Below are 72,089 nucleotides of genomic sequence, written 5' to 3'. Positions count from 1 at the left end.
CTCAGAGGTGTTTTCCAAAGGATATGATTCTATGATTTGGTATAGGAATGTAGCATACAGACCTATCAATTTAAGTAATGCCTCCTATTTATCTCCATGGAAACTACAACTTTTACAAAGAGCATAACAACACTATTTGCTAATGCAAATTCTCAGGTACAAAGCACTATTTTTCAACAGTCAGCACCATGAAATGTCCATTTTTGCCAACAATGAAAGAGCCTGCATGCCCACTCTTAAAAATCTGTGCCAACAGAGGTGACTTGCTGTCAGTTTTGCCACTGCTCAAATGCACCACCCACTGCCTCACTGTGCTCATCTCCACTGTTTCACCAAGTGTTAATGAATGTCTGTGGGAGTCATCATTTCATCATGGAGGAATTCAGTGACACACGTTTGCTTCATAGGCACTTTCACATTAAATGCCATTCTATCAGACTGCTCCTCTGCTGCCATCCATCACATGGCAACAAAATTGAATGAAATATAGGTGGGAGGGTTCAGCCCTTACTGGCATGCCACCAACATCTGACTGATGTTGTGAAGAAATACCACAAAAATAGGGGGCATTGATTTTGGAGCAACCTCTGAAAGGCCACAGCCTGTGGCCACAGGTTGGGCCAGGCCAGGCAGTGGGTTGGACATGACTTCTGTAACACCTTGTCTGGCTGTTGATAACTTCCATTATTAATTTGTTCAGGAGAACTTGTTTGCACAAAGATTTGTCTTTAATGCTACTCCTTCTGACTTCTGGAACTCTGAACAATAGTTTCATCTGAACAATAGCAAAGGAAAATGAGAAAAAAAGAATGAAATCTTGGGTTTTGTGTTCCACATGCACTTCTGCTCATAGGACCTTTACTGAGATATGTTAAGCTCATGGTTCAGGACTCTGCTTTTATTTCTTTGAATTATGTGTAGAAGATTTTTGTGAAGCCAACTTATTAGGGCAGAACTGTGCTATAGCCACAGATTGCTTCCTTAGTGCAACACAATTTATTAACTTAGATTTTTGTTGAACCACCACCCTCCAAAATTAAAAAGAAATTGAAAATATTGTTAATTCCTTCTAAGACAAGAACAAAACTTCCTGGAGAAAAAGACTGAAGTGGAAATAACCCCTCTGTTTTTGTAGATAGTAGCCTGAGAGGATTCCTTGAATTATTGTTCTTCTAAACCTCTAGGTAATGTTGTTTTCCTTCAGCGTGGTTAGTATGAAATCTCATTTTTAAAGCAAAATGTCAGAATTACACGTTCCTGCCATTCCCCTTTCTTTACTGAAATTATGATATGGCAGTGTGAATGGAAATGAAGTAACACTTTGAATGAAGAGATGTACAGGAGTCTTAATGACTTTATGCACTCATGCTACTATTTAAAAAAGAAAAACAGGTGGCGAAACCCTCGATGTAACCATCTTCTGAGAGACTGCTTAAAAAGGCATATGGTAGTGTTATTTAAAAAGGAATTTTCCTGATCATAACATGCTTGAAAACAGGTAACACACACAGTAAGGCTGTATACAAACACGCATCTTGTGTTTTCTTGGAATATATAAACAGAAACCCAGCCAAGGGATATCCTTTTGCGTCAGTAGAAAAAAAAAAAAAAAAAAAAAAAAAGCCATATGATTTTCAAATCAGTGTAGCGTGGCTGAGCTTCAGCTTATCTTAGAAGGGGCATAACAAATAGGATATCTGAAAGGAAATGTCGAAGACATGAGCAATTTGACTACAAGAAACCCTGCAGGACAAAATTGCTCTTTAACTATCTCTAAAGAAAACTAAAAGCAGCAATAAGAAATGTAAAGCCCAAATTAGTGCAATGCTCCTTCTGGAATGGACGCTACGTAGAGAGAAGAGAAGCTGGTTTAAGCTTTACATCATCTTGAGCACTATGCACTAAACCTCACTGTTAACATCAGAATAGTTACACTTTCTTAAAAGAAGACGTAGAAATTCCTGAAGAAGCACCAGACCATAAGGAAGTACACATATTAAGTGCTGTTGATCACAGAAGACAGGGAATGCCTGAATGGGAATTGTGTATTTGCTAAAATGCTGGATAGACTGTCAGTCTTAAGCTTGACAGAAAGTCTCTGAGCTGCTTTGCTTGAGAATGCAATTTAGCAATTAGCTACATTTCTTTCCAGCTGGAGCTACTTTATCCACAATGATTTCTTCACACACCTTGAGGCCTCTGTGACAACAGACTTCAGGACAGATGGTGACAATAATCCTTGGGGACCTGCACTCTTACAGTTTGCCCTGGATATGTGCAGGAGGACAAAGCCAGAGAGGAGGGCAGTTGGGAATATTAAGACAGAAAAATAAAGGACTGGGGAGTAAAGCCATTACTGGCATATGGAAGAGGCAGAGGGCAACCTTAGGAAGATCCAGGGTACAGTTACAGGCAGATGGGAGAAGGGGAAGAAGAGAAGGGTTTGGAAACTTAGTGGTATAAGACGTGGGAACAGGGAATGTGATATCTAACAGATACAAAAAACAGATTAGAAAGGAGGAAAGAAAATCAGCATCAGAGCCTAGAAGTGAGAAGAGTCGTTTGCAACAGCTGAAGGGTTCTATTGCAAAGCTTGGCTTTGTGCCAGCTATTTGTGTGCTAGTATTAACTTGGTTGAAAAGTGGAGATCTGACTTAGCAGCTGGGTCAACATGCTCATAGTGGTAGTAGGGAATAACATAATTGCTGCTTGATTAGAAGAGGTATTTTAGAAATAGCTTTCTGCATTGGAAAAATCCCTACAATGTTTCAATTTTTCTAGCAATAACAAAATCATGAGTAATTAACCAAACACAGTTCATTGTGATGAGGTGTACTGGGGAGAAAGCAGGGGGAAGAGGTAAACCTGAACAATATTCAATATTGCAGTGTCCTGAACTTTGCTACTACACAGTGTGAGCTTATGCATGTCGATCCAAAATGTCTAGGGCAATGCAGCAGTGATCCTTTAACCATTTTAATCAATACTATGCAGTCAGGCAGGTTAAGTAGTAACCCGCCACAGCTGACTGGACTAAACTTAAAAGAACCTCTATGAGGCTGTGTTCTCACAGGTGCACTCAAATGGATGCTTTCACCTAAAGGACGTGAAGATGCCCAACAGCAAGCTACTGGGAAATGTTTTGAGCCAAGCAAGTTTTAAGAGCTAATGAGTTGTTTCTCACAGCGCTGAGACGAAAAGAAATGAAGAACATGGCATTGGTAGATGCATCCTCTTCCACTTCATGTGTTGTATTTTACCTCTGATGTTTGATTAAGTGGCCTCCCATTATAAGAAATAGCTAATGTAACTATTTATAAATGAAAAAAAGGAATATTGTGCTTCTCATTTTTGCACAAGTTCTCTTCAAGAGCATTGAATTTCTGAATCAGTCATATCCCAAAGCATTTGCAGCTCAGAGCATGCTTGAGCACAAAACTGAGTTTTGTCATCTTGAATATCTTGCTGACAGAGAAAGTGTCTTAAGAAATTCCAGATGTAGCTAAAACAGAATGTGGTATAGAAATGAAGCAGCTCTTAGATGAGAGATGCTGATTTGCACTGTCAAGTGCTGGTGTGGATGAGTTCTGACCGGTGTGCAGAGACAAGCTCAGCAGAGGTGGATTCAGCCAACAGAAAATTCAAGGAGCCCAAAAACTTCCTATCAGAAGAAAAGATTTATGCTTGCTACATTCATTTTAGTTAAGGCTTCTGCAAGTAGAGATTTGCCTCTGAATTACTAGAAACCTCTGTTTTTAGAGAGAGGATGTAAAATAAAAATGTGGCAGCTTAGAATGGGAAGTAGAGTCAAGATGCATAAGTACATCAGGGAGTGCAGTGTTCTTAGTCCAGACCATTTTAATTATACAACAGGACAAAAACTCATCTGTTTGCACAATCTCAAAATTTTACAATAGAAATGCCAGTGTAAGATCAACTGGAAATAACAGGGTATCAGCAAAGGAATTGAAACAAATGCAGTTCAGCTGTGCCAGTGTGCTGTTTTGTGCCAAATGTATAATAAATTCATGATGATACAGTGATCACACTGGAAGGAGACCGTGGTCATCTGAGAATAGTTATTAAACAGTAAATATTTGAGATCCACTGTTTATTGTTTCCTGTTTGCTTTAGGCTTAGAAGTTCATTAAAATGGCACGGTCTGACCTTTAGATTTTGGGGAGATATAATTTGATCTATAACTTCTACATTATAACAACTTTTCTCAAATTAGGTCTAAGCTTAAAAGGAAGAGTAACAGTGGTGTGTCTGTTATCATGACACATGCGGGGAAAAAAAAAAAGGATTTCCAGATGTGGGTTTAAAAATGTGCTCTTTAATGGACTCAGTAAATGCACATCGGTCCTGTAAACAAAGAGGTGACAGATATTTCTTAGAATGTTGGATAATATATGAAGGTGCATTAAAATTTCCTTACTTTATGTTTTAAAGACCTATTAGAAGGGATCTGTGCCTGAAGAATGAGAAGTACAATGTTGATCACTTGATTTGCCCTAAACTCTATGTATACAACATGCTTCAATCTCTTTATACCAGGAAGTGAAATGTATGGGGAAAGATTACATATTGAGGTAGATTGTTACAGTTATGCACATTATAAGATTAAACAATTAATCGATGGTATTCCCTCCTAACTCTCTTTGATCCTTTTGTGGTGTTTGAGAAATACAGCAGTTGATTCCCTGGACACATCTGGTTTTTGGGAAGCTGTTTTGTGAAAAAGTCTTTTGAAAAGAGACATAAATGCTTTCTCACGATGCATATAGGTTTCAGAAGGTGTTTTTTACATTTGGCATCCTTTAGGACAGTTAATGTTTCCTTTCCATAACGTGTGATATAGTATTGTTTAACAAGTGCTAGAGATAACATTCTGAAATTTCAACTTAGAATATGAATGAAAACATCTGTTTCCCAACTGCTTTGCAGTTAAGGGAGATCTCCCTTCCTGACACTGCTTTCCTTCACTATGCATCTGGAAGACAGATAAAAATGGCTTGGCTGTCAAGCTGTGTCATGATAGTTGCATTGATATCCAGAGGGGTTGCAGTTTTATAGGATTAATATTCCATCCCGATGCCTTTAGAATACTACCACAGAGTATTTCTTTCTTACAGAGTCAGGGTAAGATTTTTTGTTTTCTTTCACTAGTGATTGTAGAGCCATTTGAAATCTCCTGGTAACAAATTCGATCTGTTCTTGTCTGGTGTCCTATTGTCCTGCAGCATAGTAATGCAAACTGAAATATTAGGAAGCTTTCTTTTGCAACAATGAAGACACGGAATTTTTAAAAATTGATTTTTTGTGGGACTTTACTTGGTTTTTACATCAGGAAAAAGGAATTTCCTCCAACTACCCTGGTACATTATTGGTATGTTGCTCCAGAGCTTTAACAGGGCCCCAGTCAGATGAGAGACGTAATGGTCAGATTATTTCTCTATTGACTGTGAAACTAGGTTTTAAGGACAACATAAAGAATGAAGTAGGGAGATGAAGGAGGAAAGATAAGGTCAACTCCTATTCCATTTGAATACATTTCATTTAACAAAAACAAGAGAACCAGTGCTTTTTACTGAGGAAGCAGAGTTTAAATTTATGTAAACTTTCTAACCAGTTTGAAAGTAATAGACTTTTCTATTTTTTTTTTTTTCATTTTCATTTTTACTGATAATGTAGTGTAAGTATTGTCCATTAGGATTTTCAGAAATACCTTGAGACATGAGTTACAGGATTGTTTTCTACCAGGCTTTGTTTTGTTTTGCTTGATTCTAAGAGAAACAGAATCTGCCCCAGAGCAGATGGATGCAGATGAACTCAGATATCTGAGGTAAATTTTCATTGTTTTTCAGATATATTTTGCCATATATTTTACTTTATGTATTCAGAAGCTTTGACTTGAAGTTTGAGCTCCAGGTCTTTCTGAGGAAATGCACTGGGATTTACTTTTATAGTGAACTGTAATATTACATCTCTGTAAATACCGAACTGTTTTAGAAGATATGCTTAATGTAATGTCTGTTTGCTTGATCTGAAATGGTGCAACTGAAGGACAATCAGTACCATTTTTGACTTTCTGTTGATCAGTATCTATCATAGTTGCATCGTTTGACAGATCATCTGTATAGATTAATTGTGAGAATATTACAGTAAAATCACATTTGCTATTCTAAATTTGTGCATATTTTCTATTCTACAGAAGCTCTGTAAAAATTAGAATTTGGAATTTGTATAGTAGATGCTATCTACAGAAATCACTGCCTGAAGAATACTGAGTATGTTGCTTTATGGTTGGACTAATGTGTCCAACTAGTACTTATTACTGAGTGATATATTTCTCAGACATTTAATGTTAGCAGGTGAATGGAAAGAACATTGATAAATGTACATATATTCACTTTCTGGGTGCCAGACTGACAGAAACTTATATGTGAATGTTGCTTAGTCAGGGAAGTGCTCATGATGGTGCTGTCCAGGTTGATGTGATCTGCCAACGTGCCACAATGCTGAGCCAGAATTGTTTGTTGTGGAGGGGAAAGGGATTGTGAATAAGGTCCCACTATCTGACAAATTTCTGCTCCTCTATGAGTGCTGATGCTGATGATAAAAATTACTTAAAAATTACTATAAAGTGAACTGGTGTCATAAATTCAGATCAATTTGGGATGTGCTGGTTATTCCTCAGACTAAAAAGCTTTGCCTTTTGACCTGTAGCCTAGGCTTACAGTAGAGTGAAGATGAAAAATCTATTGCCAAATCAGTATGTACCTGATATATTTAAATGTCTACAACATCTTTATTTGCAGTTCTTTAATTTGTGCAAAAAAATTTAGTAACTGAAAAAACAGACCCAGTGTGATTTTTAAAATGACTGTTTCAGTGTACTATGTTTTTAACTTCCTAAAGGAGTTCCTTGTTAACCACACCTTATAATGTTGAAACAATGTCTAAAGAGCTTGCTGGGAAAAGTGTGCTGTGTGGGTAAAGAGAAATTATCTTGGGCAACATATGTAGGCTACCATGAAAGTAATGTCTCCTTTTTATTTCCATGGAAACTGCAACAAATAGAACAAGTACAATAACACTATTTGGTAGAGCAATTTCTCAGCTACAAAGCACAATTTTTCAGCAGAGTCACCACCATTAGCTATGCATTTTTGCCAGCCACAAACAAGATCCTGCATGCCATACTTGTCAAAATCTGCACCAGAGGTGATGATGCAATGTGGCTGTCACCACTGCTGAAACTCACCACCCATTGCCCCTTGTGCTCACATCCACTGTTTGGTCTCTGTAAACATTCATCAAGCATTGATGAATTTCAGTAGGTGAAAATTTTTCTGCGTGGAAGAATTAAATTCCAGACGTTTGTTTCATGACCTTCCATGTCAGATGCCATTATGTATGTAAAAGAGAGACAAAAACATAAAACTTGACTCTGTTTTTGTGAGACTAATGCAACAGGCTGGCTCAGTTGTTGCCATTCTAAGTGGCCTCTCAAGATGTTTATCAGAGACTTCTGATAAAATTTTACTCTTCCTGTACTTTATCCTTGACAATATTTGTTCACAAATATGAACACTGCCAAAAAGCAATGACTTGAACAACGGCAATTGTGGAGTGAGATGTATCTTTCTCTGTTAAGAGAGATCTCTGGTAAAAAGACATGATCAAATTTTTAGTTGAATATCTGATTGCAGCTCCATACAATCCATTTGAAAATTTACTGCTGATGTATTTATTTGCACAGAAAACAGAGTCACAAATATGAATTGATTTTTTTTTTCAGCTGTTTTGAAACATTTCTCAAATTCCTTAATCTAAACAGCACAGCTGCATATTTTGCAGTGTTCATAGGACTGCATTTAGGCGATATATCCAAATGCATGCAATTATTTGACATAACTTGAGTCAGCACTCCATGGCACACACCTCCTGCTTTGATTTCAGGTGAAACAGTGGTAGTAGCACATCAGTGTTTGATTGTTGCCAAGCAATGAGTGCATGCCTGAGGCTTGGCTGGGTCACTTGGCAGGGCAGACTGGTCACTGTGATGGGATGGGCCACCCTGCAAGCTATGCTGGGCTTCATGCAGCCCACGGGCTTCAAGTTGGACATATCTGTGTTATCCTATTTGCTTAGTTTCCAATGAGCGTGTTCTGGGCTTCCATACACTAATCCTCTGCTGAAGGGCATACGCTGTGCCAAAAGAATATAAAATGATACAATGAAATTGCAGCCAAATGTGTGAGGCCAAGAGCCTGGAAATAGCCCTCCTTCAGCCTTCTTAGATATCGCAATTCTTCTATCCTTTAAGTTTCTCATGCTCATTTTCCAATGAGCATGAACAGTTTAATATTATAAATGTGTTTACTCTTGGTTTAGTAATAGGGAAAAAGGCTAACATTTTAGGAACTAGATATTCCTTCTCTGAATCTGTGGTAGACTCTATAAAAGGTATGTTATGTATTAAAAGCTTTTTCTTTCGACAACACAAGTGCCTTGTTGGTAATTGTCTTTATCTTTCAAAACTAATATGAAGTAATAAATGTGAAATACAGCAAAAGAAAACACCAGAAAATAAACAACAAACCAAACAGCGAGGCATGCTAAAGATAAATTACCTTTGTCTTTGCAGTAAAAGCATGATTAAGCTGATATGTGAGCCTAGATCTTCCGAGTTATTGTCCAATATATCTAGACTCTTGAGGAAATTAATGGCTACAATTTTGCAAGGTATAGTATTATACTACTGCTTATTTTTAAAAATCTATAATTGCTAGTGCATCTAAAATCAAAATGATGCCTGTGCTTGTCTGTCCTTTCACCTTTACTATCCTGAAGTCTCAAAACCTTAAAAACTCCTGGGAATATATGAAGGAAAATAAAATTAGAAACAGGTAAAATACTCATTATTTGCATGTTAATTGTTTGTGCTTAATCTTCACTACAGGATTGCTAATTCAGAAGCCTACAGTCAAGTTGAACTGATATTTGAAAGTGAAGCATAACATCATGTTGCTCTTTTATTGTCTGACACATTATTGGTCAGAAGATTTTACAACAAATGTATTTGTTCTGAGTGATATTAGGTGACATGTTAAGCCAAATATTTCTGCAGTCCGAGTCAAATTAATGAGAAAACTCCTCTTTCTAATGATAGGCAGAAGAGAGTTCAGCAACGTGTGAAATGGACTGCAGCATGAATTTAATAAAGCTTGGCTATTTAGCGAGCATATAATTGATTTACTGTACAGACAAGTAACTAAGAAAACAAACCTTTTACAATTGTGTCAGCTCTATCAGAAATACGACGAAAAGTAGGGGAGAGGCACCCTATAATTTAATATGCATTGACACTTTAATAATAACAACAACCATAAGTAGTGATGGTGCAGGTTCAACGTAAGAACTGAACGTTGATCACTGCACATTGTGAAACAAGTTGGGAAATGGAAAAAATCAAATCCAAATGCTAACCAAAAAGATCCTTGGTAAGCAGTGAAGATGAAATGTGGGCAGCTTGACAGTTTTATGATCCGATGTATTTGAGGCTGTTGAAGGGCAAGTGGTGGGAAAAGACAGGGTTTCAATTATTGGGATTTGAATAACAGCTAAATGATGATATGTTCATTCAAATAGCCAATCAAAAGTATTTTATATTACCAAAGATAGCTGTTTGTGGAAGAGATGGGAAAGATTAAAGCAAGTCTGGATGCTGTGCAGGCTAAAGATCCTGCACAGGCTGAGTGAGTCCAGCTGCAGCGAGGGACTGATGAGAGGACAGAGGAATGGAGCAGTGTAAAAAGAGCCTTTAGGAAATGTCATATTTACTTTAAGGAACTTTGACTGCTTTTTAATTACATTTGAAGGTGAAGAAGTAATAATTTGGAGAACATCATCCTCTGTGGCAATAAAACAGAATGTCAAGCCTAAAGCTGCGAAAGTTTGTGCTCTAGAGACTTAATATGAGTTACTTCATTTATTGAAAGAAAATGTTTAATCATCTGAGGATAAAAAAGACCAGTGATTTATTAAGCACTGATAGGAAACTTCATCCATCAATTTGTGGTAATATTTTCTAAAGAAGGAAATATTTTTTCCTCTTTATTTAAAAATATTTCCACATTCAAACAATGGCTAAATCTAATTGTACTAGAAAAAGATGTATTACAGCAATGGCAGGAAAGATTTAAAATATTTTATGAATATGAAAACAATTTGACTAATACTTCCCTGGAGTGATAAATTCCAGACAAATGCTGATTATATTTTACTTCATTTCTATTTGTCCTTCTGAAACATGAAGTTGCTGTATTAACTTAACACTTAACACTCCAGATTGGTTAGATAATAATAAGTTTGGATCCGAGAGGTGCATTATTTAGAGCTTCTGTAAATATGTAATTTCTCCCTCTTGAGGACTTCTTAGGGTTTATAAACTGAATGCTGACACAATAGAGATCTATTTTTTTTTTATTTTATTTTATTTTATTTATTTTTTTTTTTTTGGCTTATTTCAAAGCACGAGATTTTAATCAGCACTTCAATGATGATAGTATCTAGAAATGGTTTAGTCTTAGTGTGCTGTAAGGATTTAGTTTTGGTTGCATGTCATACAATGAAAGTGGCTCCTCATAGTCATAACAGCAGGTTGATTTATTTCATTTGGCTAAAGGAAGTTCAAAACTTTGCCGGTACTTGGTTTCACAGCTGTAAGCTTGGGGAATAAAAATAGTAAACTGGAGATAGGGATTATTGCTCTGATGAGGCTGGATTTAAAAGCTTCTCTTACACAGGCACTCATTACTGTCTCCAGACCATTCTACTACTAGCCACATGCACAATATAAACTATTTATGGTGCTCACCATCTTGACTGTAGTCTTTTGACCTATTTTTTTTGGAGACTTACTCCAAAACTGAAATATAAATTTAATGGTTTTTATAACATTATTTTGCCTGTGTAGCCTTGGCATGGATACAGAAAGTGAACTATGCTCTAGAAATTGGGTTTGATCAGAGATATCAGATGATCGTATTGCATGGAAAGATTTCTTTGTTCATAAGTATTTTAATTCCATAGTTCACTATTGCAGTGATGCATTTGATAGCAACAGGACACAGGCTCATTACTGAATATGCTAGGTCTCAGAAATGAGGCTTTCTCTCCCTGAAGATGCCAGGCTTGGTCAGTTTGAACTTGTCTTGATGTCCCTGGAGTTCAGTTTTTTTATTGAATTAGCTGGTAATTAATTTCTCTTCATAGCTCATGGCTGCGTCCAGTTATTTCAGTTACTTTACTGTCCTTATGTTCGTGTGGAACAACCATAATTTTATGGAGACTGTAGTAGTAAGTTGTAACAACAGTCTTAAAAGAAACAAACAAAAAACACTGAAATGAGTTTAAGTGGATTCTAATCAGTTCTAATCATCTTGTGCATATAAGTCAACAGCACGATATTACTACCAGCAAAGTGTGCTGGCAGCTGAAATCTTGTAACCCACTAGCACACATCCAAGTAAAGCGTTCAACTTCAGGAGGCAGGGAAGAGAGGTTATAAAGTGTGTGTATAGCAATCTCAATCAAATGATTTCTGAAGTTATGACAATGTAGTATTGTATTGCACTGTCACTTTATGACAGCACTGGTAAAACACAAGCCAGATTCTGTACATCAGACATTTGGAGAAAAAAGATCTTGAAGGAAAGGATGTAAAATAGCTTTATTTTGAGTAGGATTATACATATGGGATTAAAACTGCTTTTGCTATTAATTTCGATAATATTGAATTTGTGATTTTTTATGGGAACAAAGTAAACATTGGTCCTAACTTCAGGGTTGCTGCATTTGATATGAGTATAATATGATATGTAACTTTTTAATATAAGATTTCATTGCCACTGTACTCTTTCCTTTCCTTGCTCTTAGCTTGCCCTAAAAATGGGCAGCCATTCCTATGTGAAGTTTCAGTTATTTGCAGAAGTGCTTTCAAGTACAACTGACATATCAGTTCCATTTATTTTTTTTTCATTCTATGGAAACACCGTTAATCCTTACCTGTATAGTAAAAACTTTCTTATGTTAGTGATGAATGATTTGTGATAGTTCATGGTTTTTTATTTTTAGATTAATCATTCTTCAGAATGATGTCCAGGGAGTTTTCACTGGAGAAAAGTCTAGTTTATTGATGAAGCATATACACATTTACAACTGTACATACAAGAAAGGATGAAAGACAGAGTAAGTCAAATGATGCGAATGTGTTCCAGAAGGGACTGGAAACTTTTTATTTAAGTGAGCAGTGAGTGGGAAAACAAAGACCGTCTCCTTAGAGAATGCAGATAACATTTCAATTAAAACAGTAAACTTTATAGAATAGATTGGAGATAGCTCCTTAATGTATTACTAATAAAGTGTTAAGTCTGTACAATAATTTAGAGGTAGCAGTTTCGATTTAGCTTAACTCATTGTATGAAAAAGATAGTGAATAGAATAAGTGATTAGCTGGTGCTGAGTGTTACGAAATAAAGCCTAACTAATAACAAATGGCAATGAGTGTAGGGTGGGAAAGGCAAGTTTGCAAATTTGATGGCTTAGATGCAACTGCAACAAACTAAATGATTAATGGTGCGTGCAATAATGAAAGTCAGGTGCTGCTGATATATGCATCTTGCTGTTTTTGTCCCTGAACGTTGATGCATATGCTGAGTATTTATTTGCCATGGTGGCCTCAACTGACACAAGAATCAAAGGAAGGTTTGTGATAATTATATTACTAGCTCTTTACAATATGTTCATTAAGCTATTAAAGCAGTTGGTAAATTCACATCTCCTAGAAAAGATGTAGCTGAATTGTAGAGATTCTAAAGGAGAGAATAAGCAAGAGTATAGAAAGGTTTAGTGCATTAAGAAGGTGTTTAATGAGGGGAAATGTGTCTGAATTCCACCAGTAGCTGCTATTGCTACCTCAGAATATGAGTTGACTGAATTTCTGATGGTTTTGGCTACGCAGATTTAGAGTTAAAATGGAGACATGTATCTCTAACAGATGCACTATCACTTCAGATGGATAGAGGCATAATCTGTTGCATTAGAAAAGAGCAACCAGTAGAGAAGAAATTGCTGGCTTTCATTCAGGAGTAATAAAACATATTAAAATAGAAAAGCTAGTTATATACTGAAGAAATTGCTTACGCAGTTTGTTTTAACAAGTACAGTATTGTCTACTGAGTCATGTGGAGTTTTGTTTCAAGATTTATTAACCTCTGGGCTTATATATGTCTAGTTCAACAAACTAACCAAAATGAGTGAAATCTCTCTATAAGCATATGGCTCCCAGTCTAACATATCTGCTCATAACCAGGTGCACGTTCACCTCTGGAGCACCCAGACTGGCTACTCTGAATGTTGTATCTTTCAGTCAGTAGTTAAGAATTGTTTGGTTGCACTGTTGAAGCTAAAGAAGAACACTTCTGTTAGTAATAAGAGTTCTGCTTTTTGGCTCTGATGGAGATTATCCTCTTGTATCAATGCTACATACTAGTGTAGAATAGTAGCTTTGGGTGAGGCTTAAACTAAAACCATTCATTTGCCAAAAGAACAGAGGTGCATATTTAGCTTGATCTTTTAAAAACAACATATTGAAACTTTGTAGTTTTCATGTCACAGAAGAAATGAAGAATATGTATTTTAAAGCAGAAACCTAACACTAGAGTAAAAAAACCAATAATTTACTGGTACTGAGCAAAGTCTAACAAAGCAGTTTCAATTTGCTGTCAGCTGCATGCCATTGCTTAGAGCTATGTAGTTCATTTCTGAGAATGAAGTAATTGAAATTTTTGAACAACGCCACTAATGACACCAAGAATGGGCCAAATTGCCAGAACAGCGAACAAAGCAAGGGCATAAACTGATGTTAGGTAACTGTAGGAAGGTGATGATACTTGCTTAATTTTCCAGGGGTAAAATTCAAGAAATCTGAAGTATGATGTGTTGAAAGTAAGGAACATGACTTTTGCTTGTTGCAAACAGAAGCTGTATTCACAGTCTCCAAGCTCATGGTTCAGTGCTGAGCTGATATGAACTGGCACTGCATACTAAATATCTAGCTTTTGCATGCAAAAGTTCTTGGATCTGTTTTGAAGCTGTACTTAGCAGTGTAAGGTTTTATAATTTTTTGTTGTTTGTTTGTTTGTTTGTTTTTAATGGTTTACAAAGGAAATTGCTGCATTATTATCTTTCCAGTAAATTTGGATAAATTTTTTTGGAAACTGGGAGGAAACTGAGAGAGATCATTATTAATCATACTGGGAGATCGTTACTTAATCATAAATATCTAAAACTTGAGGATTATAATCCCATGTAAAGGAACTGTATCTTTGCTTTCCATGAACATCAAAAGACTATTTGCAGTTTTGTGAAATCATCAGCATCTTATAGTGAGTAGATAATAGATACAGTTAGGATCCATTTACACTATAGCAAATTAAGAATTTAAGAATATAGGGGAATTTTCTATACAGAAAGAAACTTACCAAGTTATACTTCTGAACAACTCTTACTCTGTGTTTCAAGCCCATACTTACTACACTTCTCGTGGATGATTTCCTCTGAATAAGGCAAGTGAAAACAGGCTTTGCTGCTGCTGGCCGTTATGTTATATTCAATTCTCTATAAAACAGCTTAACAAGAAGATTGAAGAAAAAGGAAGAGGAGAAAGCAATTATATTGTGTTATGATACTAGCAAAGGAGTCATGGTGGAAATATGACTGGAAGGTGGAAATACATAAGAATGCAAAACAACACTTATTTATTGCTTATTTATGGTGTCATCTGCAACATGCAGTTGAACTTAATGCCTTGTGTCTTGTGCAAAATGCAGGAACTGCAAATGAATTAAACGTATTTAAGAGTAAAGATACATGATGGGCTTATTGACCTGATGTCCCCAGCCTCCCACATATGGGTAGGCATTTGGCCTGTCCCCAGGGAGGTGGTCAGGTCAGAGCTGCTCATTATTGGGGTGCTGGGATGGACCCTGGCTGTCAGGCCCTGCCTGACCTTCCTGGGGAGTGCCCATGTTCCTGGCACCAGTGAGCCAATGGGCCCTGATGGTGCCCTGAAATTGCAAAATGTAGAATTAGTCTGTGCTGGTGCAGGCAGGTCCTCAACCATCAAGGCAAGGGCTGTAATTCAAGCAGCTCATTGGGAAAGCAGCTTAAGAACTAGGCCACTGGCTGCTCTGTGGAGTTAACTGGCTGTGTTCAATTGCTTTGGTAGCATGAAACCCTCTAACTGCTTTGAATTTGCCTTTTATTTGCACAGATAATTCAGTAAGCCAGGTCACAGCTCTCTCTTGAGATCTACCTGCATTTAATTTGAGGATGAGAAATCTCAAAGAATTATCTGTGCTTTTCATCACATATCCATAACTGAGGAAAGCATCACAGTCACACTGAGATATTGACTAATGATAGACGCTGGGTAATGGATCATAACTCGCAGTATAGTATTATTAGCTATTTTGTGTGTGGGAGTTTTAAACTTCACATTAATTTGTACTGGGAATTTACACCTTTTATTAGAGTTATTGGATTTTGACACTATTTAAAAGAAAATGCCCTCAGGTTATGAGTAACATGACTGAGGAAGGCTGAATGCGTATTATATTCTTCTGGGACTCTGTATTGAGAGAGCTTTGCTGAATGTGAAGAAAAGTCATTTCACATAGTAAAGTGGCACCAAGCCCAGTTTCTTTATGGAAGCAAGATATATTCAGAAATTGATCATGTAGCTTTTTCTTTCTTTTTGCTATATATCAGCTACTAAATAAAATTATTAAAGATAATTCCAGTCCCTTTACTAAATCAGATTTTATTTGAGGGAAAAGTGGACTGTGCTCTTGGGAACAATTTGATATTCTAAAATGTCTTTCTCTGAAGTGTTTATTGAAATGGAGAAATTATTCCCCATTTTCTCCCTGTTTAGAATAGAAAACTACTCTAACACAGTGAATGACCCAAGAAAATGGAGAGTACAGAGCAAATAGTTTCTGATGAATGTGTGGGAGATACAGGTACAGAAGATGAAAAGTAGAATCATTTGAGGAAATGGGAACATGAGGTGCAAATGTATGAAGAGATAAAATGGTCACATTTTTTCATTGGTGGAATAACGATGATAATTTGAAAAGCTGTTTAGGCCAGTGACATCAAAGGTTTGTACATTAACCTTCTATGGACTAGCTTCCTGAAGAAAGCACCTGGATCTGGCTCCTTCACTTCTTGAGAAGCTTAACTGCAGAGTGTGACCTGAGGTCAGCTAAAGGGAGTTCCGGAGAACTTACTTATGAACAGCAAAGTATTGCTAACATGAACTGTCATATTTCCAGTTGTGACCGTATTTACTAAAACCAAAGCTTAATCTTATACCAAGTATGAGATTTTATGGCTATTTAGCTTGAAGTTGAAGTTCAGGGCCAAGACTAGGCGAGCAAGGTCTGTTAGAGCTACTCATGTAAAGGATGTGCAGAGTCCCAGTGGAGATTTAACCTGTGTGCTGTACTGCTCTACTTTTCTGTTTTTGTTGTTTGTTTATTTGTTTTTCCTTTTTTTATCTTTTTCTCCCCCCCCCCCCCCCCCCCCCCCCCTTTTTTTTTTTTTTTTTCTGTCCACAGTATTTCTGGTTTGGCAAATGATTTGCAACCTATGAAGTAGAAAACACAGAGGTGTTGGTTCAGGAACATAATAATCTCAGGGAGTTCAAATACTGGGGGTCTTCTGGGCACTTCTACTGAGAAACCTGAAATAAATTGTGAAATACTGGTAAGATAATTATTCCCCATCACCACATCTAAGTGGAAAATCATATAACTTGGCATAGTTATTTCATTTTTAACTTTCAATAGAATTAGCAGGAATGTTAACAGGATAGTGAATAATAGCTAAACACTCTATTCTCAAAATACATCTATTGAGGATCGTCATCTTGACCTATTTTCCACCAGAATTTATAACTGAAAATGTAAGGGCTACAATAACTGCAGGTTCTTCTTCTGACACAAAGTGATATGGAAAGAGCATGCATAAAGTCTTGCATATATACTGCAGATAGCATGATGCTAACAATATTTTCAGATAATAAGGTTGTTTTTTTCATGTTTAAATTGTAGGCTTGTATCTCATTTAAGTTAATGCTTTCATTGATTTAAGCATTATCTGGAGAATAAGTCACATTAGAAATGATTTCAGAAGTAGAAATATAGGGTTATTAAAGTAGAATGGGAAAGATATTTCTTAGAAATGCAATACAAATTTCTTAAAAATAAAACAAACAAACAAACAAACAACAACAACAACAACAAAAAAAACGAGGCTCAGATGTCTTGGAATAGTAGAGAAAAGCAGGGAAAGAGTATGGAAATCTTCATTTACTTTGTTTTACCTGGAAAATAATGAAGGCAAAAGTAATAAAAACTGTTGCGATTTAAAAATTTCTTTTGATTTAGACATATACTAATGAAACTGTGACTGTATCCATTGTTGTTATGCATGTCTGCAGCACCTGAGATACATCAATTGCTCTAAAAATATGAATAATCAATATGACTATTGATAATCAATCAAGAAAATGCAGATAACCTACAGGGTCACTTGCTTGCAAATCAGGGATCACTGGAAATTAGCTGAAGCCAGCTGTATTCTTGTGTCCTCTTTTTCAGTCAGTGTCTTGTTGTTCACTGTCACAGTGACAAATGAAAGCATTTCATGGCAGCAACTGTCAAAAGCCCTCTTGTGAGCCCTGTGTTTTCTTTCTATTTTTCAGTCTGCAGCCACCATGAAATATGACTGCATATCAGTAAGCTACAACCCTCTGATCAAATGGGCTAGTTTTTAGTTAGTGGCTGGTGGCCATTTAAATGGTGAATGATGAGCTTCAGTTGGACATTTCTCACTGAAAGAGGAAATAAATCTCTCTTTATAGGCTGCCTCATACTCCAAACACAGAATATTTATCTGTAACATAAGAGCCTATTCAAACAATGCAATGTCAAACTCACTATAAATTGATGTGCTGGCTGATACATAAAAAGATGCTTGCTCACTATGAAGTTTCCAGCAACTTTGTCTTTTCAGGCATCCATATGAGGTAGATAAGGAAAACATGCACAACAGTTACCGTAGCTCCCTTCCATCCTACTATTTTTCTTCTTTTACTCAGTCCTCCTTCTCTTCCCACCTTGCTTCAAAGAACCTTCATTTGATTGAAAAAATTGAAAAAGTGATGCATTTTCAGTTTTAAGCAAGCAGTGCTGCTGAGTAGCAAGTACAAATCTGTACTAGGAGATAAAACTCTTCAGGGAATGGAAAGTATGTGCCCAGCATTGGTGCTAGTGCTATTACATGAAAGAAGTCACAGATGAAGTTTCCTGAAGGAATCTCATTACAACAAACTAGTCTTAGCCATTTTGCGGTAAATTCAAACTCTGCAAGTTTCAAACTCAAGCTTGTATGAAAAATGGGCACAATCAATTTTACTTTTGCATTTTGTCATGTCATAATTTAGATGGGTACAATTTACACAAACCTACATCATTCAGAGTATCCCTGTTAAAGTAATTTCTAATGTAATGGTGAATGTTCATCAGGACAGATCCCAAACTGACCATAAAAGTCAGAATGGCAGCAGACATGCCAGTATCACGTGGAGTTCTGCCATGCATCATCATTATCTGTGATAGGGATAGTTATACCAGATTTGACCAAGTCATCAGAATCATAGCTGGTTATCATGAGCCCGAGTGTCTTCACTGACCCTCAGAATAGACCACAGAAAAAGAAAATCTCCATATTTATGCAAACTAATGAAGATGGTGTTATGTTGTCAGCTTGAACCCAGTTAAGAGAGAAAAGAAGTCCCTGGTGTATAAGTCACAATGATACTGTAGGATATAAAACCTTTCAGTGTTCATTCAAACTGGCAAAGGAATTTAGGGAATGAAAAATGAGATGCTGACCTTGGTATTGCTGTAAAGGTATAAAAATCTTGAAATGTAGGCCCTGGAGTTATGTGAACTGCTTCTAAAGACTTTTATTACATGTCAAAGAGGTAAACTCACTCATGTAACTCAACTTTTTGTATATGGGGATATGTAATTCTCAGTGCAGCCTTCTCAGTTGCTGAAGAAGAGATATATTTCCATTTGGTGTAAAAAAGGGGAAAAAAAGAGTATGAAACTTGGTAGCTTTGGCTTACATTTAAAGTATGGTGAAGGGCAAGAGGGAACAGAAGAAAGAGAGGATACAAACTGATCTTCACAACTGAGTGTCAAAATTTTAAGTTCAGTAACACTTTGACAGTACTTTTCTTCAAGCTTTTCAGTTTCTGTGTCTTAACTAGAGTATGTTTTAAATCACATCCTCAACTACGTATATGCAATTTATAGAACACATCAAAGATTTATGCTGCACTGATACTTGGACTGTCCTGGCAGAGTTTTCATAAAGAGCTTCCACTTGTCAAAAGTCCTGGGAGGAAGGAAAGACTCACATCTGTCTTCTAAGAATCCAATTTGTCCGAACCACAGATGTTTTGTTCATTAAGCTTGGGCTAAGCTACCTGTTTTGATCTTGCTTGTAACTAGATCATTGATCCATGATTTAGCTAACTAAAATGAAGTTAAAATCTTCCTCACATAAGTTAGTGTAAGACACATGCTTGGAGTTACACCACTACATCATAATTAAGTTTGTTAACTTTTTTTAAGCCTGTCTTGCTGGCACGCTACATGAAGAAACAGTCTTGACCTTTTAAATAGTGCTTAGACTTAGGCCTTATTAGCACTGAAATGCTTATAGATGATATAACTATGAATAGGAAATGGTCACCCACTTGCATATTCTGGCTCTTTGTAGTGCTCAGTGGTGCCAATTTAGAAATTTTCATTCCTGCTAGTATTTACATACAATATGGAGGCTTATATAACTTGGCATGAAATGCAATAAATGGGTTTTGATCCGTGAGGTAGATATGCATGAAAAGCTTTTTTATTATTCCCACATGTGACATGAGCATATGTGCATGTTATGAAGTCTTTGTAAGTCTTCAGCATATGTTGAATGCACAAATACTTGATGTTTTTAAGGAATAACATATTTTCATCAGGTTGGAAAATAGGATGATAATCTGCCTCCTCAAAATTCTTGAAAACTTAAATTTGTTTCATTAATTCCTAGTAAAATCACAAGACTTTAATTTGAAGAATGAAAATACCAGTGTCCAGTAACAAATAACTTTTAAATACTTTGGCTAGACATGAAATTTTTTGTTATTATTTAATGAATTACATTTTAAGTGGAAGTATTATTAACATGCATTTGAAATTATATTTCTTGCTGTAGCTACATTTAGATCCTGTCAGATGTCATGGTGGATGAATGGAAAACAACAAATATAGTAACTATATATAACTATATTTAAGTACGAGTAGTGAAGAGAAACGAATTGGAGCGATTCAGTACAACATTAAGATGAAAGAAACAGGAAAAACAGTAACAAACATTGACTTTACATAACTGTAAATTATGTCAGACTCATCTATAATTTGTTTAAATATAATTCATTGTCTGGATGAAATAAATGCGGAAGATCTGAACTGGTGAAATTTCAATGACTCATCTCATTTGAAAAATTGTTAGTTCAAACTGGATGAAATTAAAACTATTATGTAACTTATTTTGCTTGGTGCCAGTGTAAAGATATGGTGTCTTCTAAAGACAGCATGTGGCAGATTTGAACACTGTTTAGAATCATAGAATAACTGAATCTTTAAGGTTGGCAGAGGCTTCCAAGATCATCTAGTCAGAATTTCTTAAGAACTGCAGGTCAACCGTACCAGGGAATAGAAGATAAGTAAAAGCAGACTAATCAAACTTGTTTACTCAACAGTTAGGAAGCTCATGTTTAAAGAAAATAACTGAATTTTAGGCATGATTAATTGGATGATTTTAAGGAATAGGTTATTATAAATTGGATTAAACTGAGTAGTATGAAATCCATGGTCATTCTTGTGGTGACAAGGAAAATTTTACTAGGCTTGGTAAGTACAATTTAAAAATAACTAAAGGTGTAAAAATGTGTATGCTCTTATTTGGTTACCTATCAATTCTAAATTGTCCTTGTAATCTCTCTTTGCAAAATGTAACTATGACTTTAGGTTACATGAGTAAAGATGTTTCCAGGTGAAATGGAAAAGTATTCTATCAGACACTGGAATTAATTATATTTGGATCTGTATGGGAAATTGGTACTCACAGCCTAAACCTCTGATTAATCAGCTGAGGCAAGTGTTGGGTCAGCTGTGGGAGCACAGGTGAGAGTAATTTAGCTGTGCTCCTGGAAGAGGTGGAGCTTGACTCCACCTCCTCTAGACCTCATTTAAGGGCTGACCACCACTAAGGCAGCATCTCTTGGAGATTGCCCCCTGGTGGGGATGGAGATTGCCCCCTGGTGGAGATGGAGATTGCCCCCTGGTGGAGATGGAGATTGCCCCCTGGTGGAGATGGAGATTGCCCCCTGGTGGAGATGGAGATTGCCCCCTGGTGGAGATGGAGATTGCCCCCTGGTGGAGATGGAGATTGCCCCCTGGTGGAGATGGAGATTGCCTCAGCATTTCCCAGTGAAGGCATCCATATTGGTGAGTCTTTCCTTATAAATAACCTTTTGAATATTGGTTACCATCTTTGTATAATTCCACCTTGCAGGATTTTATGTTGTTTTTGATGGATGCAGAAGGGGAAGTTACAGTTATCTTCACTTTTTCATCAACATGACTTTGGTAGGTGTATGCTAGTGCTTTTGCATTTGAATAATGTTAGAAGTGTCACTGAAACATCTCAGTGTTCAGGATAATAAAATAATGCAGGTGAAAATTTAGATAGACTTCAATTATTGAAAGGGGTAAGTAGGTAAATAAAGTGCTGAAAGGAGTACTCTTTTCCATGACAGCAGATACAGTAGGTCTTTTGAAAATTTATTGTTGAAGGAAGAGTAAAGCACTTGTAAACCAACAAAAACATACTCTACTTTTTCACAAGGTAAGTTGTGTCTTTCATTTATTTTCTTGTCCCACTAATTTACACCTGGCTTAACTCACACTGTGAAACACATTTTCTCTCTTTTCTTTCACCTCTAAACTCATGGGTATTTCTGTTGTGTGTTTATCCTTGCCAGCTCCAGTAACCTCTTCAGAGAGGTTTAGCACTTCCTTTCTTTTTGAAGCACCATCTGTGTTATTTTGGTTTCAGCAAATGCATCACTCAGCAGGACAGGTAACCTGCTAAAATGTACCTTTGACATAAATTTTGGAAAAGATTGTTTTCTAAAGGTCAGCAGGATGTGCAGGTTTGGAAGATCTACAAGCAACTGCATACCATGTCTTAAGTCAGATCAAAACATTGATTATGAGATTGTGAACACCTGAAGTGTTAAAAATAAGGTTTAGACTATGTAAAATTCAGTTAATCATGTAGCTGAAAATTATTGACTGGCATCTCATTTATTCTCAGATACATTCCTAGGGGCTTTATTTCTCTTGAAAATAACTCTCTTGAGTTTGCACTTTTTGTGTATGCTGGAAAAGTTCCCCCAAAGATCTTTGGAAAAGATGCTGGAGATTTTCCACAGATGTTATCAGTCTTGCTCATTGAAAATGGGAACAGTGAGCATGCAGACACATAACGGAGAGATCTGAGAGTAATTGTGGTTAGAGTATTTCTGTTTTACTAGAGAGGTAGGATATTGTTACTGGCCTTTGCTGCACCATCTGTGTCACTTCTGTTCTTCAGGTGATGTTAGTGACAAAGTGCATACTTCTAACTTATTAAATCAGTGACCTACAACGAGATAAAACTAACGCTATTTTTTTGTAAGGAAACGTCACCCACTCTGTTATGAGGAGTTAGAGGAAATTAATAGGTTCCTTATTTGTAAGCATTTTGACCTTTCAGTTTCTCTCTCCATCAAAATAATAGCAAACAAAATTTTAGTCAAAGAGTATACAAATGCTGATCCTTCTTGTGATCATGCAGATGTTCCTAAGAAATGAAACATGGATAGACTTTAACATTAAATTTAGTTTTGCCCCTGAAAGAATTGAGAAGAGATTACGACACTAACTAGAGGAAAAGTAGCTGTCATTTTCTGAGAATTTTTTAGCATGTCAGCCTTAAACCTGCATTGTAACACTATGCTTGCCACTACTAATTCAGTTTGAAATTTTGTTCTGGAAATTGTTGTGGTGAAAGAAACTCCTAGGTAGTTTTGTATTAGCTGCTTTCATTCTTAAGTCCAACCTGCTGTAAATCAGAGGTTGAGGTTTTTTTCTATGGAAGCTGCTCCAAAACTAGTGCCTCCTATTCTATGATGTTGGCTGGTGGTGATATGGCAATAGAAGTTGAACCTTCCTATCATGTATTCCATTACATTTTGTTGCCTTGTGACAGATAGCAGCATAGGGGCAGTCTGACAGAATGACATCTGACATGGAAATGAGGACGAAGTAAAGGCATGTCACTGAATTTCTCCATGAAGAAAAAATGGCACCTGCTGACATTCATTGATGCTTGCTCAATGTTTATGGAGACTAACCAGTTGATGTAAGCACGGTGAGTGGTGCATTTCAGCAGTGGTGACAGTGATGTGAATTATGAGCCACATTCTGGATGACCATGAGATTTTGATGAGTGTGTCATGCACTCTTGTTCATGGCTGGTGAATTGTATAGCTCATGGTGGTGACTATGTTGAAAAAGAGCCTTTTTAGCTGAGAGTATTTGATAATCAAGTAGTATTATTGTGCTCTTTGTATCCATTCTAGTTTCCATGTAGGTTTCAGGGCAACCTACATGAATTGTTGAGGTAAATTTGAAATTGACATTCTCTTAGGAATGAAAGAATAACTGTTTTTATTTCTGTTCCTATATACATTTATCTGGGCAGTTTGTTACTTGTCTTTTGTGTGTATCTTGATTATAAAGTAATGTTAGAACACCATTTCCTAAATTTAACGTCTCATAAATCTTAACCTTGTCTTTGTAATTACTTGTGTTTCACATAGTGCTACAATGATAATTCACTTTGTGTGATGAATTTTAGCAAAAGTAAAAAGTGTATATAAAGATATGCATTGTGGATGGTTTTGGAGTAGTTTAGAGTTGTTTGAAATTAGAATTTATTAGAAATAATTAACAATTGCTGACACTGATACTTCTGTCATGATTGCAAAGTATTTATTTGATTATGTTTCTTTTTTGTGAGTAAAAGTTAATGTCATTTCATAACGTGACTTAGCAGATGCTGATACTAGTTGAATTGTAAAACTTCAGGACTGTTATTTGAGTTCATTATTTTGGTACTATACATTAAAAAAGTAATTCCTTTATTTATATATTATTATTATTATTTTTTTTTTCCTGGTATGTAAGACCAATTTTGAAAGGGAAACTTTAGGAGAAGCTTACATTTTTGACATTCAGAAAGCTCCCTCAACAAAGGAAGAAAGTCGAACAGCTACTACTTTGATTTTATTCTTAGCAGTATTTGATCTTAGATAATTCTTTAAGTACTTTGTGAATCATGTTCCTTGCTATGGTTTTTCAGAGCTACACGGGGGGAAAAATAGGCAGCTGTTTTGCAAAATGGAAATGATGAAGAAGGCTTTTTACAAGCATTTAGAGTGAAAGGGATTTATTAGTGGTCATTACTGACTGGGCCTGGAGAGATAAAGAATGTAGGAGGCCTTTATTATGCACTAATGTTTGCATTTGATTTTAGATCTTAAAAATGTAATTTTACTCTTACATCACTGAAGAACTTGTTCTAGGCATTCAACTGAAAAATGCCCAGGCACTATATACATCAGCTGATAGCTCTTTAACTACCGACACAGCCACATAGTTTTGTCAAAAGAGAAGGAAAAGCATAGAGAAGCTAATTTTGTTGATTAAAAAGGAGGAAAAAAAAGACAGGGCTCCCTGAAGCAGAAGCTTTTTGATTCTCCATATTTGCTTAATAACAGCATTTTATGATCTTTAGCAAATAGAATGAAGCTGTTCTGAACAACAGATCCAACTCTGGATTGCTATTGCTATTATCAGCATACTATGGAAAAATAGTAGATAGCTGGCTACTTTGTAAAACTGCTATTTCAACATTCAATAACTGTATAACATAGTCCTATTATATGCCAAATAAATATTCTCTGCAGGCTTAAAATTATCATAGAATCATAGAATCACCAAGGTTGGAAAAGACCTAAAAGATCATCCAGTCCAACCATTCACCTATTACCAATAGCTTCCACTAAACCATGTCCCTCAACACAACATCCAATCATTCCTTGAACACCCCCAGGGTTGTTGACTCTACCACCTCCCTGGGCAGTCCGTTCCAGTGCCTGACCACCCTTTCTGAGAAGTAATACTTCCTAATGTCCAGCCTGAATCTCCCCTGAAGCAGCTTGAAACCATTTCCTCTGGTCCTATAACTAATGACATGAGAGAAGAGGCTGACCCCCAGCTCACTACAGCTTTCCTTCAGGAAGTTATAGAGAGCACATAAATTACTGATCTTATAAATTCTATAACATTAAAAATTGTACCAGTTCCATTAATTATAAATGCACATCATACAGGAAATTTGTATTGTGTCATCTTTGTTCTATTTAAGCTGTGTTTAGTTGCAACTATGTTTTTTAGCTATTTGATGAAAAAATAAGTGGAGGTACATTACCTAGTTGCAGTGAAGGACAATAAGATACTTCTGTATACCCTGATGTTTTAATTTGCTTTTTTAATTTTATTTTTTTTTTCTTATGTTATCTCAAGGAATTAATCACAGGCAGTTTCTAACTAGAAAAGGAAAATAAATATTAACAATGGAATGGGCTACTTTTAATTTTAATAAAATTGTTTTGAAACATTTTAATACAATCCAGTAGGGATTTCTTCTGTGTCCAAGACCAAGAATTGGCTTGAACCCCTGAGGTGAGGTTTTTTGTTATAGCTGGAACTTGTTTCTTGGGCTACTTGTTTCTTAGCCTTGCATCAACTGGACTTTGGGATTCAAAGCCCCCCTAACAATCTATGGATATTTTTTGTGTCTCTTTCTGTTCCCTTAGTTTGAGCTTACATGTAATATAGCTAATGGGAACTCAGCCAGCAAATTCAGTGTAGAATGTGCAGGTTGAAGTAAGGAAGGTGTATTTTAACAGCTTCTAAATAGTTTAGACATTTAATTTTTGGAGGAAAAATTATTTCTTTAAAGTTTTTAACTGCAAGTATAGCATTTAAGATATGCTTCCATGAGATGATTTCTTTTTAAAGTGAAAGCTTAATATAAGGTTCATCCTTTCACGTTACTTGTTAAACTCTTCCATGGTCAACTCTCCCTGATCAGAGTTCTACACTTTGAACATTAAATGTTATACCTTATTACATTTTCATTTCATGTGTTAGAGAATGCGCTAAATCAATTTCAAACATCTGTGCAATATCTGCCAAAAGTTTAAGCTGTTTAATCAGCTGTTGATGATGAAGATAGTCTTCCTGTTAAGTGAGAAATGTAACAAAATTACTTTCTTCTTTTAGGTTTAGAAAAATATCAGGGAAAGCAGTCATGTTTTAGAGTGGATGTGCTTAGTTCTTGGTCATAGACTCAACCAGTGTAAGGATGCATGCAAAACAGTAGCAATTGATAGTAAGGTTGATAAATAATCTAGTGGGCAGACCAGAATTTTACTAGGGAGAAGAAACGTGGTGGCTGACTGATATGTAAAAGGTACTGCATCATTCAGTAATTAATAGAGGCTATCAGATCATGTCAAGTCAGCAGAGGTGAGCTCTGGGAACAATATGCCTTATTCCTTTTCACCTCTGAGAACTGTGGTTGTACTGATTATTACCAGGTGGAAAAAAATTCAGAGTGATTTTAATGGTCTGTCCTGCAGCTATGAACTACTGGACATTTATGTGCTGGGTATAATAACAACTTGGAAAAGAAATGACAGTTGGATCTTACCCTTTATATTTGATAGCTGTTTCAGTCTTTTAAATGGCAAATCATTTTATCTGCTTTCTTTAAAAGCGCCACAGTATGTGAGCTTTTGAAATAATTGTACTTCTGATATGCAATTGTGATTGCTAAGGGAGAGAAAATGGGAGTTAAATACAACTTCTAATGAAGGAAAGGGAAAAAAAAGAATAAGAAAAGATACATTTTTTCAAAGGAACTGTAGGGATGAAGTTAGAAGAATTTTTTTTCTTACAGAGCATTAAATAGAATGACATAACTGAATGCACCTTTGGAACAACTTCAAGATTCTGTAGTTAGGTTGAGATGAAAAATGTCTTTCAATTTCTGATGTGTGACTAGGTTTCAGTCCTGAAGTCTAAATACACTGAAGAAATTGTTGCAGACTCTCTACTCTTAGCCATCCCCTTCCTCTTTTTGAACAGTTATAGTGCATCAAGAAAGCTATGTAGAAAATTATGTTGGTCCCATTTTTAAAGTTTGTTTATAGTTCAATATTTGTAGATTCTGCTTTAAAGAGTGGTTTTTAATTAACTTTTCTATGGCACTTTTTCTTGTAGTACCCAATATTTCATATGTGTTAACATGTGCATTTGAAAGATCATGGAGGGGACTGGCATCTCAATTTTTGCTCTATCCAATTTACTAATATGCTAAGTTAAAGAAAAAAAAAAATAAATCCAGTTCATTGGAATGTTTGATGGACGAGTCCAGAACCTGATCTAAGAGAGTATTCAGTGTTCTGTAACAGTTCACAGTGATAATACATCAGATTCCCCCTACATACTAGAGCTTTCTAGAAATCACTTGGATTTGCTGCCAATCAGCTGTAGAAAGCTGATAAAGCTGTAAAGTCTTGATGGCAAGAGCTGAAATATCCAAATCCAGACTGTGCTATTTATAGGAAGAGATTTCCTTGATCGTCTGTCCTGTCAGGATGACTGTATAGTTACTTTACAGCTGTGGAAAAAGAGCTCTGGCAGGTAGTGAGTATGTTAGAAACTTGTCAAACCACAGTCTCCACTGCCTTCTTGCTTGAAGCTTTTATTCTGGATCCTCATTCTGGAACAGGTCATCTCCCTATGGAATCACTATTTTCTCTGCTAAAGCAGTACTGCACCTTCTTGGTCTTAAATTTATTTATTTCCATCTGTAGTCTTTTCTGTGGGGGGAAAAAAAGAAAATGGTGGAGTATCTTTTTCTTTGCTTTTGGACCTCTGCCACTTCTGGTCCTTTATTCTATCTGTACTTTTTCCAAAAATTCTTGCCTGTCTACCTTGTTACTCAGTCCTCAGCTGTGTCCATTTCTGTTAATGAAGTTGATCAATTTTGATGTGTAATGAACAAATTTAGAGTGAGACAGTATACACAGAAAGCTGATGAAAGAAAATTGAACTGTCTTTTTAGGACAATTGTTCTTACAATCCCTTGCCAGATACCAATTTTTAGCCTTATAATTATATACATAAAACTTGACTTTAACAATTTAAAATGCTACCTTCACTTCTGCCATTCTTAGAAGCAGCAGTTACATGGAAATATACTATGGCCTAAAACTTTTGTTAACAGATGTTACCACTAATAATAGTTGCCACACAGAGGAGAATAATCATGAAAAAACCTCAACAAAAAAAAAGGCAAAAATGAAGTTCTGTGGACTGTGTTCTGATGCAGATATTGGTGGATCTTCAGTTATCTGAGGACAAGAAGAGATAAATGTATGAGGTTGCAAATGTTAACATTTTGCTCTTGTTATCAGAAAAATGAAGGTAGAAAAGGATAATACTGTGTAGTGGGAATAAATGATGAAAGAATAGTTCATAAGTGTGTGCCCCCAGTGGCGCAGTGGTTTAAGCTGCTGCCTGCGGCACTGGAGGGCCCGGGTTCGAATCCCCCCTGTGGCGCAGGGGTAGAAGTGCCACTTCGCTACACAGAGGGCTCGAAACCCGGGAGTTGGACTCGATGATCTCTAAGGTCCCTTCCAACTCGCACGATACTATGATACTATGATACTATGATAAGTGGTTTCCTACTTGGCAAGTAGTAAAGCACCACACAGTTGTTTGCTCACCTCCAGTACCTCAGTGGGATGTGGGATAGAACTGGAAAAAGTCCCAAAAAATAGAACTCATGAGTTGAGATAAAAATTCCTTGCTAAGACAGAAAAGGAAGAAGGGGGGGGGGGGGGGTGGGGGGGAGGAATATAATGATAATAAATTTTCACACATGTAAATCACTTTGAAAGCAATACCTCCTATTTACTTCCATAGAAAATATAACAGATGCAAAGAGCAAAATGACACTATTTGATGGAGAAAGTTTTCAGCTACTAAACACTATTTTTCAGCATAGTTACCACCATGAACTATGCATTTCACCAGCACCGAACAAGAGACTGCATGGCCATCCAGAATGTGCCTTGTCATTCTTGCCACTGTTGCTACTTCTGAAATGCACCACCCGCTACCTAACTGTGCTCACATCCACTGTTTGGTCTCCATAAACATCTGCAAGTATTGATGAACCTGAGTGGGTGCAATTTTTTCTGCATGGAGGAAGTCAGTGACAAACCTTTGTGTCAGACACCATTCTATCAGGCTGCCACTCTACTGCCATCTGTCACATGGCAACAAAATGGAACTAAATATTGGTGGAAAAGTTCAGCCTCTATTTTCATACCACCAACATCTTCTCCTGATATCATAGGCCAACATCATAAAATAGGAGGCATTACTTCTGAAGCATTCCTTTATGCGTGTGTGTACAGCACAAGTGATACATATGCAGTTGCTCACTGCCTGCTGAGCCCATCAATCAGTCCCCAAGCAATGACTGCCCCCCCTCACTAATTTTCAAGCTTTTTTTCACATGGTGTTATATGGGAAGGAATATCCCTTTGGCCAGCTTGTTTCAGCTGTCCTGTTTCTCTCCCCTCCCGGCTCCTTGGAACCCTCAACCCTTTGATGGCAGGATAACATGAAAAGCTGAAAAACTGAAATGTCCTTGGCTCTGTGCAGCACTGCTAAGCAGCAGTTCATCAGTGTGTTATTAACACTGTTTTTCTCCTAAAGCCGAAACAGAAACTGTAGAGAAAATATCAACTCTGTCCTATCTTAATCCAAGACAAGTATGCTTTCTAGAAGTGTCTGACCTAGTAGTGTGGTGTTTTTTGTTTTTTTCCTCTGGGAAAGAAAGCTTCTGGATAGCTGTATTCCTTACACCCCATACCCCCTATCCACAAAGCCCAATCAACAAACCAAACAAAGCATTTTTATAAGTGGAGCTTTCCAGAGGTTAGGTCTGCTGTATCATACACAGCAAACTTACTAATAAGTGGGTAATAGCTTTAAGTGACTTAAGTGAAACCAAATAAATCTACTCTGAAATAAGCAGAAAATCTCCAGAGATTTCATGCATTCCTAGGTTGCTTCTATACTCCCCATGATACTATAGGAATCCAGAACTGAGCCAGGTTAGAACTGTTCTTTCTTCATTTTTCCTCATATCTTGGATGATTGCTAAGTTCTTTTTAAATAGACCTGTTTTCAAACAACTCTCAGACTTCTGATTTTTGGAGAGACCTGTCATTTTTACCATGGTTTGATTTCCAACAGATTGGTGGTAGGTAGACAGTTGGTCTAGATGATCTTAGAGATCCTTCCCAGTCATAATGATTCTATGCTTCTAGTATTAGCTGGCGCTAATACTAGTACCTGGTGATCATTGATACAAAGTATATAACTTAAGAAGTGTCAATTTCTAGTGGACAGTTTAGTTCTAGGATACATTTCTGACTGGACTACTGTCAGACAACAGTTTCCTTGACTACTAACGCAGCTTATAGTTCTGAGTTTTTTCCATTTTCTTTTGAAGAGTTTCATGCCTTGGATTTACAGAAATTTATAACCCAAGGGAACAATACTTCAAGGTTTATGCAGTCAGCCTTGACAATCCTCTTCCAGAAAAATTATACATTACCCTGTATGGGAACAGCTGTGATACTGCACAAACATCAAACACTGCAAGTATTTCAGCTGCTGAAATACTTGGGGAAAAAAAAAAAAAAAAACAACAACAGAAAAAAAACAAACAAACAAAAAAACAAAAACAAAAAAACCCCCAGCATGAACTGTTTTTATTTTTACTTTGTCTTTTTTGGGAGAACTCTTTCCTTTTGAAATAGTTGGTGTTTTAGTTGTCTTTGTTCTTGTTTTCTTTTTTCTTTTCTTTTCTTTTCTTTTCTTTTCTTTTCTTTTCTTTTCTTTTCTTTTCTTTTCTTTTCTTTTCTTTTCTTTTCTTCCTTCCCTTCCCTTCCCTTCCCTTCCCTTCCCTTCCCTTCCCTTCCCTTCCCTTCCCTTCCCTTCCCTTCCCTTCCCTTCCCTTCCCTTCCCTTCCCTTCCCTTCCCTTCCCTTCCCTTCCCTTCCCTTCCCTTCCCTTCCCTTCCCTTCCCTTCCCTTCCCTTCCCTTCCCTTCCCTTCCCTTCCCTTCCCCTCCCTTCCCCTCCCTTCCCCTCCCTTCCCCTCCCTTCCCCTCCCTTCCCTTCCCCTCCCCTCCCCTCCCCTCCCCTCCCCTCCCCTCCCTTCCCCTCCCTTCCCCTCCCTTCCCCTCCCTTCCCCTCCCTTCCCTTCCCCTCCCTTCCCCTCCCTTCCCCTCCCTTCCCCTCCCTTCCCTTCCCCTCCCCTCCCCTCCCCTCCCCTCCCCTCCCTTCCCCTCCCTTCCCCTCCCTTCCCCTCCCTTCCCTTCCCTTCCCTTCCCTTCCCTTCCCTTCCCTTCCCTTCCCTTCCCTTCCCTTCCCTTCCCTTCCCTTCCCTTCCCTTCCCTTCCCTTCCCTTCCCTTCCCTTCCCTTCCCTTCCCTTCCCTTCCCTTCCCCTCCCTTCCCCTCCCTTCCCCTCCCTTCCCCTCCCTTCCCCTCCCTTCCCCTCCCTTCCCCTCCCTTCCCCTCCCTTCCCCTCCCTTCCCCTCCCTTCCCCTCCCTTCCCCTCCCTTCCCCTCCCTTCCCCTCCCTTCCCCTCCCTTCCCCTCCCTTCCCCTCCCTTCCCTTCCCTTCCCTTCCCTTCCCTTCCCTTCCCTTCCCTTCCCTTCCCTTCCCTTCTCTTCTCTGTATAACTATGTTAAAATTTTGTTATATTACATGTGAGAAAAGCATGAGAATGTGAAATCAAATTATTTGACATATGTGAGATTACCAACACGTGAAGAGTAATAAATTAGACTGTTATCAAATGTTACTGACAGGATCTTTGGTTTTATTGGTGAAACAGAATTAGAAAACATTGATGTCCCTTGGCCATAAAGCAAAATGAGAGAGAAGTTGGATTTGCCTTCTTCAGAAGCCATGAAATTAATCATTATATTTAAAACACACTTAAACAGACTGTACTGGTGTCTGAATTGATTAATAACATGAAGGGGAAAATAATGCTATTTATTCTCAATTTATATGACTTCTAAGACAGATGGAGAATCAAAATGATGGCAGATACTGTAACAAACCTTATTTCTACATATATGGCTCTCCAAATTACCAAGTTACAAAGAGTTAGGAGTGCAATATTAAAAAAATAATCTCTCATGACAATTACTAGAGAATTGTGGAAACAAAAAGTAGTGAAATTGGCTATTTATACCCTCCAATGTAGAAAGCAGAGCCAGAAAAGGAGTCAGAAAGTCTGTAAATGCAAGATTTCATTGGATGGAAACAAGAACAGAATGCTATCGCTTACTGCTTTTCCCTATTTGTGGAGTCTTTGCAGTACAGACTTTATTTATGCCATTAGTAACCTGCTATCAGATTTGATGTTTTATGAAATGTACACTGTGTATTCAGTCCTTCATAAATTATTGTCTAAAGCTTTGGGATTATTTTCCTCCTTCCGCTATGCTTACTGACAAAACATTACTGATATTCCTGTGTTTTACTGCATCTTGTGATAATGTCATGCATGGAGGAAAGAGGTAAATACTATTCATCTATTAGTCAAAAACCTTCTTGTGCATGAACATTTTTTTCTCTGATTGAAGTGGTTTGGCTGTCAGTCAGACTCTTATTTTGCATGATTCTTGTGTCAATGCCATGATGGAGAACTATGTAAATCCTGTAAGTTATACTAAAAACAACATGCGGGAGAGATGCAGAATTATGGACCTAGCTGAGCCTGCAATCAAGTGTTAGAGGGTCCATTAGTCAGGGAATTATGGAATAGACAATTAATTGAAATTGGACATGGAGATTAAAGTGAGTGAAAAAAGGTTTCTGAATTTCAGAAATTGTGCTACATGGTGCTACATGATGAAATCCTGACTGTTAATAGGTGCAAACAAATGACCCTGACTTCATTATTTTCTGTGGCAAGGCCTCCCAAGACTGCATTTCCACCACTCCTTATTTAAGCCTCCATAGTTCAATTCTACCTCTGCTAGCCCTACTACTATATCAAATTCAGTGTTATAGAAACTCAGTGTGTCAGTCATACCATAAAAATAGTATTTCCTTTTCTTTCCTTGATGAACTGGAAAATACATTCTTGGATGTTTCTGACACTTGATTTCAAACATTTTCCATCTTTCTTTTTTTTGGATGTTTAATATGCCATCTTTTCTCATTTGAAAAAACAAATCAATTGCAATTGAAAACTCCAATTGAAAAATGCAGTCAATTTTGATCTATCTGGGACTCTGCAGCACATTATCATGTTTTGCCTTTTTGGGTTGATATTTTTATCTGGGCTGCTGATACCAACCTCACCTGAAACAGGTATGCAAGGTCTTCAGTTTTCACATTGCCTAAGGATGTTCTACTAAGGATCTTGATACTCTGAATTTCTAGTACAATCCATTTAAAATGTCACTGTATTGGTAAAATCTATATTTTATCAAAGAAGTTTCCTAGTCGTTGGAATGTCTGGCTGAACTTAAACTGAGCTAACTGAACTTTAAATCTTCGAGGAAGCTGATCTCTCACATGACTTGCTTTTTCAAGTCTGAGCTTTGACATTGCCCCACTTTGTTCCTCTTTCTTCAGGTCCTTTTAACTTGTACTATTGTTTGAATCTGGTAGTCATGCTTTGAGATATGATGACATAGAATGACAATAGAATTACTTAAATTTAAAGATTATTTAATTCTAGCCCTCTTACTGTAGGCAGGGCTGCCATTCACTGGATCAGACTGCCCAGAACCCCATCCAACCTGGTCTTCCAAAGATGGCATCTACAGCTTCTCTGGGTAACCTGTTCCTGTTCCTCACCACTCTGATTAAAAAAAAAATTGCCCATGGTGAAGCCATGCTGGCTGTCTTGAGTCACCTTATCTCTCATGCACCTTAATATCTCTTCCAGAAGGATCTACTCTATGATTTTTCCAGGCATGGAGATGAGGCTTGCTGCCTTTAGTTTCCCTTCTGTCTTAAAAATGGGAGTCAAATGTCTTGGTGTTGCATGCTAAGCCTAAGAAATAATAGCTCCACTAGTTTTAGTTTCTCTATTTTGCCTACTGACTAGTAAATTGATAAAGTAAATTGTTTCTTGGTGGTGGGCCAGTAGTGAGGCTGATGGTCCCAGAAGCATCTTAGTTTTACTCCTTTAGTGAATTTCCAGGCAGGGTGACTGCAGTGCAGTATAGTAGATTCTTCAGACAATGTCAGGCTAGTATTCAGCAGAATTCAAATAGAAACTGTAACTCAGCATGGACATATCTTACTCTGTAAGCTGCCTGCTCACAAATTAATAACTCTTTCAGGACTTAAATGCAGATGTTTTTAACACCTGTGCACTATTTTTGCAGCAACTAAAACATTCTTGAGTATATCTAGCCTGCACATTTCATGTTTTTTTATGAAGTGACTCACTGAGCTGAAAAGACAAATACTAACTATCTATTTCCTACAGAATATTGCTGTGCATTAGTATTTTAGTTTGCAAACCTGTCTGCAAGCTGTCCATGTATCAGTGATTTGAATGTTATCCCTTAAGTTTCTGTGTCTTCATGATGTGGATATATCTGTCTTAAGGAAGTGTGATTAACATGCCAGTGCCTCCTGCAGAAGAGATGTAGGAAAGCATTTATATCTATCGTCAGCTGCCGCTACTGTCGTTTTAGGAAGTCATGCTTGTGTTCCTTTCTGATATTTCTCCTTCCATTCTGTAGATTGTAGTACCAAAATTCTCCCAATAAAGGATCATGTACATTTATCAGGAGGAGGTATGAATGCCAGTGGGTGCCATTTTTTTTCTGCATGGAGGAATTCAGTGACACACCTTTGCTTCATAGGTACTTCCACATCAGCTGCCGTTTCTCAGACTCCCCCTCTGCTGCAGTCTGTTGCATGCCAGTGTATTGGAACAGGACATTGGCAGGAAGGTTCAACCTCTACTGACAAACCACCAACATTAGCCTCTGTCATTGTGGGCTAACATCACAAATTAGGAGGCATTACTTTCAGAGCAGCCCTTGTAGATTGGAGTGTATGGTGGTGTGTTAAGAAAAGCTACTTTAGCTGTAATGTACTGTTAAGTATTTCCATGTAGGAAACAAATACACTGTTGTGATTTTAACTTCTACTGCAGAGATTATGAATTTTGCTGCAGGGTTACGAATTTCAAGGAAAGCATAACGACCAGCTGCCAGATGTTTTTTCTATTTTTGTTCAGCTGAGGACAGTTTTTTTTTAAAACTCTAACACTACATAGTAAGTTTCTACTTTGATTGCTGGAAATATTTTTTTCTTCTTTTCAGAATTAAAGCCCCAAATTGCAAGCTGTCCCTAGCTGATCTTTCTACTATGGCAACTTGATTTCAAGACAAGGATGTATATTAAGATTAAAATATTTAATAATGCCTCTATTTTAAACACAAAGAAAAAGCGCTCTTGCATTTCATTCAATTCTTTCTGTTTACCTGAGCAATCTATGGCCCAGGCTACATGCTTACCTGGAAATTAAACTATTCTCCTTACTTTCAAAATGTTTTGTTCAAAGACATAAAACAGATGTTACAGAATTTGTACCTATCTATATTATTTGTTATTGAATTAGTGTAAACTGCTAATTAGATTGATCAGAAAAACCACAGAGACTTTCTGGTGCCATATTATATAGTGTGTCAACCTTATCTATATGTCTCTATAGAAACTTTGTTCTTAAGTTTGCTTTCTTGGACTTCATTCACCTTGTTCCAAACAGTAAAAATGTATGTGTAGTACTTAGCATTTTTACTTTCATTTAAATGTAGAGTTGATGTGTTTTAAAGAATCATAAGAAAAATTAGAAAAGTTACTGGAATAAATGATAACCATAATTTGACTTACTGAGGTGTTATGGACTAATGGATTACCTTCTGTCACTGTTAAGCAGTTAGAACACTATGGTAAACCTAAATATTTTCAAGTATAGGTAAAGACAAATAAGGTATACACATACAAAGCTTTATAACAGCCACTAAATGTGGTATTTCACTCATTATATTTGTGTTTCTTAAGTAATTCTTTTTTCATTTTTTTTGATTGCTTTAAATTTTGTTGCGTGGTATAAAGTTCAGGAAGCAAAGTGCTTTGTTTATTTTTTAATGTAGATGGTAGAAAAATTATAGATAGAGATTTTCTTTGATTAAATAAAATAGGCAGAGGAAAATTATTTTATTAAGAAATTGCTGAAACCTAAGAACCAAGAAATTGCAGTTAATTTCAACCCCAAATTTTCATTCTGAAAAGAAAATGCTACAGCAAATCTTAACTGTGTCAGTCTCATTCTATTCTCTACAGCATTTTTGGTAATGACATACATCAATTTATCTTTTCTATCTTTTTATGATTTTGAAGTGAGGCAACTGGATAGATTTTTTGAGTTGCCTTCAAAATACTCTTTCACTATCCAGCTATCAAAGAGTGAGAAAATATAGAACATCATCACTATGGCACTGGGGATGCTTAAAAGTTCATTTTTTCTGAAAGGCTGTGGTATACTCTAGCCGATTTTCTAGAACTGCTGAGCACATTTGTGCTTAATTTTCTGACTGCATATTTGAGTATGAATACACGTGCACATAGGCATTATATATTAGTAAATATTACAACTATTTTGTGTTATGTAAAATAATGATAATAAACTGTCTTAATTAAATGTCAGATCTATAAAGTAAGACTCCTAAATGCAACTATATTAAAGATCACTTGTTAGTCATCTGCCAAGTCAGTAGCTTTGAATTTTTGTTATAGTTTTTGTTTGTTTTGTTTTTAATGAACTAGGTATAGTGACCTCACATGAGAATGCATCCATATGATGACACAAGAGTGCAGTATGTTTTATAAATATGAAAACAGTCAAGTATTAGGTCAGTACTTCAGAATGCTTTTGTGTGCTTGCTTATAGTCTACTTTAAAAAAGTATATCATTTCCCCTGCATGTTGCTTTTTACTACAGCACTGAAGCAATCTCCTTTCAATTATGTGTAAATATTTGACTGCACCTCTATGTTTAATTAAAAACTAGAGGATAAATAACATCTGACACTTCTCCTCTTAAGTGTAATAGGCCTAGATGCTTTCTTTAATGTCATACGTATTTAAAGCTCACTTCTTTTTGATAGAATATGTTAGGTGAAACATATTATAGGGTTTTGATTTGTTTTTGTCTTTCAGGTAATTTGAATTTGTACTGCCTGCTGAGGTAAGAGAGCAGAAATTGGAAGCACAGGAATTCAGTTTAGGTGCTGGAATGGGAATATGTTTATATGTTAAGGAGTATCTGTGAAGCTGTTTAAGTTGACAAGGACTTATGGATAGAAAGAAGTTTATTAAATGACCAAAGTGTCTTCAAATTTTAATCTGCAATTATGAAATGTGTTACTTAGAAACGAAGGACTCAAAATGCTAAGCTACTAATTACAAAAATTTACTAAATGATTCTATGGTGTGTATTTTGAGACAGTGCATCATGATTTATTCTAAAATAGAGAGAATAAAAATTGATTTTCACCACACTTTGTTCTAAAATTACTTTTTTCCATGTCAAAATGCCAGCCATATTATGGTTTAAGTCATAAGCTAGAGTTTGGATAGTTGTTTTCTAAGATTTTCTGTGAAAAAGAACAGATAAATGTTTGAACACCCTTATAGCAAAAAACTGCTTTCTTATATTCAGATGGGAATTTCATGTACTTCCATTTGTTCTTATTGCCTTTTGTCCTGTCACAACACATCACTGAGAACAGTCTGGCTCCAGCTCCCTAACATCCTCTCTTCAGATATTTATAGACATTGATAAGACCCTTGCTGAGCCTTCGCTCATCTGGGCTAAACAGTCTCAGCTCTTTTAGCCTCTCCTTGTGCTTACCTGGATTCACAGGATAGAAGCGCAATAAAATACATTCTGGTGAGAAGTAAGAATGTCTTGTCCTGGTCCATCTAACCATTATACTCTAAAAAAAGTGGATATGTCAATGTTCCTAGCTTGGGGAAGAACAGTTTTTGCAAAGGTCTAATAGTGGAATAGAAAACTATTTAGTCCAGGTCCTTATGTCAGTCGTACTTGCAATTAATTTGAAAGTTTAAGTAATCCCAGCTAACAAGTTTATAAAGCCATTTTTACCAAATAAATATGTGAGTCCTTTGTATGGTTGTGAGGTCTGAAAAAGATTAGTGTGATCAGAGCACATTTTTTCTGAAACAAAACTCATAAGCCTCTGCAGGTACAACTTGCATTTCCTCTAAAGAAATGTCTACTGAATGACAGTAATTCTTTTGAATTCAGTTCAGTACATTTCAGTTGAGAAGTGAATCTGAGTGGTGTTACTGTTGGAAAATTTTCAAATTTAATTGAATGAGGGGTGATACAAAAACCTTCTTACATATACTTGTCTCTTGTAAACTGTGGGAAAGCAAGGCAGAATAATACTGTGGAAGGGAAGGACATTGGTAATAGGAAATGATGTTTTCATCTCTTCTGTGAAACACAGGTTAAGTCTCTTATTCCACTGCCTCCTGCAGTCGGATATACCTATTGTATTGAAAGATGTAGAAGAAACATTTTTTGTTAGGTTTTCCATCTGATTTCTAAATTTTTTGATGAGAGATCGGAGAGAAGAGAGGAAGTTTGAGATGTGGATGTTATTTCCATAAATTGGGGGGAAAATATTTAAAAGCATGTGTTTGGTTTGAGAATCTGGTTCAGAGTAGCTATCCATGCTCTTTTGCATTGGAAAATATGAAATGAAAGTATTTGTGTAGTGTATTTTTCTTGCTTGAATAGAAAATTTGATAATATAATGTTGATGACTCATTTAAGTGGCAGCAATTATATTAAAGACTTGTGCTAGCACTAGTAAGACAAATGGATGCATTATTATTGTCTGAATTTCTAAGCACTGTTGCCAGCGCAGCTGAATTCTTAATGATAATTTCAGTTATCTTTCTGATTTCCCAGTGTAATTAGGACTTCGCTAAAGGTAACAGAAATGTAAACCTAACTGCCTAAATAGGAATTTTCAGACTAATAACTGATATATAATGTTTTGCACTTAACTCACATTACTTTAATCAAATGTTAGAATACACACAGTTTGTCAGGCAGTTTTCTCTAGAGTAAGCTGCAGTGTACAGCTCTTTGCTAGAGACTGTATTCACCTAAAACCAGTGAATCTATTATTTCCTCTTTGCTCTTTCACTTATGTTTTAGTCATTTGTATGTCTTTGAAAGAGCACAAATATTTGAATTGCCTTTTTCAGCTCTGGATGATTTCCTATGTTAATCCTTTTCATCACAACTCTTACTCAGATTTTATTTGTTACTCTTCATCCCTTCACTCCTATGTTAATTTTGTTTCTTATAATCCTGTTCAGAGTGGCAATCAAGGTAATATTTAAGAAGTTTTCTGAAAACTCAGTATCTCAGTTTACCACAGAGATTTGTCTGATGGTGTAGTCCTGACTGTATTGAGTCTCTACTGTGGATCAGAGAGGAAAATGAAAATGATAGTGGACTTGCACTATGAAACCAATCAAAAATTGCTGGAACAGCCCGTGGAGTTGCATAAGCTAGCAAGTTTTGATTGTAAAGTCAGGAAGTTTACTAAAAGTTGTATTTGAACATCTGCTTTCTAGTTGTTACTCCTTAATATCAGTGTTACAGGAGAAGCAGTAGCCTTATAGGGAATATCTTCTATCTTAAATAAATAAATAAATAAAATACCTTTGGCTGCAGAAGAATGTACTCAATTGTATGGACTAGATGACTTTATCTAGGAATTTCAGCATGGATGTATAACTGAAAAACATTCCTTCTGTACATCAGTATATAGGAAACTGGGTTTTAAGTGAGAGTTTTAGGGTAGAAAGAGAGAATCAAACTTGTAATTAATAGTGGTGATAAATGATCTCTGATTCTAAGCTGAGCAATGGAATTATCATGAGTAAATGCCTGTGTTAGCAAATGCTCTTCTTGTAACTGAGCCATGAGTCATTAGAATTATGGTGTGCTATAAAACTTAATTAGCATTAAAGTATTCTCTCAGGTGATATATGTTTTAACAATTCTGTATTAATAGCTACATTGCACAAGTCCATTGCAGATTTCACGGTTTAGATATCTGTCCTTAGTGGTTAGAACCTGTCTGAATTGTTCACACTTTGTTAATGAATGGCAAATTCATCCTGCTTTTAGTAAGCTTCTGCATAAAGTAGTTTCACATCCTTTTAATATCTGTCTAAATTTTGGCTGGTTGAGCAAACAGACCGTCAGGAGTAGTCAGCATGGATTTATGAAGGCTGAATCATGCTTGACGTAATTGCTTTCTACAATGAAATGAGGAAAGGGAAGCAGAAAAAGAGGGACGTGCAACATACCTTAATTTTAGTAAGACCATCTGCCACAGCATTTTCTCTTGGAAGCTGAGAAAAAGTGAACTGGAAAGTAAGTGGACTGAACACTGACAGGATATTTGTGTTTAAAATGTAGTAATAAATGCATGAGCATCCATTTGGTCTTTGGAAGCAGAGTACTCCAGGGCTCAGCACTGAGCCCAAAATTATTTAGTATCTTCAGCATTGACTTGGATCGCAAGACAGACTGAACTCATACCTGATCTGTGGAAGACAGTAAATGAGAGGAAATGACTGACACACCAAAGAGTACAACTTCAGTCCAGAGGGATGTTGGGAAATTTGCTTGTTTAGCCTACAGATATAGTTAATTTAAACACAGAAGATATGAAAAGATCTGTACTTGGCATGGAACAATCCCATGCATTAGTGCAAGGCACTGGATGATAAATAGCCCTTGTGAAAATGACTTGCAGATAATTGCAAATGACAAACCTAATATAAGTCAGCAATGTATTTTCCGCTGGAAGAGTGAAAAACACTTATGACTAGTAGAATTGAGGAGATTTATTCATCTCTGCGCATTAGTAGTGAAGACACACCTGGCCTACATTGTCAATTTTTAGTCTTTGTCTTCTGTAGGGGAGAAGGGCCCATAATTTAGACCCTAAGACATGTTCCAGTGAGAAGAGGCTGAGATAAGTAAGCTTGTTTAGTCTAGAGAAGAAAATCCCACTGCTTCTTCAAAGTGTGGCTTAAGTCATGAATGCAAACTCTCCTTTTTTGAGACAGATGTAAGCAAGAAGCAATTGCCTCAAGTTGAACATTGGAATTTTCAGGTTGGACACTTGGAAAGAACGTTTGAACATATGGACCAGTACTACAGTAGACCAGTAGTACTTTTCAAACTTTTCAAAGAATGTTATTCAAGGCCTCAGCTGACCTCAGTTGGGGATAGACCCACTTTGACTGGGAGTCTGGACTCTCAAAATACCTGCCTAGCAACATTTGTCTAGTTCTGTGAATTTTACTTCTGTTACTACTACTACTTCATTAAATGACAAAGATTTTTTTTTTTTTTTTTTTTTTTTTTTTTTTTTAATTCATGAATACATAACTTTGTCTACAGTCTTGCTAGGCAATGCTTTTGCTGCTCATTAGTGTGATGTTTCATTAAATGAGAATTTCTTTCTTGTTGACAGATGAGGCATAGCAGCATTGGTCATTAGTTTGATTTGAGATCAAATACCAATAGTTTTAAAGACTTTTCCATACTAGGATTAATATCAGAGTCAATTTATGGAACAAAGCTCCGCAGCTGAGATCAACTAGATCTCCCTCTTCCCACCTTTGGTCAGTTTTAGGTCACAATAATTCTGAATTAACTTTTAAAGTTAGGTCTTTCACAGCAATTGCTCATTATGTCATTTTAAAGTATAAAGCAAAGATTTAAAAGATTTTCTGTTTGTCTTTAACTGATAACTTGATGCAGAGAAGTAATTAAGAAAGATAGATGTAAAATACGTAAGCATTCCATGTGGATATAGGTGTTTTTTTTCTTCACATAGCCAATTAAAAATAATAATAATAATAAATAATAATAATAAATATATATATATATATATATACATGCCCTTGAAGACTACTTTAAGAAAGATTCAGCACATTAGGAAGGACAACTATGTGATTGTAAATGATACATCCTAGGCCAACGTTAAATTTCTTCTACTGAGGTTTTCTGACTGTGGTCAGGATACAGCACCCTTTTTGGCTGGGTCTGTAACAGTAGGACGTACTGTGATTAGGTAAGGCTATAGCTGAGCTGAAGTCCAACAACTTCTTAAGACATTTTTTCCAGACAGATTGAAACCTCTTTTGCTGCTAAATTTTGATGCACAGTACCTTTTTTTTTTCTTTTTTTTTTCTTTTTTTCTTTTTTTTTTTTTTTTTGTTACATTGTTTTGCTGATCACAAAAATGTATATTAGATTCAACACTACATTTTAGGTTGGGATTTTGAGTTTTAATTTCAGGTTAACTATCTCACAGAAAAAGATGGATGCCATGTATCTTACTGTAGACAGGGCAGGAAAAAAATTAGAAAGCATTTTATTTCATTTAGTATTTATATCTTATACTGATAAGTTATTTACCTTTATAAGTTATACTGACAACAAGCTTTAATTAGTCATACAAAAGTATATCTGATATAACAGAATTAAAACTAGGATAGAGTGTCAAATCCTGTGCAGTCACAACAGTGTTAAAATGCTGCCATGCTATGATCTAAACACAAATTTTTGAATATTCATAGCAGTGTAAGTAATGTGCTGTATTTTTTGCATCCATTATCCACTGTGTAAGACATTCTGCTTTTATGGGTGGGCGGTGATGTACATGTTGCAAGACAGAGAATTAATAACCTTATGTAGTTTTTATCTACATGGAACTACTATTCCCTCTTCTAAATACACTGTCATCACTAAACATAGATCTCTAGAATTTGTCATTTTGGCAGCAATAGAATATTCTCATGGTTCTTGTCATGTTTGAATGCTGCTGTTTGGACATGTGCAGAGCAAGAAGAGGGAATAAGCAAAAAGCATTTCTTCAGAATTGAGGCAATCCAAATATTTTTCTTTCTAGAAGAGTGTGTGGCTTAATTATTTCACTGTTCTTCTTTTAATGCTAATTACATTCAGTTATGCAATGCCCAGTGGGAGTACTGATAAAGATGCCTTACAAATGACTTGAAATTATACTATGACAAAAATATGGAAAAATATTCATTTGGAGTAGAACCAGTTGTTTTGTGAATTATATGGCTTGTTTTAATTATTATTATTATTATTATTATTATTTCTGATTGACCTAACCTGTTGAAATCTTGGAAGCAAGAAGGGGATGATGAGCCCTCTTCAGCATATGAGCCTTCTATAGGAAATGGAACCTGCAAAGAAACCTTGAGGATTTGGTCTGTTGCTCCTGTGTTCTGACTGGCCTCAGCCATAACTTATACGTAGCAAGTGTTTACATGCCATGAAGCAGAAAAAACATGTTTTCTGAAGTTTTGCTGCCATTGAAAATAGGCAGCTTGGAGGACTGGACAACTGGAAATATGTTGCTAGAGCCACCATCATTTTTTGCCACAACTGGGTCTGGTTAAAGATTACTTTGTTGCATGTAGTGGGTTGAATAGGCACATTCCTAGGCTCTGCTCAATTGCTTAGTATCAGCTAATGGATGTCTGAGAACTTTTTATCTTTCATTGGCTGTGCAATGTCTGGGATGGATTCTGAGATACCTGTATCTTCATTTGACTTCTTTGGGGTGCTATAGGCCTTGCAGAGTAAGCAAAATACTCCCATCTCAGCAGTCATCATTCTTGTCAAGATCTAGGCAGTGCTGTGGTAAATAGTGGTGCTTCTTGGACAAGAGTTTTCTCTCATCCTAGAATTAAGTGCAAGATAGGATTAAATTTGTCAAATGGATTTGAGTATGAGGAAAACCATCTTTAGGCTCCTACTGCCACTCCTCAATAAGTCTATGAAGTTGCAGCATTGCTTCTAGGATATAAGAGATTTAATTTATTTCTCTTTCTGTAGGCAGTAATATACCTAATTGTAAAAGAATATCCTTACTCTAAGGATAATTCTGTTTGTCTGTGCTATGCTGCTTTTACAGTACAGTGCTGTTCTTTGATCCTGTCCTATTAGATTTTTATCTTAAGATACTTATTTCTGAATGTTAAAAATGAATATGACCTAGTTTGATGGTTAGAGGATCTCTTAGGGATGTGGAAGACTTGGATGTCCAGATGCCTACTGATCAGATGCTCACATAACATTTAACAATGTTAACAGTAAAGATGATCCAGAACATTTCCTGAGAGGTAGTAAATGAAGATCCTAGTAATTTTTGGTAGTAGATGAAACCAGTCTGAATCTCACATACTATCAACCTATTATATGAGTCACTTCCCCCCACACATACAATTTTTTTTTTTTTATGTTGAAATATTTTTTGAAAAAAAAAAAATCTTTAAGGCAAAGGAAATAATTCCAATTTTGCTTTAGCTCAAACCTACCTGCTAAAATAATGAAGCAAAATTAAAGAATCATAGAATCATAGAATTACCCAGGTTGGAAAAGACCTTGAAGATCATCAAGTCCAACCACAGCCTAACCATAGTACCCTAACTCTAAGAACCCTCTGCTAAATCATATCCCTGAGCACCACATCCAAACAGCTCTTAAACACATCCTGGGATGGCAATTCAACCACCTCCCTGGGGAGCCTATTCCAGTACTTATCTACCCTTTCTGTAAAGAAGTGCTTCCTAATATCCAACCTAAACTTACCCTGGCACAACTTGAGGCCATTTCCCTTTGTCCTGTCACTTGTCACCAGTGAGAAGAGACTTGCCCCACTCTCGCTGTAAGCACCTTTCAGGTACTGGAAGAGGGCGATAAGGTCTCCCCTCAGCCTCCTTTTCCCCAGACTAAACAGCCCCAGATTCCTTAGCCTGTCCTCGTAGGGTTGATTCTCCAAGCCCTTCACAAGCCTTGTTGCCCTCTCTGGACCTGCTCCAGTATCTCCATGTCTTTGTTGGTTTGTTGTGGTTAAAGAAATCCACTTCATTCAGGAAAGTTAAGGTGCTTTCTGAACAGAGAACGTTAATTCTGTTTTGCATGCTTTGTGGATATAAAACCGTCTTTCTATAAAACCAGAACTTTGCCAGAGTTAATAAGTAAGAGTCCTTTCTTCTTCTATCCTACAGATTCCTACTACATGTAAAATTAGCCATGTTTGTGCCTAGGACACTGTATTAAGTAGATGTTTTCTATTTGCATGCCATCCAGTCCACCTGGAAGGCTGTAGCTTCTTTTTCCTTGTCTGTAGAGTAGGGAAAACAATAAGCAAACAAAAAAAAGCCCATGGAAGACAGGCTGGTGTTTGCTCTGCTTAATGACTTTGGGTAGTTTTCAGCAACTCTTCTGTAAAGAATTGTCAAATAACTCTCCTGAACAGAGCAATTACCAGAATGCTGTGCAGTAGTTTCTCTCTAGGCGTCTTCAGGCTTGTTTCCTGTCTAATGATTTGACATCGATATACCCTGTTCTCTCATTTAGTGTAATTCTGCCACTGAACTAGTTACTGATCTAATGAAACAAATGCACTGTAAGTTTCCTGTGCCCATGGTGTACCTACTAAAAGCTTTGTGGAAACATGGAGCACATAAGAAATCAGAAATCAGTAAGCGTTTTTGTAGAACAAATAAAATATTGCTGAATATATAACATTTATTTTAATCCTACAAAAATGATTTAATGACAATTACAATAAAAGTGTGTGACATTCATCCAGATGTAAAATCTCTTTGTCAATAAGTGGGATTACAAAAACCTTGGTTCACTGTCTAGAACAGTAGCTACGAGTAAGGCAAATAAATGAATTTTGGGAAAGCTTTTCTGGATACTAGAGAAATGAGTGAGTACATGAATATTCATTTCAATTAATATTCAAGTTACGGGTTTGCTTGCTATATCAGTGAGAATCAAATCTCAAATTTCTATGAACATTCTTAGAAATTCTGTTGCTGGGAACATTGTTGTAAGCAAATCCATGAAAAAGAGAGGCAATCTAGATCATTCATCCTGAGGTAATGTGGTTGAAGTGTCGTAGTCTACACTTCTGCTCATAATGTATACTACATATGTATATGGAGGTTATATATGTAATAATATGTAATATATATATTTAATAATAAATGTAATATACACATATATATACACATGCACATATACATATATATGTAATTGTATATATGTGCGATATACCTATACATAAGAACTTAAAGTGAAAACTCGGTTTTACTCCTGGAAATAACTTCTGTACTGTGTTATGACTGAAATATATCTCAGTAAAAAAGAGACTTCTCATAGGCAGTATATTTACGTAAACAAGAAAAAAATGCAGCCGTTAATATCTTCCACACCAAAAAACCCTCCATGTTTTGTCTTCCTAATTTGATTAACTTTGGATAGCTAAGCTAATAAATCACCTAGGTTATTTGGAATATTGTTCATGCTTTATTTCTGAAACAGTTTTTAAACTCCTTTGTGTGAAGAGCTTGGGAACAAAAAATGCAATTCTGATCAGTAACGGGCATAGTTTGTGTTTCACAAAAAGGAAAGAAAAGTATTTATATGACTCAAATTTAAGAAGAATGATCACTAGTGGTATCAATGAGGGACCAAGTAACGTTCTTGTAAAGCGATCTCAAAGACTTCTGAAAACAGTGAGATTCCTTCAATTAGTTTATCAGTACTTTTCTGTGGATTTTTCTAGTTTTTCTTAACTACTGCAAGATGTTTTAGACAATGTTTTTATTGCAAAAGTAGCAACATATAGCTCTATTTTTTTCTCATATTATTTTTCGGTTACGTATGTTCATTTTTGCCTTTTAGTATGATGTTATCATCTTTTGGAGAGGTTGCCACTAATAGATTGCTTTGAACTATACCTGAGTGAAGTTTAAAGATTTAGGTGTTATTTTAGATTTTGCTTCAGCCAATCCAAACAGTATTCTTGTCCCTTTAGAAATTATTTTACAAATACTTTTCCATTATAGTTGGTTTTGGCGTTTTTTTCACAGAGATGCACTGAAAAGCAGTATGCATAGTGATGAACCACAAAATAAATCATTTGGTCTTCTAATTCCCTTCCCTAAGGCTGGGATGCTCCCAATTCCCTAAAATCACTTAATTAGACAGTGATACATGCTATGTGATTACCACTTGCAGAATTTGAAGCAAAAATAATAATAAAGAAAAAATTTCAGCTGTACTGACTCTTGTGTAATTGTACCGGGCAGTTGTTCCTACCTTGATTAATAGCCATGATAGGGACCATTTGGCCAGATAGTTAAAACTAGTAATAATGGAGCAGTTTTTAAATTTACCATCTGTGTTCTCAAAAGTTCTCCTTAGGGCTTTATAGCATAGGAGTGTGTAGTTTCTGTTGAAAAAGCATTTAAATGTATTCATAACACAAAACACAGAACTGTTTAGATTTTATAAGATGTGGGAAATGATGAACACAGTGTGTAAATAAATATAACTTTATTTCTATGTTGGCAGTATAAAAGCAAGTGTAAAATAATAATGTTATTTATGCTTTGGATTTCAGACAAAGTATTTACAGTTGAATTCAGTATCAGAGGCCCCTTCTAACCTAAGCCATTCTATGATATGATTCTGTGATTGAACTGACACTGTCTGTCCTTTCTTCTTTCTCCCTGCTTCCTCTGTCAGTTCTCTCAAACTTTTGGTTACTCATGCTCAGCTAACCTCAAGGAAGTTGCTGTCTCCTCCATCTATAGGGATTTTAACCCAATTCACCGTACAGCAAGTCTGCAAAGCCAAAATGCTGAATCCAGCTGCCAAGCCGCAACCTCATTTAACAATACAAGACGAATGGTATTACAGTACAGTAAACATGCAAATGTTTATCTAATTCATCATATTAAAAAATAATAATAAAAAAAAATTACTTTTTAAGGTATGCAGAAGTGCAAGAAAGATCTGTATGGAGTTTAAGTGAGAGTGGAGGGAAGGCATCTAATAAATGTATGAAATGTATCCACCAACAAAGAAAAACTACCAGAAAATGTCCTTTAGGAGCCTGACATGTAGTCTTCTGAGGTGAAGGATTTCCTCTCCCTTTCTTGCTCTCCATGTGTTCTGGAAAATTTCATTCAGTAGTGAGAATGTTCTACATTTGACATTCTTGGAAATTAAGATCTTATGTCAGATACTGTGAGTTTGAGCATCCAAGAACTTTGTGACTAATAGGTCTAGAACATTCACGTTCTTCATAGCTGTTTATTTGATGGAATTCATTTGCTGCACCTTGAACTTTCCTGAGTAACCATGACTGGAAAGACTTGCCAAAGAAGGGGTTCTAATGTTATCCCACAACAAAAGCAAAAAGTATATTGAAGGAGTTGGAGATATAATTTGAAACAAGAAATTGATCTGCCCAACCATAAAATATTACTGCAACAATTCTAGCTATAGGTACCAAAATATTAGCAAATACCGTAACATTTAGATCTAAATGTTGCAAAACAACAATGCTTGGCACATTCCCTACTCAACAGAATATGGATGGATTCTTTTCATGAGATGAATCTTTGTACTGAGTATAACTAAAGGAAGTCACATTTAAAAAGAAAACTGGAAATACTTTTTTTGACAAGATGAAAAGCTCAGTCAGTTGGAAAATAAAAAGAAAACTGGAGTAGCAACTCAGAGGTGCTAAATCTGTTGACATCACCTGCAGAAGTCCATTAATGATGTTCTAAGCACCCACTTATCAATAAGTAAATATTTTTCACAAACATTTCCTACACCGTTGACCTTGCATATGATCTTGCATATGCAGATGGCCCATCTTGACCTATGGCACTACTAATAATGTAGTGACATGAAAATTGCAGGATACCATAGAGAACAAAGTGTATGTAGTGTGCTAGCTTTACAGAATTAATAGCCAACACAGAAATTAAGAGGGCAATCCTATAATAAATAGCAGATTGTAACAGAAAATCAGCAAACTGGGGACAGTATGGAAGTGTTTAACAGAGGTTAGCTCTGTATTTGGAACAAGATGGAACAATAGGGGGAAAATACTGAAGAGTGAGGAGGAAAGGCACTATAAATTAAGCAAAACTTTTTGATCAGGGTTGTTTAGAAGCTCCTGCAGGGCAGCCCAGTGTTTGACAAATGCAGCTTGGAACAGGACTGTAAATTTTTTTTGTTCCAACTGTACTCGTATATGACTTCCAAGGTCAAGGGGCATGGGATGCTTTCCCTTCTAGCAAAGCAACATCTAGAGAAAACATTTTGCCATCCTAATTCTATTGATTTTGTAATACCTTATAATTCTTCCCACCTTCAATGTAATCCTTGGTGTTCTCCAGGCAATTGCATGCTTACATGTCTAATGTTCTATGAAGCTTACAGTTGGTGCCCTTACTAATACTCTCTTTACTGCTGGTGCCAATACTATTTTCTCCCAGATTAATTAGTATAATCAAGTTAAGCCCTGAAAAGTTCTTCTCAATCCATATTTCCCTGTTTCTATTTCAGATTTGAAAGTCAGTGCATTGAGTGGTAGACTCTTTTATTTCATTTAGTCTTACAAGATTATTTTTCCATGCCTTGACACATGCATCCAGACTTAGATATATTTTTGAGTACACCCTTACCCTTAGCTCAAGCTATGTTCCTTACATTTGTAGAGCATAATGTTAAAACAGTGTATCAGACTTAAGTAGTATCCTATTAAGAATTCTTTTCATTTTAATATTTTCTACATCTGTGGAAAGCATTACTCATAAGTGGGATTTACAAAGAAAAAAAATAACTAATATGGATGTTAAATTTTGCTATTGATCAAATTTACATAACTATAGTGCATAAAATACTAATTAAGTGGCAGGTGGTTAAGAAGACTCAGTATGGGAGACTGCAGACTTTTGGGGTCTACTTTTTTTGGAAGGGCTAATAAATCAAATTTGGGAAAATCAGTTCTGAATTGAAAGATACTTTAGTAAGAATGCCTGAACATTTGTGGCTTTGTTCTGCTGCAGAAATTATGAGGGTTAAAATTTAGTTGCTTATTTTGCACAATATAAAGATGTGTAGTTTATAGTGTGGATGTGTGGAAGATTTATTATCAGGGAATCTGATAGAAGATAGAAGATTTTCTCACAGTAGGTGGTGATATAGTGAAACAAGGATCCACTTGTAAGTTGCTGGGAGGATGAAACCTCCAGAAAGACTGATAGTTGAACACAGGCAAGTGAGAGATTTTAAAAAATGAACTAAAATGCAGGGTTTCATTCCATTTCACATTCTGCTTGAAACATGTTTCTCAGGAACTAGTTTAAATGCAGTATTTGGGATTTAACAGCTTTCCCTAAAGATGTGCTGTGAAACAGGTCCTGGAGACCAAAAACCTGAAAAGGTATAGGGAAATTTGCTGTACAGTGTGACATATTAGATGAAATATCTTTTTGTTTAGTTCTTCTAAATCTGGTGCACAGTCTATGTACTAGGAAGCTACACTTTTGATGACACGAGTTTAACTTGTGTTAATGAATATGGAAAGAAAGACCCCTTTGTGTTCACCTCCAGATGAATATGCTATGAGTCTTTGTGGAGAATGTTCCACCTGCATTTGCTGCATGAAAAGAAGCACAGTATTGAGCTCCTACAAGTACAGTCATGTACAGTGGTAAGAGGGGTCAGAGATGAAGTGCTCACATGAGAGGTTTAAGAGAAGAACTTCACCTGAAAATTATCTGGTTATTGGCACTTAAATGTTGAATGCGTTTAATGCTCTTCAAAAAGTTTGAACTTTTCAATAGGTCCAAGCATACAAAAGGTGAAAAACTGTAATAGATGAAGTGCTATTGAATTAAATTAATAACAACCTTAAATCAGACTGTAAGCTTTTTTTTGTTTTGTTTTTTTTTTTTTTTTCCCTGTTTGATAGAGTATCTTGATGGCTATGTTAGAAAAGTAGATACTGTAATTCTACAGGAGATAGTAAATTCCTATGCTTTCTTGAATACTTCTTGAATACACTTGAACCTTGAGTTTAAAAAACTCTTAGAAATATGTTATATTATAGACTGAAAAGAACCATACCATAGCAAGCAACTACTGGTGACTTTCTTCACAAGAGAGATTCTGTGGTTTATTCCAGTTATATGTATACCAACTTACAGTACACTTTGAAGCATTAGAAATCTACAAGGATATTTGGACAGAAATGGAACATGTTTAGTGGATGAAGAAGCAATAATGCATTCATTTAATGGATTCTCTTTAACTCATGAGAGAATATTAGACACTCTTAGAAACAATACAAAAAAGCTGACAACAAAAAACAAGAACAAAATTTCAGACATTGTTTTATCCATGAAATTCAGATGTAATACAACTGCTGCTCCAAAAGAAGTGCCTTCTATTTTATGATGATGGCCCACAATATCAGAGGCAAATCTTGGTGGTATGGCAGTAGAGGTTTAACTTTCCCACTAATATTCCATGCCATTTTTTTTTTGCCACGTGACAAATGGCAGCAGAAGGGCAGTCTGACAAAATGACCTCTGAAATGAAAGTGTGTATGAAGCAAAGGTGTGTCACTGAATTCTTCCGTGTGGGAAAAATGACACCCACTGATATTCCTTGACACTTGGTGAGTACATATGGAGACCAAACGGTGAGTGCGAGCACAGTGTAGTAGTGTGTAGTGGTGACTGTGACAGTGGGCTCACCTCTGTTTGTGAAGATTTTTACAAGCATGACATGTGGACTCTTGTTCATGGTGATGACTAGGTATATAGATAATGTCTTACAGAAGAGAATTTGCTCTATCAAAGAATGTTGGTGTGCTCTTTGCATCAGATATAGTTTCCATGGAAATAAATAGGAGGAATTACTTACAGAATGACCCATGTAATAATCCCTGCAACAATGATACAAACTATTTCAGTTAGTTGAACTGGTAAAGTACCATATGGCTGCCAAGTAAAAGGTCTTGAATACAAGTTTTGAAAGCTCACTTACTTCTCAGATGTGCTAATTACAGCCTAAATGTTGTAGTTTGCCTGTGGATGATGGGCTGAATAAAATAGGCCATATGGAGTGATGGCATCCATACAAATTGTTTACATATAGTGAATAAATGCAAACACCAGGTATTCACAGAGAAGACATTAGGAATTAAAATTATCCTACCACTGTAAATTCCCTCAATCCAAGCCTGCAGAGTAGAAGTAATTCTGCACATGTTGAAAACTAAGTGAAAATGTTTAGCAAATATAGGGTTTTTTGTTTGTTTGTTTGTTTTGTTGTTTGTTTTTTTAACACCTGTTGTTCTTTGAAATAGCAAAGAGAAGTGCCAAATCACCATCTGACTTTCTATGTTTCCTCCTTCCTCTGGTTTGTATTATATCTTAGTAGGACAGAATGCATATGTTTTGTTTAGCAAAATGGTCTATTAACTCTTATTAGTGCAAAGCAGGAGGGCATCCTCTTTGTTTTTTCACAGCTCTTGGCTCCTACCAAGGCCAAGGTAAGTAGGTAAAAGGCTGGATGCTTAATCAGGGTATGAATACTAGTGTCCTCAGATGTTCTGGGTGGTCCATGACAATGAACATCAGAGGACTCATTTCCATTACAGCACAAAATTAGCTCTGTGATGTCTATTGTTCTCTAATTTCTCACTCATCATTCTAGAAATGTAATCCCAGGTGCCTCATTCCTATGCAAGCAGATGTGGAAGCTCATAAACTGAATTGCAACCTGAAGGAATGAGTTGTTCTCGGATCTTTTCGTTGCCAGGGAAACTACATTCTCAGTTTGTGTATATTTACCATAGCCTTTTTTCCAAAGCTGTCTAAATTTCATGTTCTGGCACTTAGGAACAGTGTGAGAAAGAGAAATAGTAATATATGTCTCCTAACTTTTATCACTGGTTTCTTAAATATTTACGGAAATAGACCACACATTTTATTTAAAACATATATATGACATCACTACGTAAACAGTTAAACCTATGAAGCATTTAATACACGTTTTAGTCCTTTTGGCTGTTTCCCTGTACTCTACTTAAAAGTCAGTTAGAGTACACTTTGATATGGCCTGAATGTCTAAACAGGTATTTCAAAATAAAAAATTGTGTCAGGAGTGACTATGACTTTTCCCAAACTACTCAATGATGCAAAAGCAGAATGGAGGCTGTTGTTAAATAATGTGTCACTGATGGGGACACAGTGGATCTAAGGAACTATTCTTTATGGTAATATTTTAAAATTTCTCAATGATAGTTCAAAATAGCCAGTTCTTTTTCTGTATGCACGCAGGAAACTGCATTTTAAATGCCAGCACTGATATTTATGGAACATCTACTAATAATAATATTTAGGGCTTTCTTTAATGTACTGATATTCTGTTTTTCCTTTGTTAGATTTCAGTCTAGGAGAATCCAGTTTGCAGACAAAGGTATCAGACAGGTTTTTGGTTTTGTTTTTGAATTGTGTAATAAATGATTTTTAAAAACATCTATTTTAAATGTAAGTAGACAGTAACATAGAATAAAAATCTGAACTTCTTCAGGTATAAAACAGGGAGACTATAGGAAAAGCTACAGTCACTCAGTGACAAACTAGATGAAATTGCTGATAACTAAATGATATCCTGGTTCTACTACTGATAAAGTGAATCCAAATGTTACAAGAAAATGAAGGAATCAAAACAAAATAATTTAGGAGTTGATTGTGTAAATTTGAAGGTAGCATCTGGAAGTATATATGGGTTTTGTTGTGTTTTATTGTGTTTCCTGGTTCTTGGGATGAAATGAAAAATCAAGATTTAAGTATTATTCAAGAGCTTGTTGAGATGAACAGTACCACTTGGTGACACTTACTTCCATGTCAGACACCATTCTGTCAGGCTTCTGCTCTGCTGCCATCCATCACACAGAAGCAAAATGTAATGGAATATTGGTGGGAAGGTTCAACCTCTTCTGCCATACCACCACCATCTACCTCTTACTTTGTGGGCCAACATAATAATATAGGAGGCATTACTTTCACAGTAGCCTTCCTAATATAATCTTGTCATTTTCCAAATTTTATTCCACAGGTTATCAGTGGTCTTAAAATGATGGGGGCTACAAAACTCAAATAGATTCATAAATTTCAGGCCATAGCAAAACATATACCTACAGGAATGTTTGTTAGGAGATTAAAAGCTAGATCACAGCGAAACTGAAATTTTAGTATTATTTCTGCCAGAACAGGTAAAGAATCAGTTCAGAGATTACTTTGATACAGAGATCTTAGAATGTGAATAATGTGTTTAGTATAACTGTGCCCAAAACTGTTATTTTTGAAGACTATTGCGCACACAAATATTACTAAAATGTTAATTTAATTAAAACATTTAAGAAACTGAAAGAGATTATGGAAGAGTTCAGTAGATACCCATCTGGAAATATTTAGAAAGCTAAGCAGAACCTCATATTGTGGTTGCTTAAGTGTGTTTGGAGATTTACCTTATATGAAGATTGATTTGTATTTGAGTAAGAAAAGAGGCTCACTTAGAAGCTGAGAGGACCAGCTGTGATGTGCAGAAGCCATTGATAAGTAGAGCTCACAACAGTGCCAGAAGGCTGGTCCTGTGCAGTTTGTGAAGAACTGTGTGGGTCAGGTGAAGCACAGGTGAATGAAATTATAGCACAATTTAGCTCATATTTTAAGGGAACTAGTGAGGTGACTTTAGCACAGAAATATAATTAAGTTGGTTATTCTAACTATAAAATGTTTACTGTGGACTGTGCTGTTGAGGATACAAGGTATTTTTATTTCTGTAATGTAAACTGCTGATGGGAAATAAAATGCTCATGCACCAACTAGTTGATACTGAGTTACTCCAGTACTTTGTCTGTGTAGCTGAGCCTGTGCCACACTCTCACATGCTACGATTGTGTACTGCGCTTCTATCTCCATGTACAAGGCTTCAGTTTCTGAACTTCAGCTTGACTATTCCTCTAAATTTCTGGTCTAGTTGAGCCTAAAACTAAATTCCAATCCTACATTCATGCTTCCACTTTTGAAAACTCATTTTCAAAGCTTCTCAGTAATGTCTTCCTACAATCCTCAAAATAAAATGTATGATGTGTGAAAAAATTTATTGTCCATTGTTGAAAGTAATGTCTTTTCAGACCACATTTTTGCACTGTTTCATTGTTATCTTTTTCCCATAATATTCAAAGTGGTCATGATGCAGTTATTTTATATAAATAAAACACACTAACAGTGGAACATATTTATCAAGTCCTATTATGTACAGAGCTCTGTGTTACTGAACTTAGTATCTGGCATGGCTTTCCTAAATCTGAAGTATTGCGTTTGACATTCTGTTATCAATCACTATCTAAGTTTTGGTTGGACTGCCTCATTTAGCTTACATTACAGGCCAGAGATGTGAAAGCTTACAAAAAGAAGGGGGAAATGTCTTTTGGGATTACTTCTTAATGACAACTTTACTTTCTGAACACTTCAAATTTATCAGTGTACCTAAATTCCTGTCAAAATACACAGTTTCTGTACATACTGGAATTGCATAGACCAGTTGTCAGTCTGTCTCAGCACTCTGTCTTCTGCTTTACAGAAAAACATCTTTCAGTAAATGATCTTGTGACTTATCTATATGCAGTATCCTGCTCACTCTACAGATAACAGCAAAAATACCATACTTACCAGTGGATTTGTTCTTCTGGCTTATCTTATGGAGTCTCTGAGTGTCTTTGAAGGACTGAGAGGTGGTATGTTTTTTAATTGTATTTATTTATTCACTTAATAATAGTTATTTTTATGTGGACTGGCTGTAGAAAGCTATGATTAATTGTACTAAGCCATTTCTGGCTTAAAATTTTTAAAATAAGCCTACTGAGACAAAATTTTCTCATGGCATTTATTAATTGGCAAAGCAGTAAAATGTGTTTATAATAAGTTGACTTATTAGTCATCCTATGTGATGGTTTATTAAAAGTGGTCTGAATTCTAACCCTAAATAATACTCAGATCAAATAAAATATCACAATAAATGATGAGTAGGCTGGGAAACTATAGCACAAATTTTATCATTATAAGAACAGTCATTTCAGTCAAACTAACATTTTATGCTTTTTGCAAATTTTTACACTTGCAAGTTGTTTCAACCAACAAACAAAACAAAGTGAGATATTTATTAGTAGAGTTGTTCAAATCACTGTTTTTTCTTCAAAAGGGGAATCTCTTCTTATGTCTTGTTTTATCCTGGGAGAAACCTCTGCACCCTGCTGTCATAGCTGAATCTCCTCGTCTTGGCAATTTTCTCTCTCTCCTACACTGCACTATTGGAGGTGTGAACTGTAACCTGGCTTACAAAAAAAAACTCCAACAGTCTTTTGAACACTGATAATGTCATAGAATACCCTGCATGTGTGCAAGGTTTATGTTAATTGGTTACCAGAGACATGTTTTTCTCTGCCTATACTGAGTTCTTCATTTTAGTAAGACAATTAAGTGTGGTGCAGAGGTCCTGTAGAAAAATTTTATTTTTCCAAAGTTTGAAAAGCTGTTGCTAAAATAAAACTCATCTACCTTGACATTTTTTAGAAACATGAAAAGCTTTCCCGTTGTGATAAGGTGGTCTGCATTAGCATGTCTCATGTTTTTAAACCAAAATCCATTATGAGGAACTGTTGCTCTGTTCTTGAAAAGTATAATTTATCCTTTGTGTAGCTGTGATTTTAATTATTTAACAATAAGCAAAGGTTTTAAATCTAACCTACTTGGCATTCTGCCACCTGCTGTCAAGTTTCAAATGTATATAATGCATATTAGCCATAGGAGTACTATAGGGTTGCTATGTTCATTCTAGTATTTATTTTAGATTAGATGCCTCTGGTTTTAATTAAATACAAAATTTAAAAAAAAAAAACAACAAAACAACAACAACAACAACAACAACAAAAAAAAAAAAACCTCAAGTTTTTCTCTCAGAAAACAGTATGTAGTACACAGCATGAAACTCTCCAGAGGAGCACTCAGCGGAACCTCTACTATCACAGTTCCCATTGAGAGCACCTCTCTGTAGACTGTGTCCTTATTCTCTGGCCCAGTGACATTTGATTGCTCTCTGCTCAGAACAACTTGAAAAGAGTGTTGCCACTCTGGAACAAGATATTCCCCTGTGATCCGAATGTTCTCTCAGCTGTTTTGAGACTACATTTTGTTTGTAGATGACAAAAAGAAAATCTGTATACACATTCATTTTAGATATGACCTTTAATTGTAACAGTTTTAAGAGGATATATTTTATCAGTTTTTTGAATTTTTACTATAATAACAGTTTGTTGAATAATAGTTATTTGTCCTTCCTATAGGTATGCATTAACACCACATTTAAATATTGGCGGGTGTGAATATAACAGCAGTATATAAAATGTAATAAACATTTTATTACATGTTATATTATTCAGACATTACTGGCTTCACATTCAGTGCCTGTTTAATCAGTTTTATAAATTAGAAATAGTTACATGCTTATTTGAATCTAACCCTATTCATATTAATTACTGTCAGAAGTTCATTCTGCTTTCCTTTCCATTACTGCTATGCATGTTATACATACAAACTTAGTTCACCTTCATATTACTAGGTCACATGATTCTGAAACTCTAAGTCAAAAAGCACCTCTTGAAAGTATGTGTGCAAATCTGATTAAGCGTCACTGATATTTTCCTATCTCCTTGAACTGGTTCATCACCCAAACCTGAAGAATGTATTGTGAATCATCTTGTTATTTCATAAAGATGAAGTGAATTGAGTATAGAGATACATTTTACCACTATTAGAGCGGGCAAGCAGGAAATCACATAATCAAAAGTATGCTTGCAAATGTAAGATAGCCTTTAATGTACTTGGATGCACACTCTGCCACATGTTTAACTACATTTGTCTATGATTCTGTGGGAATTTTAGTAAGAACTGAGATAACTTTGTTGTTTCATATAAGAAATGCCTCTTGTGGGTAACAAAATTCTTATATGAACCACAGTATAATTCTGAGGAGGAAATGGACCTTTTCTAGGTAAGATGCACATGAAAGAGACAATGCACAATGTTGTTAAACATAATTTCAACAGAAAATTTGAAACAAGCTACAGTATCAACACTGTGCTTTATTGTGTAGGCACTGTGCAGCACTGTCCTTGTGAATATTTTTACCATTCAGAAACTGAAAAAAAAAAAAGATTTTTAATTGAATGGTTGGTCAGCTTCTGAACACTGAGCAGGACATACCTGAAGAGATGCTAATGGGCCATTAAAACTGTTAATCATCACGCCTATCTTTCCCTGCAGAAGTCATGTTGGACAAAGTTGGAAATAAAGACTAAGCCAGCAAAAGCTGTCTCTGCATGCTTGCTTTCTTGTCTTGAATTGCTCTATTTGAATGAAAAATAACGCCAGAGACACTGTAATATAATGCTTTTGTACTACTGAAACTCAAAGTGTTGGTACAAAGAGCTTCAAATTGTCACTGGTTAAGAGTATATCTAAAGCTTAAATCCTAAATGATAGAGTTTTCTTGCTTGAAGTGGCTTTATAAATATCCTGTAGTGCCTTAGGAAAAATAAATGACTTCTCCAGAACTGTGAAATTCTGCAATGTGTTTTTGCAAGTGCTTCTTTTTGCACAGGGAAAATTCAACTCTGGTTATTAATTTAACTTGATTCTAAAGCTTCAAAAAGCAAAGATGATTATGGTTGTGGGTTGTTTTTTTTTTTGTTTGTTTGTTTGTTTTGTGGTTTGCTTTTTCCTTCATTCATTTTCATTGCTTCTGGTAAAATATAAACAAAAAATAAATATAATAAAACCATTTTAGTTAAGAGTTGCGCTGATCAGCTTCTGGATGTAGAACTCAACTCTGGTGAGAATGGCAGAATGAATTTGGAATCAAGAAATTGTTTCCTTCAATTATTAAGGTTAAGATGATCTAAGTAGCTCAATGATTTTAATGTTTCATGCTCTACTCGAGTCTTGTAAAGAAAGATCTGCATAAAATTATTCTCCCAGTTCTTAAATTCTAAGGAGAGAGAATTACCAGTTCTTACATTCAGAATACTGAATGAAAAATGTATTTGTTTAGGTTAGCACAAACATGCAAGAATGTCTGAAGCAATAAGGTATTTTTCTTCATGCTTTTGTTTACTTGTTTACCTGCTGAATTAATCAGATGGATCTCACATGATATGAGAAATACCTCATGTAGTGGCAGAACTAGGACCTTATTCAGAAATTTACAATGTTTATTGTGCACTTGTTTCCTACTATGTTCCATGAGAATACAATGGATAAATATCACTCATTTCATGCTCAAAAAGTGCATTTTGAGCATGAAGCTCAGTACATTTTGATAACTAATGAGAGATCTGACAGCAGCAGTGAGCAGAAGGATTTTGATTTACATCTGGAGCAAACGGTTTTGGGAGCCAATCTGAATTTAGATTAAGTTCCTAGATTTGGCTGCTTGACCCAGCTTCCAAGTAAGCTTACTCAGGGCAGTAAGAGGGACTGCGTGCAAACTGTAGACAGTCCTAGTATGGTATGCCCTGTTCACCATACTATTAGTACCTGGAATGGAGTAATGATGGACACAGGCACAGACTGGGAGACAAGTAGGCAAAGACACAAAGAGCTGCTGGTTCAGACTGGGCTTTGGGAATGTGGTTTGTTTGTTTGTTTGTTTTGGGGAGGGTGTTTTTTTTTTTTTTGTTTGTTTGTTTCAATATATCTTGAGGGTGGTCCAATAATGTAGCAGGATTCTGAGAGAGGTGGTGGATGATTCATGACTATCAGTGCTCAGGAGGTGTTAGAACAATGTCCTCACTAGTATGTTTTAACTTTTAACTTTTGGTTAACTCTGAAGAGGCCAGGCATCTGTGCTAGATATCTTTGAAGATCCTTTCCAACTGAACTGCTCTATTCTATTCTACTTCTGTACTTGGAACTAACCATAAAAACTTATAATATCCTGAGGTCACCCCACTTCTGTCATCTTATTCTAAGGTCAGGTGACCTTGTGAACATGAATTTTACTGATATGAGCTGAGCTAAACTGATTTAACTGCCTACATTTGTGTTTCTACCACGTGTCTAATATGTTTAAGATTTTAACTGATAGATAGTGGATTTATAAGATGACTTTGCAATGCTGAAATTTCTGAAATATGATTTGCAGTTATTAAACTGGAAAAAAAAAATTATTCAATTCAGTCATCAATATTTGGAGCTTACTTATGTAACATATGAAAGAAGCTCCCAAGGGTCTCAATTATTCCCAGAGTAAAATATCATTGCAATTATTATTATGTTTTTAGGATGGTCATAGGCTGTGGAGGAATTCTAGGCCCTAAGCTGCAGTACTTCCATAATTCAGAGAGCATTCTTGAGGACCTAGCTATCTAATTTTAATGCAACAAAGTGGTAAAGTTACTTGTCATGTAATTAGCTGTATGTCCATTTTTCCCTCATTAAAAAGTCAAGAACATATTCAGGATTGTCCTAAGTATTGGATACCACTGTATTTTCATGAGACTATATATGTTTTTATTATTTTTTTTTCTCAGCAAAAAACCCCAACACTTTGACACTGAATAGACCATCTTCCCAGTCTCTGTTCCTTGTTCTCTAATAAAAAACTGCAAAGTCAACACATCTTGATAGTGTTTATGAAAATCAATTGTAGTTTTAACATCTTATAATAATTTAATTTTCATATAAAATAGAACCTTCTCTAAGCAGCCATTAACTGCATTATCCTTCACCATGTATTTCACGTATTTCTTCTGATTAATATTAATGAATCATTTTACATAGAGTGGTGTTCTTTCAACATCAAAATCCAGAAAGGAAGGATAGAAAAAGGAGAAAAAGGAATAACTGCAATAACGACTTTTTTGGTTTTGCTGTCATGAAGACCCTGAAGGTGCAGTTGGGAAATTTATTAATAGCCTGGCACTTTAGGAAAAATTATTGAAAAAAATCCATAAGAAAAACGTATTCTGAATGTGATGAAATGTTTTGATGGGAACACACTGATTTCTGTCTCTGCTCTTGGGAGAAGCTGACTTGCCTGCTTGCTTCTCAGTTTTGATGGCATGCTGCTGCCTGATGCTGTCAGAGGAACAGGAGGCTTCTGCTAAGGATCTCTGTTTCTTTGTATATTTCACTGTTCAGGGACCTAGTTCCTGATTTCCTGGCAGCTTACTTTTCAGCCTGCTCATTTTCCCATAGAGATGACTCTTTAATGAGTTAGAGTCCTGAGCAGCTGTTTTCGTGATTCAGTCACTGCATATAGTAAGTCATTTGCATCCCATTATATTTAGTCTTGCTATAAAACTAGAAATTAGCTGAGTTTCATATCAGTGTATGTATTTGTATAAGTACTTCTGGAGTTTTATGACGTGAAAAGTGTATATACTGAGACTCATAAACTCAGAGGTGAATAATGTCGCCTTTTCTCACCAGCTTGTTCGTATCTGCCTCACAGAAAAAGTGTTTTGGCAAGATAATTGGTAATAGAATCCAGCTACCCAGGCATTTATCACTTCAAAATGTGTCTACATACTCCTAGCACTTTGTCAGGTGGCCTTACATTAGTAGAACAGTCTTATGTCAATATCCTAGTTACATTCATCAAATGGAATCTGGAAATCCTAAGGGCTATATTTACATTAAGTAGAATACCAAGGAAGACATATATATTTCAAGTTAGAGGTTACAGTCTAGGAGGCAATACCATAGACCTCAGATTACAGAAACACAGAAAGTAATATCAACTGAGTAGCACTGCAAGTATGTTCATGTGGTGCATATATTTAACTTCTACCCAGTCCCACTCACAAAACAAATGGTTTATGTTGTAATATTTTAGATTCAAAAGATTAATGGTAAATGTCAATGAAGAGTGTTGTCTAATCTTGTGAGCTTTTTTTCTTTATGTTCCTAGGACTTTCTTTTCTTCTTCTTTCTCTCTTTTGCTTTAATTTTAATTTTGTCTTAGGATGTTGTGTGTAATATTCAAAGTATGCCTTCTCCTGTTGACTCCCATCAATGGAGAGTAGTTAACACTCAGTGAATAATAGATGACAGATCCAAAAATCTTAGGTGGATGGCAATATTACTGGATGAAATTCAAGTAAGAAATATTTTCTAATGAATGAGATTAAGTATCTGCCAAGAATGAAATACCGTTTTGGTACCAACTAAGATAATGCTAAGATAACAGAGGGGACTTGATCCAGATGTATAAATATCTGAGGTGTGTGGGGCAAAGTGCGAGGCCAGACTCTTTGCAGCAGTGTGTGGAGACAGGAGAAGGGGAAACGAGCGGAAACTGGAGCATAGGAATTTCCACACGAATGTGCACAAGAACTTCTTTACAGTGAGGGTGACGGAGCACTGGAACAGGCTGCCCAGGGGGGTTGTGGAGTCTCCTTCTCTGGAGATATTCAAGACCAACCTGGATGCCTACCTGTGTGACCTGGAGTAGGGAACCTGCTTTGGCAGGGAGGTTGGACTCGATGATCTCTAGAGATTCCTTCCAACCCCTACTATTCTGTGATTCTGTGAACACAATGTTAAGAAAACTATATACTAGAAATAATGAAAAAAAGGAAAGCACTTACTAGGTGGAAGTTGATTTACATCTGCCGTATTGCGTATTACTATTGGCAGTGATGATACTGCAGTTAAAACGAAGGTGGTTAATATGGTCTTGTAATTGTTATTTTTGTAACTCTTTAACTGAGATGAGGATCTTATGTGATGTTCGTTAACAACATACTAGCTTTCTTGGGGAACGTACTACAGAATTCCCTGATTTTTAGTTGTTCGATTCTTCAAATCTTAGCCAAGGGATTAGGCATGGGTTGTTACTGTGTTTTGAAGCTACACAGTGTATGCAGGATTAAAAAAAAGTATGTAAACTGTGGTAGCTGTCTCATGGCATAGGAACAATGATTAATGAATCTGAAGCTCAAAGGATGAGACATCGTACGTATACAGTGAGGTAGTATGTGTGATTTATAAAGAAAATTGCAAACAATAATATATTGTAGTTTCCATTGAAATAAATAGGAGGCATTACTTTCAGGGTGTCAGGTGTATGAGGAACCTGTATATGATGGTGAGTAGGGAAATAAGCAAAGCTGAATTAAAGCTTCTCTGGATTCAGCTAGTGCTAGTCTGATTCCATATTTAATGCTTTCATGGATTTTTAATGATTTCTATGTGAGAACTTCCCTTGAGGCTTTTTCTCTCACAGTAGCAACATGGTGTGCAAAATAACCTTTTACCCATAACTGATAGCAGAAACAACAGCACTTTGAAATTATGCTTCTGGGGAAGTTATAATGGCTGCTCAGAGGATTTGTGGAAGCAGCTTGCACTTAGCTTCTTAGTCTGGCCATCTTCAGGTGGTATCATCTGCTTTGTCTTAAGTTAGTCTACTGGAAACTTTTGTGAATTTTACCTGTGCACACAGTTTTTGTTCTATAAAATTCAAAAGGGAGCTCTTTGCAGAAGGCTATGCTGGGTGAATTTTTATGTTTTACTTTTTGTGTAACTAAGAAATGATTCACACCTCACTACTGCAACAGCTGTACGCTGGCCTTAAGAAGCATAAATACAAAGGCCACTCCAAAAGTAATGCCTCCTTTTTTGTCATGTTGGCCCATGGTGTCAGAGGCAGTATGGCAGTAGTGTGAATCTTCCCACCAATATTACATTATTTTGTTGCCATGTGACAGATGGCAGCAGAGCAACATTCTGACAGAATGGCATCTGACATGGAAATGTGGATGAAGCAAAGGTGAGTTACTGAATTCCTCCAAGTGGAAAAAATAGCACCCACTGACAGTCATCACCCTCTAAACTGTGCTGTTCAGACAGGTTTCAATCTACCACACTGTCTGCAAATTCAGTTCAGCTTCTCTATGGGAATCCTAATGGAAATGGTGTTGAAAGCCTTACAAAAGTAAAGGTAGATCGTTTCCAAAGCTCTCTCCTTGTCTACCAAACCACTCATTTCATCATACTGGATGATCAGGTGATTTAACACTACGGTGCAACTGTAAGGCAGACAACTTAGGGTAACCACAGGAAAAACAAAGAAAAAACAACACATTAATATAAAAATCAGTGCTTCTCAACCTAGTGAGCTACACAGAAAAAAATTTTCAAAGTATTTTAAAATTCTCCTTTTTCAGAAACACCTGTTTATTGGAAACCTGCCCAGATCTTCCTACTATCTGATGGCTAATGCATCCTTCTAGGACTAGGCCTAGAAAGCAAAACAATTGCTGTGCAAAATTATTTAGAGTAAGAAAGTCTGCTACTTGATAAAGAAAGACACACACCTTCAAAAAGAGGTTCATTTCACTTTTTTTTTATGATGGCAAGAATCAGTCTTGATGTCCCTTTCTTCATTGGCTGGCTACAGAAAGATTCTAACCCTTAAGACACACCTGTATTTAAAAGAATAGATCAAGGTGAGAACTATTTCCTGTCAATTCATCTGAGCCAATTTTGAACTCTTAATTCATCACAGTGGCAAAACACTAAGTGGCAAGTCAACTTTAGGCCTTTTCTTGATTTTCTTGAATTACTTATGAATTCTAACAAGTGTTGCAAGGAAGAAGTTGTTTTTATAAACTCTGGGCTAAGTACTGTTGTTACTTTTAAAAATATGTTGTCTGTGGACTTGCATTTAGAAGCAGGGTGATGGACAGTTCCAATTCTTTGAAGCACAGGCAGGTCTTGCTAAATGGTGAATAAGTACCCTACCCCTCCATCCTGACCCTGAACCTATTAATCCAGAGGTACAGTTGCTATAGCAGTTTCTTGTGTGCTGCTGGAGTAAATATCCTCAGAATAATTCATTTCATTATGCTTCTTGTTGTTGTTGTTGTTTTTGTTTGTTTGTTTGTTTTTATCTTTGAAAAGTTACAGAAGTGTCTTTTCCATCTTTGTTACATATATTTTCTCAGCTCAACTTATAGGTATTCCCAGTCTGCAGGTCTTCCAGAAGTGGAGCAAGGCATCCCACTGCCACTCAGTTTGATGGGAGAACAAAGTGATCTACTCATGACAGCCATCATCCCTGGATAATGAAGCAAACATGGATGGTTCCTTGGCTAGTGCACCCTTGAAATTTCATCTCTTGTCAAGAGCTTACTGTGGCATGTCAGCTCTGGGTTTGGACTTTAATAAAGGTATAGAAATAAGTATTCTTTCTGCAGTTACTGTCATTTCATTACTGAGATTGTAGCAGATGTCTTGAGTTTTATTCATTACTGATGAGATCACATACTGAAAAAGTTGCTACATTTTCATGGAGTGAGAACCCAGGTTTTGTCAGATGTTTGTAAGAGCAATGCGTGTAGGCTTTTTCACCTTTCTCTCTAAATATAAAAAGGTCATTGAAATTAACCATTTTTATGTGAAACCAGCAGCTGGGGAAGGCTGAATGCTCATTTCATATGGCATAATCACAGCTGTCGTGTCTTACACGGTAACATACTTTTGCCTCTCAAAAGATTTGGATATATGTTTTTTTCAAATTGAGAACTTTAAAAAAAAAAAAAAAGAATCTCTTTCTTGCAGAGGTTAAAGCACTCATCATCCTTGAGAAACCATGCCCTTTGTAGGTCGTGCATGCATATGGTTTTAACTTTGGTGACAGCAGAAGCATTTGTCTTGGTGGCAAGCAGTGGATGAAAAGCTCAGCTTGCTGTCACACCTAGTGCTTGTTTAAGTAATGTTCCTTTCCAGGAATATTCTAGACATATTCTAATGTGGAGTTATTTTTTTCTTGATAAGTGATATCTTTCTGTCTTTGAAGTTGGAGGCAGCCTGTGAATTACTGTGTGTGACTTTTAGGGAGGTGATTTTTATGTGTGTAGGGAGCAGCCTGCTATTTTTGTGAGTGAAAGCTCTAAAGTAAGCCTGCAAAAACTGGACGGAAGGACAGCTCAGTATAGTGAAGTAGTAAACACGGCCATCTGAGATTTTCAGTTCTCAAGCTCTTCATAGGTGCATCACAAAAATATAATGTATTTGTATAACCATATGGCACAGTGCCCTGGTTTTGGTTGGGATTCATTTTCATTTTCTTTCTAGTAGCTGGCATGGTGCTGTGTTTTGGGTTAGGAGAAAAAACAATATTCATAACACAATGTTTTATTTGTTGCTGAGTAGTACTTAAACAAAGTCAAGAACTCTCATAGTGCCCTGCCAGTGAGGGGCGGAAGGAGAGCAAGGGGTCAGAACCAGAACACCAGTCTTTTTTTTTTTTTTTTTTTTTTTTTTTTTTCCATTTGACTTGAAAATTTGTCTGTTCTCAGTCTCAGTTCTGTGAAATGAACTAATTATTAAAAAAGAAAACAAAGTCTTCTGTCAAATGACTGGTAAATCTGATGTGATGGTGCATCAAACACCAGTGTGTTGTGGAGTGATATCAAGGGTGATAATTAGCTCAGATTTATTTAACCATGGTCTAGGAAACCATGCCCTGGGACAGGATTAGCCATTTAACTAAAACATTCTAGAAGGTAACTTCTCAGAAATACTTCAGCAGCATTATTCCTGCTGTGAGGCCCTTTGCTCCCCAGTGGCGTCATTTGCTTCCTAAATGTCAATGCAGTGTTTGACTGCTGCTTGTACTTTGATTTTGTGCAGCATTACTCTATAAAAGATAAAGGTTATTCTTCTAATGGTGGAAAGTGTCTGAATGATTTGCAAGAGGAACGCTAAAATAATAAAAGAAAGAAACTCAGTACATCAGGGGATGCCCTAAGACATACTGCTACAAAAGTAATCAAAAAGCCCATTCCAGCTCCTGCTTCTCCATTCCAACAATAAAGAGGTTAGGAAAAATAGAGAAAACTGCAATGAAACCCCTTCTGTATGGGACATATGGCATTTCAAACGTTGTGAAGATACAATTATGTACCCTTACAGCATGTTATCACTTTCTGGAGCTACTTGAAGTCTTGTAGGCAATTATTGACATTGAATATTCGGGTTTTTTTAGGTAGCTAAAGATTCTTTTTTTTTTTTTTTTTAAATTTATGAATGTATATATGAAGTATCTACTTATCTACTCAGAGTAGCTATTCACAGAACTAGGCAGGAGATTTCAATGCAAAATTAGATGACAAAGAACAATGTCAATACATATTTTACTATATACACTTCTGACTGTAGCAGAAGAAAATATATTTCAAACTGCAACAGGCGGCCATATGGAATAATAGCTGTAGGGGTCTGCAAGAGAAAGAATGCTACATTTGTCAAGTGTTCTTTTCAACTTTTCATCTGTATTAAGTCAGCATTCCCCAAGGAACTGATAGTGAGAGCTGGGGCGTCTGGTAGAGCTCTGAGGCAAAGCTACTGGGGGCTGACAGGATGAACAGTTGTTCCTTGTGAGAGGTAGTCAAGGTTCAATACTGAATATTCAGATTACAATATTGGATGAATAGTAAGAAGTTGGCTTCCTTGCCTTTAGCCATTTGTGTCAGTAGCAGTTAAGAAATTCTACTAACTTGTATTAATGCATCGGTAAAAGTTGGCTTTAAATCTTTTCTTTGCAACCTTATTTTGAAATTCAATATTCAATATCAATTCAATATCAATTCTCAGATAACTGAAGGAAGAATAAAAGCAACTCTTTAACTAGTTAAATGCAGAGCAATTTAACTGGCAGGTGACAAATTTCCTGTATACATGCTCTCATGATTAATGAAGAAACAAAAGAAATTGTTATCCCTTAGATTGCCCCATTATCTTCTATTGCTTTAATATTATACACAATTGTTTATGGTATGCAGGTGTATTTGCCACATCATCTTTTCTTCTGTAAATGCAGAAATGGCTGAGATCTGCCTGGTAAGGAGATCACTGATACAGGGAAGTGCATAGAAGTGACAAATGTTAAATTGTCTGCTGTATGTGGGAATTAGGTGGCATTATTTTCAAGTACTGTGTACAGATTCTTTGTCAAGCTGAGTTTCCTTCCATGAGGTCCCTCTGCATAATTCAATGAGTACTTAATAAGGCAAATCATCCGATGTCTGACAGGTAACCTGCACTGTCGTAATCAGTGCAAGCCAGCTCATTGTTTCTCTTCTTTTGCTCTTTTACAGTTCTGTCTCAGTGGATGAACAGAAACCCCCCCAACTGCTGCAGTTTAAATGTAGCCAGTCAGTTTAATGATTGAACTAATACTCAAGAAAAACAAACATGGGGATGAACAGGAATTGCCATGAGGCACCTGCTGTAAACGAGTGTGAGCAAAGGCTGATTTCTACATTGCCCAGCACCCTGGACCAGCAGAGCTGTTTGTGAGACAGCTGTGCATGCCCTGTGTCTTTTACATACCATGCTGAAGTCAGAGGCAACACTATTAAGCCTCAAAATATCTAATTATCAGTTGGTCTTCTCATATTCTAAGATAATTTCATTCTTTCTTCCTGAATTGGATTCTTCCTAGAAACATCTTTGCAGTGGCAACAGTACCTTTCAAGGCTGACAGGTAGAGATGAAAGGTAGTGTTTGATTTCTCCAAATATCTGACATTCTGTACAAATACCAGAGTACCTATTTCAGTTTGTTTAAGAGGGTAGGTTTTTTTCTTTTCACCTCCAGGATAATGCATAGTGATATTTAAGAAAACATAGTTCTTGTATTAAGTGAACTTATGGGTGATTAAGAGCAAACAGAATGTCAAGAAAAGGTTAAGGGCTACAATATTCTTCAGTGTAATGCAACTTTTTTTTTTTTTTTTTTTTTTTTTTTCCACTTTTTTTTCCCCCCTGAAATCTCCTCCATCTTTTTCAAATAAAAACAGTTTGCTGTATAAAACTTGGTTTCTGACACTGAATTAGTTATTTCCTGAGAACAACATATTTATTATTGGTTTGTTTATTCCATAAAGAGAGTGGTTTACCAGCTATTCATTTTGTAGATAAATGAGTGGTATTTTGCTCTAGATCTTGAACCTCTGCACAAAGAGGAGCAATAGGTGTCAGTCTCAAAATCTGTGATTGGTTACCTGGGGCAATCTTCCCAGTACTTATAAAAGGCCGTTAACAGGATGCAACCATTGTAGTTTTCTCAAGAGGAGAGGGTTATGTTTTCTTGTGGTAATTAAGTGATGTAGCAGTACAATAGGCTTTGGTGGCTATAGGTAGGATTTTTTACAGCATTGTATGAGAAGCCCATCAAAATTTTCTTCTGATGGCAACTCATGTTGTAAATAATATGATTTGTTTGCTGTCCTTCAATTGCATGAGCAGTCCTGCTTCTACCTTCTGTCTTTGCAAACTGTGTCTCTGTTCTTCCTCTTCCATCAGCATTAACGCTTATCTAATCTTATGGTGAGCTGGTGCCATGAAGCTAAATGGAAAAATAATATATTTTTATATTTTGAGGGGTTTAGCTTCTGGGATTGATTTGCCATGCAGTCAGCTTATTACTTATGTGAGTGTGATGAAAGGAGGGTGTGTTCCTGGTGGGAACTAGGGAGAGTGAGGGGGCAGCAGCACCACTTCATGTGGCAGCTGCCTCCTAGATTGGTTTGGCTGTACTATAAACAGCAGTGCAGAGCCTTTCTCCTGGCTTTTGTTGGCAAATGTCAGCAGTTTTCCTAAGTATACAGCAGGTTCCACTATCAGCTGGAAAGCTACTATGTACAATGACTTTCAGTGTAAATTACCTTTGATTAATCCACAAATTACATGCTTATTTTTTCATGTTTTGTGTATGCTGTCTTCAGAAGTTGTTCATTTAATGTTCATCATTCAGTGCTGTGCTCTGTATTGATGCCTGCAGAATTTTTCTAAATAGTGAAATTTAAAAGTTAAATTCCCTGAGGATTAGTCTGAGTACTAAGCATAATGGTAATAATTCCACTTCATTTGAGCTAAAAGATGGATTTTCTTACCCTGTTAAATTAAAATCACTTGAGTTTTGTTTTGAAAATGGAAAAACACTGTAGTTTCTGCATCTTGTCTGCATCTTTTTTTTATGTGAAATTTAAGTTTATAACAAAGGAAATTCATACTGCTGAGGTTAATAGCCTGGAAGGAAGAGAAGTGAATATATAAAAATTATGATTTTTAACAAATCATACTTACACTATTAAAGTTAAGAAAAAAATCATTTTATCCTACTTATTTCCCGAAAAGTATCACAGACTGAACTACACAGAGAAGGAAATTACCTGATAGTTGCCCAATGAAATCTGCTGTGCAATGGAACTTGAATCAATATCTCAATAGATCACATGAAAATGCATAATGCAGTAGATTAGAGGTTGTAATGAACTTTTCTGCCATGTGTACAAATATAAATTCATATGCGTTAATCTGCTACACACAGTGTATTATTCTGTTTGCTGCTGTCCCAATTTTACTTTTATAACATCTATGTTTTTTGTTTTTGTTTTTGTTTTTTTCCTCTGATCTTAGAGAAATGATTATCTCTTGTACTTGTGTAGCCCTTATTCTGTTGTTAAGTTCTGGCTTAATAGGTAGAGATCTGAGCATACACGGAAAATAATTTTCACTTCTAAGTGTTTACAGTATGCAATTGGACTCAAATATTCCCAAAGACCTTAGAATATAATTATGTCAAATCTTGTAGGCAGTTGTTCATACCTTGATGGCTATGCCAGTGTCATCGGTTTATGGGCTGGTTCAGCCTGGTTCTGTGACAAGTGGGGTGAAGGGATTTCACAAAATCTGTGCCTCTGGAAAAAGGAAAACAGGGGACCCCAAAATAATTAAAAATAGTGGAAACAATCTGAGGAGAAATGAACTAATTTAGTAAATATGGTATCAGAATGCAAGATAACACACTATAATACAGTATAATTAGAATTGAAGGTAATAAATCTAATATAATGAGAGAGTATCTGAAAGCTGTAGGCCTTACAGTAATACTGAAGTGATGCGCGCAGTTGGGACGAGCAGCAGTGAACGGAGACAAAGGAGAAGAGAGACAAAGAGAAAAGCCCAATCAGGTGACCTTGCCAGGAGTTATATTTCCTCTCTGACTGCAAAGCCTCCCAGGGAATGTAGATCTTCTCTTCTGGACAGATACCCGGAACTGTAGTATTAACACTTTAACTCCTAGTGCACTACATGATGTTATGCTGTAGAATAGTAACCAAAAATTATAAAACCATGACAGCCAATTACTTAAGTGAACATGTGTTGGTTTATTGTAAGTCAGAAATCAGTGGCTTCTACGCTCAATTAGGACAAGCACTTTTTGAAACCTCAGAAGCTACATCTCTTTTTTTACTAGTTAATTACTAAGATTTGTTAAAACTTGACATGAAATGTTGAATATTTATTTCATTGAGTGATCTCATCAGTTATTCTATCTTCCTTGTTTTGGCAAAGATTTCATTTACTTATTAGCAAGCAATGTATTACCCAAGTGCTTCTAGCAGTGTTAACCCCTCATCCAACTCC

This window comes from Excalfactoria chinensis, chromosome 2 (assembly GCF_039878825.1).
Source record: "Excalfactoria chinensis isolate bCotChi1 chromosome 2, bCotChi1.hap2, whole genome shotgun sequence".
Lineage (NCBI taxonomy): Eukaryota > Metazoa > Chordata > Aves > Galliformes > Phasianidae > Excalfactoria > Excalfactoria chinensis.
Note: the sequence above shows the minus strand (reverse complement) of the source record.